Below are 70,460 nucleotides of genomic sequence, written 5' to 3' on the forward strand. Positions count from 1 at the left end.
CCTAAGCCAGTAGTGGTCAAGTCTTTTATACAGTTTTTAGTCCTTAGGTATGTGTCCAAGCATTGTCCCTCAGGAATTCAGGAGCCAGGAAATCCTCCTGTAAATATCCAGGTATCGTTCCCCAGGAAATCTTTCTGTGTAATCCTGTGTGTTTAGGCAGGGGTCTAGATGGAGGGGGGGAGGGCCTCCACCTTCCCCTTATCCATCTAACCTGCCCACACACCCATTACACCCATTGTCTCGCCGTCCTCCCTTCCTGGAAATGATCTTGTCCTGGAGGTGTGATGGCTGGGTCCTTGGGCCATTATTATAGACCAGCTGCAGTCCAGTGTTATCACAATGCAATCGCAAGGTGATTTGCATCCAGGATTGGTATTGTCTGGGCAAGCAGCAAGTGATTTTATCTTTGTTGACTCACACCAGGAGTTTAGACTCTCACAGGCCCCTTCCATTCTTGTGCTGCTGCTTCCAGCCCAGTTCCTTAGAGGCTTCCTCAGCCACAGCATTTCCCACTCCACCCTTCCAGCTGCAGTGGCAGTGGAGGTGGGGGACCCAGGGTCATGGGACAGCCAAGGCAGCAGGGACATGGATGGGCTGGGAATGAGGGAAGGGCCTGGGAATGGTCAGGCAGGAATTAGGCCTTGTCCCCCCGAGAAGGGGAGAGGATCCAGGGCCCAGGTGGCAAATGTGTGTGCAGGGAATGGCAGAATCTGGCAGCATCTGAGGAGGTGAAAGGAGTGAATTGTGCTCTGCATGTGTCAGCTGGGAGATGAACATCTGCCCCTGGGCACTGTGCCCTCCCATCCAACCTCCTTTTCTCTTGGGGATGTGGAGTGGCAGCTCCAGGAGAGCTGCAAAGAACAAGCTGAGAGAAATGGTCAGGGAGAGAAGGAAGCCAAACCCTTTCCAGTGAGTGTCTTTGGGCTGCAGGTGTGTGAAGGGTGCTGGAGGTGTGAGGTTTGGGCAGGAGCCAGAGACTCCTCCAGCATCCCAGTGAGGGCTGAAGAGGTTGAGCAAGAAGCTGCCCAAGTCCCTTCTCCCTTTGCTGCATCTCCACAGATCATGAAGCTCCCATTGTGTCCTGAGGGCTGCTGTGATCTTCTCTTGGGGAGTGGGCAGCAGAGAGGTGTGTGCAGGGCAGAGCTGAGCACAGAGTGGGTGTGGTGGCAGGGCCAGGGAGAAGATCTGGGTCCAGAGCAAGATCTGCTGTCAAATGCAGCTGCAGGCAGCAGAGCCCTGGGCAGGTAGTGGGAGGAAGCTTTAGGCAAGGGCTGGGAGAAGCTGTGTGGAGGCAGCTGTGTTGTGGTGCTGGCCTGCAGCTGTGTGCTGGGGGCTGTGTGCTGGGCAAGGAGCTGAGTCTGCACTTGTTGAGGCCTCCCATCTTGATCAGCCCTGGCCTTGTGCTGTGGCTGTGCTGCTGGGCTTGGGAGCTGCCCCCAGCAAGGCTGAGCTGTGCTGCGTGGTCCTGGGCAGTGCTGAGCCATCCCTTGCAGGTCAGTGCTCTCCTCTGAGCCCTTTGCTTCTCTCTGTCAGGGGCTGTGTCCTCTCTCCATCATCCCTGTCCCTGTGTGCTGGGGAAGAGCTGAGTTTGCAGATCTGCCCCTTGGAGCAGCCCAGCATGTAAGAAACCCAGAGTGTGGCAACAGCAGGACCCCAGCCCCCAGAATTCCAGAGTCCCAGGGCACCTCCCAGCCTCCTCCACCTCCTCCTGCCCACCACATTTCACCCCTGCAGGGGCTCTGAGGCACATCAGGTGTTGGAGTTTGGGAACTCCTCAGGCTTGTGGGTGTCAGTTGTATGTCAGGAGGTGATGTTTGGGGTTGTGGCAGAAACTGAAGGTTTGAGGTCCCCTCTGCATTCTCTCCTCCAGCTGGGTGTTGGGAGGTGTTTGGAGTCAGGGACTGTCATGACCCAGGCAGGATCTCAGGTTTTGATGTTCTGGGCGCAGGTGCTTCCATCTTCCCTATTGCAGAGCTGTGACTCCTTCCTGCCACAGTATGGCCTCGCAGAAGGACCCAGACAAAAGCTGGGAGGAGAAGCAGCACCCAGAGATCAAGTTGGAGAAGCCAAAGTGCAGTCTGAAGGGAGAGGAGAAAGAGGACAAGAGGGAGGATGGTGATGCTGAGGAGAATGATGACTATGATGATGATGAGTGTGAAGAGGAGGATAACCATGAGGATGAAGGTGATCAGGATGAGGAGGAAAAGGAATTTGCAGAGGAGGATGAAGCCAGAGCAGGTCCCTCTGTGCCACCCAAGCAGCTGGTTCAGTGCCCTGAGTGTGGGCAGAGCTTCCCACCTGGCTCCGAGCAGGTGAAGCACCACTGCCCCTACCCTGCCCCCCGGCTCTTTGTCTGTGGTGACTGTGGCCAGAGCTTCAAACAGAGGTGTAATCTCATCTGGCATTGCCGCACCCACAGCGGTGAAAGGCCATACAGCTGTGCTGAGTGTGGCAAGACCTTCACTCACAAGTCTTCCCTCACCCAGCACCGCAGTGTGCACAGCAGTGAGAAGGCCTTCACCTGCGGGGACTGTGGCAAGAAATTCAAACATAGCTTCACCCTTACCGTCCATCGCCGCATCCACACCAGAGAGCATCTGTTCCCCTGTGCTGAGTGCGGCAAGAGCTTTACCACCAGCACTCTATATATCTGGCACCAACTCATCCACAGTGGGGACAAACCATACAGCTGTGGCGACTGTGGCAAGAGCTTCACCCACACGGGAGCTCTCACAGAACACCGTCGTGTGCACACTGGCGAGAAGTCTTTAAGCTGTGCTGAGTGCGGCAAGGACTTCAGACATGGTGGCACACTCACTCACCACCTCCGCACCCACTCCGGTGAGAAACCTTTCATCTGTTGTGACTGTGGGAAGAGCTTCAGCCATAGAAGCAATCTCATTGTTCACCGCCGCACCCACACAGGTGAGAAACATTTCACCTGCGCTGACTGTGGGAAGCACTTCAGCCAGAGGCCCCATCTCCTTGCTCACCACCGCACCCACACCGGTGAGAAACCTTTCACCTGCTCTGACTGTGGGAAGCACTTCAGCCACAGGCACCATCTCCTTGCTCACCACCGCACCCACAGCGGTGAGAAACCTTTCACATGTGCTGACTGCGGGGAGAGCTTCACCCGGAGTCTAACCCTCAAAAAGCACCGCTGCATCCACACCAGAGAGCAGCCTGCACTGTAGGGGGGGCATAAATCCACCTAGAATCTGTTGGGTAATCATGAACCCTCTGAGAAGGCCTTTCCAGCACCAATATCATCCCTTTTTCCTTTGCAGTTCTCAGGGACTGGGGACACCAGCAGCAACAAACACCTCCTGCCCTTCTGAACACCAATTATTGCTAATGAGAACAATTACAATGCTGAGTCAGCACAGCTGGGACTCCCAGTGGAGCTGGGCAGAGCTTTGCCAGGGTCTGTCTGGTTCTTCCCCAATGCTTTGTGTCTCCCTGGGGTAAGAAATCCTCTGCCCATTGCCCTATTGTGTCAATAAACCCCAAAAGCTACCCAAATCCTCTCTGTTTGCTTTTATTTCGGATATCCCTGCCTCAGTGCCCAAATTCTGGGGGCATTTGCTCCCAAGGGATGGGGTGGAGCTGTGTGCCCAGTTCAGGGAGGGGAAAATGAGGTTCTCAGAGGAGTCTTGAGGGGCATCTCAGAGACATTCTTCAGGGGCTTTCAGGTGATCTTAGGTGTTTGGGATTTGGATGGGTCTAGGACTGACTTTTGGGATCTTTGGAGGGTGTAGGGGGAAGTTGATGGAGATCTTTGGAAGAACTCTGAAAGCTTCTGTTGGCTTTCCACTCTGGGGCTGGAACAGGTTGAAGAGCTGAGAAGAGGTTAAGCTGCCTGTTCCCCCCAAAAACAGAAGGGAGGGAAAAATAACACACACAGGAACCAAAAAACTCTCTGGGTTGAGATAAGGACTTGAGACAGCATCAACAGAGATGAATCCAAAGGAGATCCCATAATGCACACTGACCTGAGGCTGTTTGCAGAAAGCACAGCAGTGAGCAGCAGCAGCCAGGAGTTCAACCCCTGCAGCCCTCCCCCTCAGCAAAGAGCCAGCACCTGAGAGCCAGAACCCAACAGCAGCAACCAGAACAGGAAGCCTCTCATGTTGCAATCTGAACTTCAAGCCCTGTAGTAGCTTGCTCCAGCCAGCACTGTCCCTGTGAAGGTGATATGAGGCTGGGTGGTTTGGAGCAGCAAATTTGGCAGCAAATTTCCAGCTTAACCTTTGATATTCCCAAGCCTCATTCTGTGCCATCTGCACCATGCCCAGCAGCAATCAGCAGCACAACTCAGGCACTCTCCATTCTCACTCCACAGGAGGTCACTTTGCAGGACCCAGAGGGCTGCTCACTGCAGGTGCTCTGCAGCTCCACTCTGTTCCAGCACAGTCTGGATCAGTCCATGCCCAGTCCAAATGCTGCAAATGCTGGGGCTGTGTTTCCAACTCTGGGGCAATCTGAGTCCAGTGACTCCTTCCATGCCTCCAAGTGAAAGCAAGCTGTGGCTTGCATCCCAGTACTCAGCTTCCAACCCATGCAGGTGTGGGGATCCTGCTGTCACACCAGAAACACAGATGGGTTCCACCCCTTGTGGTTTGATGGTGTCAGAGCACACTGAGCACCTGTATCTACTAAATCTTTATCCTCTCATGGATTCAACTTGCCAGGCCATTGGTTCTGTACAGTCCAACAAACCAATTTGTGTCTCCCCTCCATCTGGTTGGAGGCAGAGCCCCTGTAAGTGCCAGGTGCTGCTCTTTGGCCACAACAACCCCATGCAGTGCTACAGGCTGGGGGTCAGAGTGGCTGGAGAGCCACCAGACAGAAAGCGACCTTGGTGGTACTGGTTGATGGTAGGCTGAACATGAGCCAGCAGTGCACCCAGGTGGCCAAGAAAGCCAATGGCATTCTGGCCTGTATCAGGAACAGTGTGGCCAGCAGGAGCAGGGAGGTCATTGTGCCCCTGTACACTGCACTGGTTAGGCCGCACTTTGAGTCCTGTGTCCAGCTCTGGGCCCCTCAGTTTAAGAAAGATGTTGAGATGCTGGAAGGTGTCCAGAGAAGGGCAACAAAGCTGTGGAGGGTTTTGGAGTACAAGTCCTATGAGGAGAGGCTGAGGGAGCTGAAGTTGCTTAGCCTGGAGAAGAAGAGGCTCAGGGGAGACCTTTTTGCTCCCTGCAACTACCTGAAGGGAGGTGGTAGGTAGGTGGGGGCTGGTCTCTTCTCCCAGGCAACCAGTACCAGAATAAGAGGACACAGTCTCAGGCTGCACCAGGGGAGCTTTAGACTGGATGTTAGGAAGAAGTTCTTCATAGAGAGAGTGATTGCCCATTGGAATGTGCTGCCTGGGGAGGTGGTGGAGTTGCCATCCTTGGGAGTGTTTAGGAGGAGACTTGATGGGGTGCTTGGTGCCATGGTTGAGTTGATTAGATGGTGTTGGATGATGGGTTGGACGTGATGATCTTGAAGGTCTCTTCCAACATGGTTTATTCTATTCTATCCTAAGTGAACAGAAAAAAAGGGTTGGTGCCTGAGAAAAAATAAGTGCAGGGAGTAAAAGGGTTGGTACCCGAGCAAAAAGAAGGGCAGAGGAAAAAAGGGTTGGTGCCTGAGAATGAAGAAGAGCAGGAAGCACTAGGAAAAAAGATTTGGTGCCCAAGAAAAAAGAAGCCCAGAGAATAAAAGGGTTGGTGTACCAAAAATTGAAGCTCAGAGAAAAAAAGGGATGGTGCCCAAGAGAGAAGAGGAGCAGAGAAGAAAAGGGTCTGTGGCAGAGAAGAAAGAAGCACACAGAATAAAAGGATTGGTGCCCAAGAAAAAAGAAGTGCAGGGGGAATAAAGGGTTGGTTGTGGGAAGAGAGTTGGTTTTGGATAGCTTGAGGAGACTATAGGGAAGATTTGCCTTTGCTGGAATTAGAGAGAGATATGTTTTGTCTTTGACTCTTGAGAGAAGCTGGGCAGCATTTGGTGGGATGTGTCAAAATATTGTTTTGTTATTTTGACCTATTGTCTGCCTTAATGCCAGGTATGCCAGCAGAGAATGACCAATTGAGGTGTGACACCTGTGCCTGCTGACAGACCACAGAACCTTGCTGTGGAACATAATAAACGTCTTCACCTGCTGTGCCAGTTTTAGGCTGTGCCTTTAAGAAAGGGACAGCTCCTGGAACACTCTGGCTGAATGTTTTGGTGTAAAGTGAAAGCAAAGATGAGTCTAAACGAATTTCATTGCTAGATTGGTAGAATGCAACTCTAAATTTTTAGCTTCAATTCAGTTTGAATCTCAGTCAGTTCAGTTTCAGTCTGTCTCAGTCCCTCTGCACAGCTGCTGCCTCTCCTCTGTGCTGGACAGAGTTGACCTTGAACTAACTGAGCTAACAGATAAGAAACTAATTCTTGCACACGCTTTGAGCTAACAAAATTCCCTCCTTAATAATGACCTTTTCTCTCTCTAACCCTTCCTGGAAAAAAGGGGGGAAAGGGGAGAAGGGGGAATGTGGGGACCCCTCCTTCCTGGAGGAAGGAAAGGTCTTCTGTGTTACCTTTTTTTTGCTGTATATTTCTGTACATATTGTAAATGATGTATATTGTATACAGATTCACTGCATCTCACCCTGCTTGTAAACAGAGTTTGTCTAGTCTCGCTTCGCCAACTGAGTTAGCCGTGGTTTTTTTGTGTGTGGGGGAGAACTGAACTTTCTCTCACCACCACACCTGCTTACATCCTGTCCTGAAAGCTTTGCTCTGGGTGATTAAAACATCTGTACTATTACACATGGTGCCCCCGACTGTGCACCTGGAGCACCTATTCATTACAACTCCCACTTGCACCATCAAGAAGAAATTTCGCTTCTAGGGACTGTGGAGATTCTCTGCTCGTCATTAATGGTAGCTATTAGCTTAGTCTCTGTGAGGGTAATCTATTTGCTTTTATGCCGGTGACAATCCCTGATATGCCAGAGATGATAGGCTTGATATATGCCTAAGATAAGGCAAGATACATCAGACAACAAAGAATATAAGGCATGGTACACCAGATAATGATATATGCCTAAAATAAGGCAAGACACGCCCCTAGGTTGGTGCCCTAGTAAAGAAGCAGCTCTGCAGGACAGAGGTGAGCTACCAGAGAAACTGGGGGTGGGTGCCTCCTTTTGAGGAGAATGTAATGGGTAATCAAATAACAAAAGAAGAGAACTTGATACTGGGAGTCATTACTCATGTCTTGAAAAACAGAGCAACAACATGCGATGAAAAGACAGGGGAGCAGGGAGAGATGGCTTTGTTCAGGGCGGCATCAAAAGCAAACAAAATTGCTACCTCTTCCCTTACAACATGGAGACTAATTAAAAATTCCTTAGATCAATTAGCAGACCATTGTAAAGCTGCCACTACAATAGTAATCAATGCCATTTCCCCAGAACAAAACTCTTCTTTGACATCTACATGCTCCCCCTCCACCACCATGGCCACCAAGCCCACCTGCACCCCTGGAGCTGCAGATGCTAGCACCTAACAGCAACAGCAGCCCACTATCCCCCCTGCTGCTAGAACCCCCCCTGCCACTGAGTCTAAAGTTCTCCAATGTGTTTTGGTTGTGGACAGAAGGGATGTTCTAAGTTAAAAGTTAAAAGGTCAGAATTGAGTTTTGGGCCTATCAGAATGCAGCAGTGAGAAGGCACTGACTTTTCATCTACCTATCCTGAGTCTCAGAAACAGCCACAGAAAGAGAATAAAAGGTGCCTCAGCAGGGGACAAAACAACAATTAAGCTCAAATCGCTGCTATCAGCATCCACTGAAATCTCCCTGCCTTCCAGGAAAGCTTCACTTTGACTGGAAGCTATAAAAAACAGGCAGCTTCTGTGAATTTGGTGGTGACTCCCCCTTCCCCCCCATCTTCCCCTCCATCTTCCCCCCCCCCCCCTTCTGTGGCTGCAATGGCTTTGTTGAGCCATACAGCTGCCCCCCTTCCCCCCCCTGCCCATGTACCTATAGTGGCTTTGCTAGCCAGTCACCTTCAACCTCCCCCTCCCCCTCTCTGGTTTTCCCCCCTCCTTCTCTTTCTCACAACCTCTCTAGTCTACCAAAGCTGTGTTGTGATTTAAAGCAACAGTGCTGATTTCATTATTTCTGATTGTAATATGTTTTAGACATCTGTTATTTTGATGTTTTTAGTAGTTAAGCTTTACAGTAAAGTCACAGTATCCTCTGTAAAGTCACAGTATAACTAAAGTTGGAAGAGACCCCAAGGATCATCGAGTCCAACCTGTCTCCACAGACCTTATGACTAGACCATGGCACCAAGTGCCACATCCAATCTCCTCTTGAACACCTCAAGGGATGGTTGACTCCACCACCTCCCTGGGCAGCACATTCCAATGACCAACGACTCGCTCAGTGAAGAACTTTCTCCTCACTTCGAGTCTTACCAGTAAGCATAATGAATAGTAAGTATTCAGTATTTATAAGTATTTAGTAATTAAAGTAAGGGATAAGTATTTGGTAATGGTAAGTTTTTGGCAATTATAATAAGGTATATCAATGTATATATTATAACAAGGTATATCTAATAAACATGGTATATCAAACAATAAGTAATAACAAATATGATAAGTATTTAGTAATTATTACATACTATTATAATTAGTAATTATACTAGACATGGTTATAATAAGAAGATATAATTAATATTAATAATCATATATAAGTTTAAGTAGAATAAGTTATCCTATGACTGTGTGCCATGGCATATCAAGAGAGCTCTGTGTAATATAGGGAAAGGTTGTGGTAAACAGGTTTTCATTTTCAAAAGTATTCTTTGGTTAATGTAACATCTTTTTTATTTCCTTTTTAGACATTGATTTGATAACTTAATTTTAACAGAGTTCTTAGGTTCTTTAGGGATTTTTGGTATTAGCAGAAGTTGAGGGCTTGATAGAGGGATATTATAGAATGGGGTTTTTGGTCTTATTTTGTATTCATAATAGCTTTAAGATAAGGATTATATATATTAAAAAAGAAAAGGAAAAAAGAAAAAGAAACCAAGAGGGATGCAAGGAAAAAAGAGGGATACATATTTTGCATATTTTATAACTAAGGCTTTAGTGATACCAGCAAGAAATAGCTAACCCTAAGCAACACCTGGAAACATCCATTTTGCGACTCAGTACTGCAATCATCTCAACAAACAACAGCACAAGGATCAAGAGGACAGGACAAAGAGCACTTCCCATGGAGCTGAAGATCAGCAGAGCTACCTAACACCAATCACAATGACTGTTATGATAACCTGAGATCAAAAGCATCAATCAGAAGAATGTACCAAAAAACATCTGAATTAGGACTGAATGTCATGATTGCTTCATTGTGGTGTGATTAGAGAAAATGTTCACAGGGGTTTATATGGTAACTCACCAGTTTGGCATCACTTTAAATAGTTAAAGGGAAGGTAAAAATTAATTATAGCACAAAAGACATTTTCATTTTATCTTATAAAAACAAAAAAAGGGGAATTCTGGTGTTATGTCACAAAAGAGAATGGTTAAAGCATGTGATGTTCTCAGATTTTCATTTCATATGTGGTTTCAAATGTGATTTAACAAAATTTATGGAGGATATAAGAGTTCTGGAAGTTTTAGCTAGGAGAAACTTGAAAGAAAACAAACAGCATTAGGCCAAAGTTAGGATTAATAGGACTCAGTGCCTTTCCTTAGCAAAAACAAAGCGTCAAGAGATCAGTATTACCAGGATGAGTAAAAATGCCTTATCATGTAATGTTCAATTTTACATTGGGCAGAACCATGACTATTCAGGATGCCATCCCTGACCCAGTCAAGGAGCCTTTTCACTCTTGCTGTTTACCTGCAAGTATTTTCCTTATCTGTGGAGATGGAGCCTGGCCAGCTCTACCCTTATGGATCAAGGAGAATCTTGCTGACATTAAACACCAGCACCACAAAGTACAGAAGCCAGGCTGGGCCTGCACTGAGTGACATCAGAACTGCTCTGCAGAAGAGTTTATTGCTTCTGAAAGCCTCCAGGGATCAGTTGGCTCAGGGCAGCCTTGAGCTCCTGGTTCCTCAGGCTGTAGAAGAGAGGGTTCACTGCTGGAGGCACCACTGAGTACACAACTGACACCAACAGGTTCCAGGTTGGGGAGGAAGTGGAGGGAGGCTTCAATCACTTCTATGATTTTTGACCATCTTAGAAGAAAAAAAACCCAAACATGTAGCATACCCTTGAAGCAGATTGTAAAAGGCAATGCTGAAGATTGGGGTTGCTGCGTTTGTAGCTCTTTGTATCTTGATTCCTGTGTACAATGTATTCAGGCTTGGTCAAGTCTTCTTTGTTATTAAGAAAAGGGAAATGTGAGAATTGAAACTGGTAAGATCTGAGTTCTCCTTTGAGAGATCAGGCAGGCAACAAAGAAATAAGTTCAAAACTGTGGGATGAAACTTTCTGTCTGAAAGGAGTAACTGTTCTGTTTGTGTTCTGACCTTGTAAGATAAGTGGAAAGGAATGTGAGCTTGTTACTGAAATGCAGCTGGAAGTTTTGCTCTCTTTAACCATATATTATGCCAGTTCTGTTAGATTGAGCTAATTCATACAGCCTGAGCATTGTGTCTTGTATGGCTTACATCAGTCTGTTAGACACTCTGCACTACACAACTTCTGCTTTTGCTATAGAGTTAGTTTTAGCTTGCTTGCTTCTGTGTATGCAAAGAATGTTAGAAAGGTCAATCAAAAGTGTTGTTCTATTAGAAAACATGAAGGGGGAGATGGGGGAAGAGGTTGCTTTGGATAGCTTTGGAAGGCTATAGGGAAGATTTGCCTTTGCTGGAGTTAGAGAAAGCTATGTTCTGTCTTTGACACTGGGAGTAATGTAAACACCTTGTAACCGAAGGAAGCTGGGCAGAATTTGGTTGGATGTGTTAAAATATTGTTTTGTTATTTTGATCTATTGTATGCCTTAATGACAGGCATGCCAGTAGAGAATGACCAGTTGAGATGTGATATGTGCCTGATGATAGATTAGAGAACTTTGCTGTGTAACATAAGTGTCTTTGCCTGCTTACATCCTGTCCTGGAAGCTTTGCTCAGAAGGCTAAAACAACTATATTGCAACATATGGATGTTGCATTCTCCAGTCTAGAAGAGTAGGGAGGAACTGCAGAGACTAGAGAGGAGATCTGTCAGCATGGGGGTTGACATCTCTGTGGAGATGCTGAGGGACTTGGGCTGACTCAGCCTGGTCAGCAGAGGCTCAGGGCATTGCCACAGCAGTGTGCATATGGCTGAAGGGTGGTTTCAGAGAGGATGGAGCTCTTCTGGGGAGTGGGAAGAGACTAAAATCTACACACAGTGCAGCATGAAAGGTTCAGACTGGAGGTGAGGCCAAAGAAATGTCCCTCAAAGGGCAGAGCTGCTATGCATGAGGCCATCCAGAGGTGTCAGAAACTGTCAGGGAGAGCTGAGACAGCTCAGGGAAGGGATGGAAATGGCAGGGGGAGAGCTGAGTGGGGAAGCAAGATTGGTGTCAGCAGCCTGAAGGGAAAGAGCTGCAGTCATGGGACAGTGAAGGAGAGGCTGCAGTAGGGATGGCCAAGGGCTCTGTCAACACTGAGAGGCCAAACAGGACCAAGGTCTTTGTCCCCTTGGCTCTGGCGGTTGCCTCTGCCACCAAGGCCTGTGAGGAGAAACTTTGATTTGAGGCTTTGAGGTTCTTCTAGTCCAAGGGCAGTGGTCAGGGCTTGGCCTTTCTGCTTCCTAGAACAAAGGCAAGTTTTTCTCCCCTGCACTTTGCCTTTGTCTCCCTGCAATCCTGGCCTCTAACAAGCTGCTCTAATGAGTCCCTGGGGAGCCTTTGTCAGTAACAAGCCTCAGTGAGGCCAATCAGTGCTTTAAGGTACTTTGGAGTTTGCTTCTGCCTTGGACTTCTTGAGAGGCTTCTTGGCAGTACCTTGGCAGAGTCTCCTGGCAGTACCTGAGGATGATGTAATCAGTCCCAAATACTCCATGGGGTTCATTAAATACTGCTGAACCTCTAATTATTGCCAAGGTTTCTATAGCTAATTGGAGAGGTTTTTGTTACACAAAGTATCTGATAGAAATTACTTTTAAAGGTACATTTCATTCCTTTTCAGCACCAAACCACAGCAAAACCTGTCAAGATCCTACCCTGGTCACTGCTCATCCTCACTCCCCACTGCCACCAGCAGAGCCCTGAGCCACAGGTGAGGGACAGGGGCTGGGGCTCAGGGCTTGGCCCTTTGGATCAATGAAACCCCTCCAGGTTTGCTCAGCAGCAGAGCCACCTTGAGCTGCTTGTCCTGACCTGTCAGCACTGCCTCAGTTCTCTGCTCTTCCCACAGCCTGGAGATGCTTCAGTGCCTCCAGTGATGCTTCCCTTGCATCCACTGTCTCCTTCTGCTCTAACCAGACTCTGGGGACCCTTTCCCAGTATGCTTCACTGGGACCCATTAAGAGTAGAAGAAACTTCAGAGTTTGAATCTGACTTTGACTTCTGGAGAGGTTTCATCAGCTTCCTCTCAGTCCCTGAGATTCATGGACTTGGCACCAAAGCCACCAGAGGGCTCCTTTAAATGCCTTGGGCTGGTTCTGTTGTGCTGAGCTGGGCCAGGCTCCCGGGCAAGAGATTGCTGCTGGCAAGCAGGCAGCGCTGCAGGAGACAGCTCTGGCCAGGAGCAGCTACTCTGCACAGCACAGCAGGGCTGAGGACACTGCCAGAGGATCTCAGGGAGATGAGGAAAGCAGAGAGAGCTTCAAGGTGTCCAGGACTGGGAGGATGCTGAGAGCTCACTGGAGGAGAAGTCACTGCAGTCACTGACACAGTGAGGCTGTGGGTGCAGGACACTGCAGCTGTAGCTCCTGGAGGCATCTCCATCTCGGCAACTGATGCTCAGCTGAAGGCTCCTGCAGTGTGCACACAGAAGGAGGACCAAAGCCCTTCACTTCCATCCTGTGAGCAGCAGTGAGCAGAGCTGGGGAAGGAGAAGGCTTCACGCCCAGCCCCTCTGCCTTTCTCTCTTCCCTTCACTGTCTCTGCAGCACTGCAGGCCTGCTCCCTGTTTCTCCACCTCTCCATGGCTGTGGTGCGTTTAGGCAATGCCTTGAAAATTTAGTTACAGATTTTGATCAGAAAAGTAGAAACAAAATAAATAGATGACTCTTGGGTGTGAAAAGGAAAAGAAAAGATTCTTCTAAACTAATTCATTGGATAAATATCTGGAATCAGAGGAGCTGTACCATAACAATTCTCTCCCTCCTCTCCTGATCTCATCTGTTTTGCTTCGCTCTGGAGAGATCACCTGCTTTGGCTGGCCCTGGCTAAGTCTAACCCACTGCTTTTTTTCTCTCTCCACTCCTCCTTTCTCTCTTGGAAGAGGTGGATAGGGGTTAGGGGCAGTGGAACAGCTTCCCTGGTCTCTGACCAGGGGGGTTTCATGTTGTTTGCTAATTGTAAACACCTGTCCAATATTGTCACTCCTGGATGTTCCGTACCAGTTCATTGCCTTCCATTATAGAGTGTAGCTCTTGCTTGTCAATACAGCTTCATTTGCTTCTAACTGATCTGCTCTGGCAAAGCTAATGCTGGGGGGAGATTTCAACCCACCACAATGGGACTCTTGTTCCCTGGGGTTGGGCTGTTGGTCACTTTCTGTTCTGACACCAGAGGAATCTTCATGGCAATTCTGGGTCCCTGCTGCATTTGAAGCTGTGATGAGCTCTGCCATGGGTTGGTAGCGATGGGACTGAGCTGATCCATTCCTCCTGCAGCTCAGGGACAGGAGTTACAATGAGGCTGAGAGAAGTGTGCCCTAACTTGTCACTGCCTTTCCCTCCTTGGACAGGTCTCCATGGCCAGAGGCAGCAGATGGCTAACAGCAGCTCCATCACCCACTTCCGCCTCCTGCCATTCCCAGGCACAAGGCAGCTGCAGCTCCTGCACTTCTGCCTCTTCCTGGCCATCTACCTGGCTGCCCTGCTGGGCAATGGCCTCATCATCACCACCATAGCCTGGGACCACCACCTCCACACCCCCATGTACTTCTTCCTCCTCAACCTCACCCTTCTTGACCTGGGCTCCATCTCCACTGTGCCAAAATCCATGGACAATTCTCTGAGGAACTCCAGGGACATCTCCTATGCAGGATGTGCTGCACAGGTATTTCTGCTTTTCTTTTTGCTTTCAGCAGAGGTTTCTCTCCTCACCACCATGTCCTACGATCTCTACGTTGCCATCTGCAGACCCCTGCAGTATGAGACCCTCCTGGGCAGCAGAGTTTGTCTCCACCTGGCAGCAGCTGCCTGGGCCTGTGGCTTTCTCTATTCTCTGCTCCAAACATCCAATACATTTTCCCTGCCCCTCTGCCAGGGCAATGCTCTGGATCAGTACTTTTGTGACGTGCCCCAGATCCTCAAGCTCTCCTGCTCCACATCCTACCTCAGGCAACTTTGGCTTCTTGTGGTTGGTGTCTCCTTAGCATTGGGTTGTTTTGTGTTCATTGTGGTGTCCTATGTGCTGATCTTCAGGGCAGTGCTGAGGATCCCTTCTCAGCAGGGACGCCACAAAGTCTTTGCCACCTGCCTCCCTCACCTGGCTGTGGTCTCCCTGTTTCTCACCACTGGCTCCATTGCCTACCTGAAACCCTCCTCCATCTCCTCTCCATCCCTGGATCTGGTGGTGTCAGTTCTGTACTCAGTGATGCCTCCAGCAGTGAACACTCTCATCTACAGCCTGAGGAACCAGGAGCTCAAGGCTGCCCTGAGCCAACTGATCCCTGGATGCTTTCAGAAGCAATAAACTCTTTGTCTTCTCCTGCAGAGCAGTTTTGATGTCACTCAGTGCAGGCCCAGCCTGGCTGCTCCAGTTCTGGCTGCTGCTGGTGCTGTCCCCCTGTAATGGGTTGGGGCAGATCCCCTCCCCACCACAGGCAGAAATAACGACTCAGGCAAACGGATTGCAAAAGTGATGGAAAGTTTAAATAGGAAAACAACAATAAACAACAATGAAAGTTTTACAGAGACCCACAAGCACCATGACAGAGAGAGAGATCCCAGAACATACCCAAGAACATCCCATCCCCACCTGGGGGTACACTCAAACCCCCCCAGGGCTCTTTCTTCCCCCCCCAACCCAGCCTTGGGCCTGAGCAGGCCCAAGGGAGGCAACTCACGCCATGTTACCTAGGCAGCAGCAGGGGACGAAAGAGGAAGTGAAGACCCCGCATGGACTCTTTATAGGGGAGCAGGGCATTATGGGAATGGAATACCTGGTTCCCGTGACCACCCCCTGGGCTGGGCCCACCCCTTGGGACCTCCCAGGTGTGGCCTGCGCAGTGGCATCTGGGCCAGCACCCAGCCTAAACCACCACACCCCCTTATGAGAATGTTGTTCCCACACAAATGTCTTTCTTCAGAGCATTTCTGGTTCGGTGTTGTCCTGTCTGCTGTGACCCAGAGGCTGCAGACATGAGGAGCTGTGCTCCCTGTGTGTTCAACACAATAAAGGACCCTGCAGGGAGTTGTTTCTCTGAGCTCCTTCCTCCAAGGCTCCTTCCTCTAAGGCTCCTTCCTCTAAGGCCTCTCCTGCTGAGCCTCTGTGCTGGGGCAAGGCCTGAGTGCTCTGGCAGCTTGGGCACTGTGCTGCTGTGTGGCAGTGCTGGGACTGGAGGCAGGGACAGGCTAGGGCTGCTTCTGTGAGAGAGCTGTGCTCCAGAGCAGCACTGCCATCAGAACAGGAGGTCTCCTCATGCCTTCATCCCCCAACCCCCTCCCATTACAGACTGCACCTACTCAGAGTCCATACTGGATACCCTGAGCCCCTTCCAGTACAGACTCAGTCCAAACATGGTTCCTTTGTTGCCTCCCAGTACAGATGTGGCCTCATCCCTGTAATAACTGGATCCTACTGTCCTCTAGCTCTGCAGCCTGGGTTCCATCCCAGCACAGAATGTACTCCCTGGCTCCCTTCCCAGTACCATCTGCATCCATCCCAGTACAAACTGCACACCCCCATGCTCTCCCAGTACAGTCTGTGCCCTGTCCCAGTCCAAACAGGATTCCTTTCATCCCTCCAGATACACATTAGTCATTGTCCCAATAAAAAGTGGAACCCCTTATGCCCTCCCATTACAGCCTGGACCCTGTTCCAGTACAAGCTGCATTCCCTGACTCTATCCCAGTATAGACTGGGCCCTGTCCAAGTACAAACTGGTGTCCTGATCCCATCCCAGTGTAGTCCAAGACCTGTCCCAGAAACTAGATCCAATGTCATCACCCAGTACAGACTGGGGACCATCCCAGTGTATACTGAATCTCCTGATCTCCTCCCACTACAGACATGGGCAAAGTTGAAGCTCTGGCCCCATTCCAGTATCCACTCCCAGGCAGACTGGGCCTCATACCAGTACAATCTGAGCCCACCAGCCATATCCCAGTACAGTCTGGGACTCATACCAGTACATACTGGATTCCTTTAAACTCTCTGAGATGGGTTAAACCATCCTGGGGTTGGGTTGCAAGATCGCTGCCTCACCCAGGGGACAAAAGAAACCTGATCCTAGTGGATCTGCTTTCTCCATCCTGGGAGGAGGGGACCCCAGGACTAAATTGGTCTGTGTCGCTCCTCCTTCCTGTCCAGCAAGACTAACTCTAACCCTAACCGAACTCTAACCCAAACCCTAAACCCAACCCCATCCATACCCCTAACACTAAACCTAACCCTAATGGACCCCAACCCTAACCCTAACCCTAACCTAACCCAAACCCCCAACCCTAACCCTAATCCTAAGCCCTAACCCTAAACCTAACCCTGACCCTAACCCTAACCCAACCTTAACCCTAACCCTAACCCTAACCCTAACCCCTATCCCCTAACCCTAACCCCTATCCCCTAACCCTAACCCAATCCAGCAAGACTATAATGGGGAGACCATGGCAGCCATGAGCTCTTTTTGCTCCTGCCTTGCCTGGTTGAAAGGACCCACAGCTGCTGCTGGCTTCCTGGTTCTGCCGCATGCTCAGGCCTTATCCTCTCCCTGCCGCATCCACACTTCTCTACAGGACTGAACTCCACATGCACTGAGGGAGATACAAGGCCATCCACATTTGGGGTTGCTTATTCTTCTATTCACCCTTATTCCTTACCCTTGTATGTCCCCCCTGGCATTGCTATAGATATATTTTGTTTAAAAATTTACTTCTACTTCCAAACTGACTCCAGGTTATTAAGGTTTTTTGGTAGATTAAACTCCAGGTAAGGCTTAAACCACCACAATACTTTGGCACTCCAACACCAGCACTTTGGAAAGAAAGGATTGGAAGCAGTGATTTTGATCTTGAAGACTCTTGAAGATCTTGAGGAGGAAGTTCTTCCCCATAAAAACAGTCACAGTATCACAAAGGTTGGAAGAGACCTCAAAGATCATCGAGTCCAACCTGTCACCACAGACCTCATGACTAGAGTAGGGAGGACACTACTGCCCACTGCAGGCTTGAACTCACAACCTTTCCATTAAGGGTCTTATTACGTGCTACCAATTGAGCCACACTACTGCTCAAACCATAAAAAGAGTGGTGAAGCCCTGGAATGGGTTGTCCAGGGAGGTAGTTGAGGCCTCATCCCTGGAGGTGTTTAAGACCAGGCTGGATGAGGCTCTGGCCAGCCTGATCTAGTGTGGGGTGTCCCTGCCCATGGCAGGGGGGTTGGAACTGGATGATCCTTGAGGTCCCTTCCAACCCTGACTGATTCTATGAGTCTATGACTCTAATGTTCCAAGCCTTTGGACAGGTTTTTGGCTGGATTTTTTGGACTCATGTCACGTGGTTTGGTTGATGACAGAGATGTTGCTTAACTGGATAAAAACTTTACCAAGGCAGTTGGATTTAGCCAGATATGGCGATGACGGAGGTTCTTGGAATCAATACGGCTGACCAATACGATCGGTACTGATCCTTTATTGTTCCAGTATTGCAGGCCTATGGCTCAGGCCTATGGTGAAAGCATGGCACAGTAAAGCATGGAAGGAGAGGAGAGAGGACAGGCAGGAAAAGAAGTGCGTAGCAAGGAAACTGCTACAATTTATATAACCTTGGTGTGCCTTGTTGGCATGGACTCATTGGCTCCCTATGAGTGACCACACATCACACTATTGTAGATTATTGGTCCAGCTATGGATGACACATGAGGTTTGTTGATGCAGGGGCATGTCCTGTTGTCCCGAGATAACTCACTATGTTTGTAGCTACCAGCGTCTTGTTTTAGTTACAGTGCTGCAGGCACAGCACTTGTTACCTTTTTTGTTTGCCATTTTTTTAGTATTTTTTGTATTTTTTGTAGTCTATGTCTAAGAAGAAAATCTAAAGACATTACATTAGCTAAAGAATACCTTTGAAAATGAATACCTATTCACTACAAACCTTAACATTATTACAATATTACATGGAGCTCCTTTGGAATGCCTAGGCACACAACTAAGAAGGTTCGAACCAAAAGAAAATCTTACAAGGTGAACTCATTACTAAGTCCTTGCACCTTAGTACAATTACTATGTATTAACTACCAATAAGTACCAAATGCGTACCATTCATTATGCTTACCAGGAAAACTTAGCAAAACTCTAAATAACAAATCTCTTGAGGACATTGCAATCAGAAATGAAGAAATGAAGAAATTAGTACTGGAACTTTAAATCAGAGCAGAGCTGTTATCAGCAAGAGTCTACCAGAAAATTGTCCTTTGTCTGGGAGTGGGGGTAAGGGTGGGGGTGGCTAGCAAGGTGTACCCTAGTTGCTATTGTTTTTCTGTATTAGGGTCTTAACGACTTGGAGCCTATTTTGTCTGAGCAACCATTGTCCCACCCATACTGAATGATCTGTGTTCCATTTTTAATTTGGTGACCAGTAGCTGCTACAGAAATGGACACCATGGTCATTACTCGGACCAAGGGTAGAAAAGCAGCATCTACCCAGACAGAGTTGTTTCTCCAGCATGCTGGAGTCCAGGCTGCCAGCTGCAGAGAGTGCTTCAGCCTGGCAGTTGGAATAGAGAGAGAGGGAGAGGGAGAGGACATCTGTGTCAGGTGTGAACAGGTGAACTTTCTCCTCAGCCTGGTGGCTGAGCTGAAGGATGAAGTGGCCGAGCTGAAGGAGGAGGTGTCTAGGCTGAGGTCAATAAGGGAAAGCGAAAGGGAGTTAGACTTGTGGGAGAAGGCTCTGCAGATCTCCCCTGCTGAGGGACGGGCCCCTGAAAACGGAGAGGGATGGATACAGGTCCCTGCCAAGGGTGGCAAGAGAAATCCACCCCGGCCATCTCCTCCTCCTCCTCCACTGCCCTTGCATAATAAGTATGAGGCCCTGCAGGCTGAGGGCAGTGGGGATGAGAGGGCTGAGGAGCAGCCATCCAGAGGGGAGATCAAGGCCAAGCAGTCCCCGCCAGCTGTAACGACCAGCTCCAGGGAGCAGCCTAAGGCCAAGCCTAAGGCCAAGCGGCCACTACCAGCTATAACGACCAGCTCCACAAAGAAAAGGAGAAGGGTTATAGTTGTTGGGGACTCTCTCCTGGGGGGTACTGAGGGACCCATATGTCATCCCGACCCATCCCACAGGGTGGTCTGCTCTCTACCTGGGGCGCAGGTAAGGGGAATCCCCAAGCTCATCAGTCCCTCTGACTATTACCCTCTGCTGGTAATACAGGCTGGGAGTGATGAGATCGACAGGAAGGGCACCAGGGCAATTAAGAAGGAGTTCAGGGCCCTTGGACAATTGATTGATGGGGCAGGCGCACAAGTGGTGTTCTGCTCAGTTCCCTCAGTGGCAGGGGAGTACACTGAGAGGAACAGGAGAACCCACACCATCAACAAGTGGCTCAGGGAATGGTGCCAGCAGTGGAACTTTGGTTTCTTTGATCATGGGGCTACTTTTACGGCACCCGACCTGCTGGGTCCTGATGGGGTGCATTTATCTAGAAGGGGCAAGAGAGTCCTAGCACTAGAGTTGACAGGGCTCATTAGGAGGGCTTTAAACTAGGTCTGAAGGGGGTGGGTGAGCAAATCGGTCCCTCTGCAGAGGTAAGAGTAGGGCACAAGGTAGGGTCAATTGAGAGGTCGGGAGCCCAGCTGCAGTGCATGTACACCAATGCACGCAGCCTGGGCAATAAGCAAGAGGAGCTGGAGGTCCTAATCCACCAGGGCAACTATGATATAGTTGCCATCTCAGAAACATGGTGGGACAACAGGCACGATTGGAGTGCTACACTGGGGGGCTACAGGCTCTTTAGGAGGGATAGGCGAGGGAGGAGAGGAGGAGGGGTGGCTTTGTATATTAGGGAGACACTTTCTGCCTCAGAACTTGAGGTGGAAGATGAGGGAATTGAGAGCCTGTGGGTTAAAATCAGAGGGCAGCCCAACAAATCTGACATCCTGGTTGGAGTCTGTTATAGACCACCCAACCAGGATGAGGAGGCTGATGAATTATTCTATAAACAACTGGAGGCTGTTTCAAGATCATCAGATCTTGTCCTTGTGGGCGACTTCAACCTGCCAGATATATGCTGGGAACTTAATTCAGCAGAGAGAAGGCAGTCCAGAAGATTCCTGGAGCGGATAGAGGATTGCTTCCTGATGCAGCTGTTAAGTGAGCCTACCAGGGGACAGGCTCTGCTTGACTTGCTGCTCTCCAATAGGGAAGGGCTAGTGGGAGATGTGACCGTGGGAGGCTGCCTAGGGTGCAGTGACCACGAGATAGTGAAGTTTTCAATCTGCAGGGAGATAGGGAGGAGTACCAACAGAACCTTCACCTTGGACTGCAGGAGGGCAAACTTCAGCCTCTTTAAGAAACTCATTTGTAAAGTTCCCTGGGTACCAACCCTCATGAACCGAGGGGTCCAGGAGGGTTGGACCTACTTCAAACAGGAGCTCTTGAAGGCACAGGAACTGGCGGTCCCCATGTGCCGAAAGATGAGCCGGCGGGGAAGGCGACCGGCCTGGATGAGCAAGCAGCTCCTGGAGGAATTAAGGGAAAAAAAGAGGCTGTATCACCTTTGGAAGGAGGGGAAGGCTTCTCAAGGTATGTTTAAGGAAGTGGTTAGATTATGTAGGAATAAAATTAGAGAAGCAAAGGCCCAGTTGGAACTGAAGCTGGCCACCTCTGTGAAAGATAATAAAAAGCAATTTTACAAATATATCAACGCTAAAAAGAAGGGCAAGAAGAACCTCCACTCCTTACTGGACGTGGAGGGGAACACGGTGACCGAAGATGAGGAAAAGGCTGAGGTCCTGAACACCTTCTTTGCCTCGATGTTTAACAGCAAGGTAGGAGTCCAGGATGAGTGGCCTCCTGAGCTGGGTAATAGGGTCGGGGAACAGTGTAATGCCCCAGAAATCCATGAGGAATTAGTCCGGGACCTGCTGAGCCACTTGGACACCCACAAGTCCATGGGACCAGATGGGATCCATCCTAGGGTGCTAAGAGAGCTGGCAGATGAGCTGGCCGAGCCGCTCTCCATCATTTTCCTCCAGTCCTGGCTCACTGGAGAGGTCCCAGATGACTGGAAACTGGCCAATGTGGTCCCCATCCACAAGAAGGGACAGATGGAGGAACCTGGAAACTACAGACCAGTCAGCCTGACCTCAGTGCCAGGGAAAGTGATGGAACAGATTATCCTGGCGGCAATAACTGCGCACCTGAAGGATGGCCAAGGGCTCAGGTCCAGCCAACATGGATTTAGGAAGGGCAGGTCCTGCCTCTCCAACCTGATCTCCTTCTATGATCAGGTGACCCGTCTGGTGGATGTGGGGAGGCCTGTGGATGTAGTCTATCTGGACTTCAGCAAGGCCTTTGACACCGTCCCCCACAGTAAACTGCTGGCTAAGCTGTCAGCTCGTGGTTTGGACCACAACACTCTGTGCTGGGTTAGGAACTGGCTGGAGGGCCGAGCCCAGAGAGTGGTGGTGAATGGTGCCACATCCGGCTGGCGGCCAGTCACCAGTGGCGTCCCCCAGGGATCAGTGCTGGGCCCCATCCTCTTTAACATCTTCATTGATGATCTGGATGAGGGGGTTGAGTCAGTCATCAGCAAGTTTGCAGATGACACCAAGATGGGAACAGATGTTAGTCAGTTAGAGGGTTGAAAGGCTCTGCAGAGGGACCTCGACCGACTGGACAGATGGGCAGAGTCCAATGGGATGGCATTTAAGAAGTCCAAGTGCTGGGTGCTGCACTTTGGCCACGGCAACCCCATGCAGAGCTACAGGCTGGGGTCAGAGTGGCTGGAGAGCTGCCAAACAGAGAGGGACTTGGGGTTGCTGATTGACACCTGCCTAAACATGAGCCAGCAGTGTGCCCAGGTGGCCAAGAGGGCCAATGGCATCCTGGCCTGTATTAGGAATAGTGTGGCCAGCAGGAGCAGGGAGGTCATTGTGCCCCTGGACTCTGCATTGGTTAGGCCACACCTTGAGTCCTGTGTCCAGTTCTGGGCCCCTCAGTTTAAGAAGGACATTGAAACACTTGAATGTGTCTAGAGAAGGGCAACAAGGCTGGGGAGAGGCCTTGAGCACAAGCCCTATGAGGAGAGGCTGAGGGAGCTGGGATTGTTTAGCCTGGAGAAGAGAAGGATCAGAGGTGACCTCATTGCCCTCTACAACTACCTGAAAGGTGGTTGTAGACAGGAGGGGGTTGGTCTCTTCTCCCAGGCAACCAGCACCAGAACAAGGGGACACAGTCTCAAGCTGTGCCAGGGGAGGTTTAGACTCGAGGTGAGGAAAAAGTTCTTCACTGAGCGAGTCATTCGTCATTGGAATGGGCTGCCCAGGGAGGTGGTGGAGTCACCGTCCCTGGAGGTGTTCAAGGGGAGATTGGACGTGGCACTTGGTGCCATGGTCTAGTTGTGAGGTCTGTTGGAACAGGTTGGACTTGATGATCCTTGGGGTCTCTTCCAACCTTAGTTACTGTGATACTGTGATACTGTGAAAAATAAATTTTTTACTCCTAGCTGACTTAAGGCATGTCAGCCCATTAGAGCAACTGGAAGGGTTAACACATACGGTCTTACAGTGACTGATTTGCAGTTGTTAAAGCTAATTGCTCTAGCTCTTTGCTAACCCAGGTCATTTGGACACCTTTTAATCCCATAACTTCAGCATTTGCCATGAGCAATGGCTAGTGAACATTCCATTTATGACGAGCCATGATGATAACATGGTCTCCAGTATCCACAATCATTGAAATTTCTATAATTTGTCCACAAGGGTGTCTGACAGATACAATCTGTTCCAGTTTTCCCTTCTGGATTTTTAGGGCTAATGAGATATCAGGCATATGGGTGAACCCGAGCCTTCTTTGCTCTCGGAATCCTGTTAGAAGTTTAGGCACTCGGGACTCAAATGATATTAGCTGAACAATTTCTGTCCCAACAAGAGTGCTAACAGGAGAGGTAATGGTATAGAGCATAATTTTCATAGCCCAGTCATAATTAGAATGTATTGAACCAGGAATTGTAAGGATGCCCTGCCTAGAGGTAGACAATCTGCCAATTAACAGAGCACAGGGTCTGTGACCCAAAGGACCGTATCAATTGAACTCGACAACGCTTTGTGGATTCAAAGGGGGTATGCAGCTGTTGGTAGTTCTGCTAGATGCTGTCAGAGGATGGCTGCGAGGGGGAGGCGCGGTCCAAGCATCCTGGTTTGGGGTCGTCGCAGGGTATCTTCGCGCTGCGGGAGCAATCTCCCTGCCTATGAAAATCTAGAGTAAAATGATTAGATCTGTGACAGTGGACACTTTCGAGACTGTCCAGCAGTCAGGCAATTTGGATTTAAAGTACCTAGGTTTCCCAGAAACACGATGATTTCCACCCAGGTTGTTTCCCTTGTGCAGTGGTCGTGCTGGTGGTTTCAGGGCTGCTTCTATGGCCGTGGTGAGATACATTGCTGTTTGTCGGTGCTTCCTTTGTTGCTACGTCCTTCATTGTTATCCAGCAATCATGAAACAGTGGCACCTGTTGATACAATGCTGAAAACCTGTTCAGTTTTTTCTTTGGCATTGTCAAATGCCAAAATATCCAGCATTTTTGCCTTCATATCATGAGTCAGATCTGAGTGACTTATGTAAGGTATCAACAAAGGAACCAAATGGCCCTGTTAGACCCTGCTGAGCAGTGAAAAGCACAAGGGTCAGAGTTATTGTCCTGCATTCCTGACCACTCTTTTTTTGCTAAGTCCTGACTTAATTACAAAGCCTTATCAGGAAGCTGCAGTTGCTGATATGGTTCACCCCATCCAGGTGGGTAGCAGTGACACCTTGCAAAAGGATCTGCTAGCTGCCGGGGCCTGGCTTCTGAGGCATTTGCAAGTGAAGTGCCACTTAATTGAGAAGTTGCAAGGCATAGTGGTGTTTGTGACCCTCTGCTTGCTGACATGGGTTGAAAGTCAGAGGGCACTGTCTTAGGATGTAGCTTTTTTGCAATCAGGATATCATCCATAGACTCACAGGTGTGAAAGTCACAATGAGACTATCTAAATGAGAACAAAAGCCAAGCCAGAAAGTTCTCGCATGCCTGGGGCTATGCATTGATACCGGTGGGTGGAGTCTGCTTTAATCGATGACTCAGTAAGCATAGGCTTTGTTGAGACCTCCGGATGTAAGTGAATTGTAAGGAAACAATCCTTCAGATGAATAATAATCAGGTCCCAATTTGAGGGAACTGGGAGTTGGGAAGCCAGGTTGTAATGCACCCATCTCCTCTGGGATCGAGTTGATTGGTCTCAGACCATGTAATAAACACCATTTGCTAACAGAAGTGACAGAAGGGATTAACAAATGCGTTGAAAACAACTGATTGATTACAGCAGTTGTGTATCCTGACTGTAACCCATAGGGAGCTATGGCTTGTCTAGCTTCCATTAGCATTTGTCAGTCCAGACATTGCTATATTCATTGTTGACCTGTACCACAGGAAATGCAGGTACAGGCTGTGACTACATTTCCCACAATACCTTTCCACCAACGCAACAGGACAGTTCCCTGCCCCTCCCGATCGACTTATTGGAACGCGATTGAAGCCACCGTCATTGAAGTGCCATACTCTGTTGATAACTCCTGGAGTGTAGGAAGCGGGGGGGCGGGTATCGTAGCTGGAGCCGCGGGGGCAGGAACCTGCACCGGAGCTGCCGGGGCCACCGGCATGGGGCAGAACGACAGAAGAGTTGACGAGGCGGCCGTGGCCACCGGGGCCACTGCCAAGGGGACGGCCGCTGGGATGGGGATTATCACCAGAACCGCCAGGACAGGAACCCACATCGGAGCCGCCGGGGCCACCAGCATGGGGGGGGAACACCAGAAGAGTTGATGAGGTGGGGGGCGCTGCTGGTATGGGCGCTGCCGGGATGAGGGCTGCCACTGTGGTGGGAACCACTGCCGGGGTGGCCGGGGCTCGTGGGCGGTGCGCGGCCACAAAAATGCCATAATCACAAGCCTGCAAACGCTCCATTTTTTCTATGAGGAGTTGTAGAGCAGAGTCGGCACTGTCCGGTCCCCCAGTATCAGTCCTCTCATCTTCCAAATCCAAGCTGTCGCTGGCGGTATCAGAGGAAGATGTTGACAAAGGGGGTCGAAAACACCAAGCCACAGGCTTCACTGCCTTTTTATGGCTTTGTCTCTGCTTGGGGCAGACGGCAGTGGTGGTGTCTAATAAACACGGTGTGCTCGCCAAGATGGCAGACGTGGCGTCTTCTTTGTCTAATTCTGCATGCATAGTGACCTCCATTTTGATTTTGCACCTTATCAGTCTGATCAGGATTCGCTTCTGCTGCTACTGACGTGGCAGGAGCAGATTTTTCTGCACAAAAGGATGGTAGTAAGAGAGCTACAGTTTGTGTAGAGGGAGGAGTAGCAGGCGATTGAAATTGTGAGGAGGATGCTGACGGAGGATATGCAGGGAGGGGGGGGGCAGAGGGCGGGGGGTGCCTTCCAAATCTCCCTTATTTGTCTCGGTCAGAAACAAACGCCGCCGCAGCTGAATCGGGAGTAGACTGCTCTGCTTTGATCGATTACAATGTACGTGACAGTCCGTCACATGGGGCTGTGGCGAAAAGCTTATTTTTAAGTATTTAGCACCTCATCCCACAGCTGGGCTGCAATCTCGTCCTGCGCTTCAGAAGTAAAAAGCTTAGTTACCGTGGGGATGATTCCGGGCCCAGGCTAATAGCCCTTTTAAGATCCCAGAATCGCCAGTAATGCCTCTCACAAAGAGGATAGTTTGGAGGGCGTTAAGCACAGCCTCTTCTGTTTTGCTGAGTGCTCCCCCTTGCCTCTCCCCAGTCGCTCACTGGGCCCAGGTGAGATTCACTTCCTTTTCTGAGCGCATGGTGGTTATTTGTCAGCACCGGGGCAGTGCTTTCGACCAGCTTTCCGTATTGTGCGGACGTACCTCTTTATGCTGAGTCGAGCAGCATCGTAGGACGAGGATCCCAAATCACGAGTTCAGGTGCCACTTAATGGGACAGAGATTGGAGTCAATACAGCTGACCAATATGATCGAGTATTGTTCCTTTATTGTGCCAGTATTGCAGGCCTACGGTGCAGGCCTATGGTGCGAGTATAGCACAGTAAAGTAAAGCATAGAAGGAAAAGGAAAGGCAGAAGTGTGTAGCAAGGGAACTTCTACAACTCATATAAACTCGGAGTGCCTTGTTGGCATGACCTCATTGGCTCCCTATGAGTGACCACATATCACACTATTATAGATTATTGGGAGATTAAGGGAGGAGGTAGGGGGGACAGAGGGGGTACAGGGAGGGAACCCTCCTCTGGTTGGAGGAGGGAGTTTTGCTCTGTATTACTTTCTTTGCTGTATATTTCTGTATATGTTGTAAATACTGCATATTGTTTATATCCATTTGCATTTCATCCTGCTTGTAAATATAGCTCCTATCCTTTGCTCCTCCAACTGAGTTAGCTGTGGTTTCTTTGTTGGGGAGGGAGAAACTTTCTCTCACCACCACAGCTGCCCAGAGAGGCCCTGCAGTGCCCCTTGCTGGAGAGCTTCCAAAGCTGTCCAGATGCATTCCTGTGGGACCTGCCCTAGGGGATCTTGCTCTGGCAGGGGGATTGAACCTCTTCTCCAGAGGTCCTTTCCAGCCCCTACCATCCCAGCATTCTATGATGCAATGACCACAGCCTTGGGCTGGACCTAGTCAGTGCTGAGGAGCAGGTATTTGTCTCCCTCACCTCCCTCCCAAGGCAAAGCACAGAGCTACCAGAAACCCTGTGGCAAACCAGCAGCACTCAGGGGCTGGGAACACAACTCCCATTGAGATACATCCCCAGGGCTCAAGTCTCCTCCTAAGGCAACTCTGAACCCTCAGCTGCAGTTCAAAGGGCCTGCTGCAAGCAGGGCAATGTTCCTCCTGCCAACAGCTGCCATCTGAATTTGGGTTTTCCCCAACCCAAACTCTTCTAGGATTGGATCACCTCTACCAGGAGCAGCAGGTTCCACAGTCCTGATGCTTCACATCTCAAACCCCCAAATTCTATAGCTGCAGCTCAAGGGAGCTGACAGCTTTGTGCCTCTGGATTCCTGTTTCAGCAGCTTGAGAAGACTTTAACATTTCCCAAACTATTGGAACCTTCTAAACCTCCCTAAAGATGCTTTGAAATCTCTGTTTGAAGACTTGAAGGTTTTAAGGAGTTATTTTGGCACTCAAAATGCTTTGTAAAAAATGGCTTCAAAAGGGTGCAAATCTCCCTGAAAATCATTCAAAGGGCCTGAAAAGGATCAAAATCTTGTAGAAAAACATCAAATATGCACAAAACCAATCAAAATGTCTTCAAAAAACTCAATAAAAGGGCCTGGAATGAGTAAAGATACTTCAAAAATAATTGAAAGGGTCTGGGAATGATAAAAATACCTCAAAAATCATTAGAAAAACCCTAAAAATGGTCAAAATATCTCCAGAAAAATCATTAAAAGGCCTGAAAATGATCAAAATGTTTTCAGTAATCATGAAAAAAGGATTAAAATACTCAAACTATCCTCAAAAGTCATTCAAATGCTGAGGCTAAGCAAAATCTCCCCCAAAACCCATTAAAACCATGCCAAAATAAGGAAAATAGCTTCAAAAGGAATGAAAAGGGGCTGGAAATAATCCACAGAGCTTTGGGAAATGATGAAAAGTACCAAAACAACTCAAAACCAATTCCAGAACCTCATCCCCATCGCTGCCAAGCTCCTGCAAACTGATTCTGCAGAGGTCTCAGCCAGGCTCTGGCTTCTTGCAGTCTTCAACATCCTTCAGAAATGCTTCAAAAGGCTGAAAACTGCCGGGAAAGTCCTCAGCACCTGCTTGAAACTCTGGAAGGTGACAGAAAAACTCTTCCTGAGCCGTTCAAATCCCCTGGAGCTGCCCCAAGCCCCCTCGGGAGGCATTAAAATCTCTTTGCAAGAGTTGGGGAGAGGCTGGGAGGAGGTTTTGGGTTCCCAACCCTGCAGAGAATCCTCAGCAAAAAAATCATAGCATCATAGTATCAGTCAGGGTTGGAAGGGACCACAAGGATCATCCAGTTCCAACCCCCCTGCCATGGGCAGGGACACCCCACACTAGCTCAGCCTGGCCAGAGCCTCAGCCAGCCTGGGCTTAAACACCTTCAGGGGCAGTGCCCCAACCACCTCCCTGGACAACCCATTCCAGGGCTTCACCACTCTCATGGGGAAGAATTTCCTCCTCACCTCCAGCCTGAATTTCCCCACCTCCAGCTTCATTCCATTCCCCCTAGTCCTATCACTCCCTGAGATCGTGAGCAGTCCCTCCCCAGCCTTCTTGTAGCCCCCTTCAGATACCTGAAGGCCACAAGTAGGTCACCTTGGAGCCTTCTCTTCTCCAGACTGAACAGCCCCAACTCCTTCAGTCCTCACAGGAGAGGTGCTCCAGCCCTCTGATCATCCTCGTGGCCCTTCTCTGGACACCTTCCAGCACCTCCAGATACCTCTTGTAATAGGGGCTCCAGAACTGGAGGAAGTACTCCAGGTGGGGTCTCACCAGAGCTGAGCAGAGGGGGAGAATCCCCTCCCTTGCCCTGCTGGCCACACTTCTCTTGCTGCAGCCCAGGCTCTGATTGGCTTTCCAGGCTGCAAGAGCACACTGAGAGCTCCTGTTGAGCTTCTCCTCCCCCAGCACCCCTAAGTCTCTCTCCTCAGGGCTGCTTCCAAGCCAGGAGGCTGAAAAGCTCTCCAGAGTTCCTGGAAACCTCTGCGCAGCCTTCCTGAGCTCCCCCAACCCTCCTGGGAGCTCTGTGCAGCTGCTGGCTCGGAGCTGCTCCGGAGCTGCTGTGCCCCAGCCCTGCCCCCGCAGTGCAGCTCAGCCCAGACGGCGCTCCCTGGCCCCCTCGGCCCCTCCCGCCCCACCACACCTCACCACCCCGCAGCTCTGTCACGACAGCGCTGTCCGCGCGCACAGCCCAGGCACTGCTCCAGCGCTCCGCAGCCCCTGGCCGGGAGCCAGCCCCAATGGTGCCTGCGGCCGGCAGGGGCGGTTCCCTGCTGAGACTTGGGGGCGTGGCTGGGCTGTTTCAGCGGCTCTGATTGGCTGCGGCTGCCTGGCCATGGGTGCAGCAATGGCGGCCGCGGCCGGCAGCGGCAGCTCCTCGCTGTGCCTCGGCAGCGCCCAGGGGGAGGAGCTGCTGCGCTCTGGGCATTTCTGCTTGGCTGGAGCCCCCCGCTCGTGGGCGGGACTTCCGTTGCAGGCTGTGAGCTGCTTCCGCTCCCCGGCACACGTGGCCGCAGCAGCCGGAGGGGCCGGGCCGGGGTCTCCCTCCCAGCGCTCTCTGCTCGGCAGCAGCCTGCCGGGGCCAGCGGCTCCCTGTGCGCTGAGCTCTTCCTCCTCCTCCTCCTCCTCCTCCTCCTCCTCCTCCTCCTCCTCCTCCTCCCACCTCCTCCTCCTCCTCCTCCTCCTCCTCCTCCTCCTCCTCCTCCTGCTCTGCTTCGCTCTTGTCCCGGGGTCCAGGTGGGGTGAGGGAGTCTGTGGGGCTGAGTTGGGGGTGGTGGGGTGGGGATGAGGGAATGCTCTGTGGGGGGCTGTGAGGGGTCGGGAGGGTCGGTTGGGTTGGGGAAGGGTTTGTGGGGCAGGGGTTGGTGGGGCTGGGGCGGGGAGAGCCTCTGCGGGGATCTAGGGGGAATCGGTGGGGTTTGGCTGGGGGCTTCTGTGGATATATGGTGGGGGGTCCGTGGGATATGGGGGAGATCCGTGGGGTACGGGGTGGGGGTGGGTCTGTGAGGTCCGGAGGAGCTCTGCATGCTTGGTGCTTGGGGCCTGCGCGGTTTGAGGGTGGGGTCGCTGTGATTGTGGGGACCTCTGTGCGGCTGTGGGGGCCTGCGGTGTTGGGGGTGGTCGGGGGGGGCTCTGGGGTAGGGCAGAGGTGTGCAGGGTCGGTGAGTGTCATCTGTGCTGTTCTGGGAGGGGTCTGTGCGGTTGGGGGGCCGTGGGTGGGGTTGGGGTGGGGTGTCGGTGGGGTTCCTTGTGCTGCTGACTTCCCCTGCTAGGGGCAGCTGCAGACCCCCTTTGGCTGCTGCTGTGTTGCAGCAGGAGCCATTGGTGCCCTGTAGAGGCTGGCCCTGGCCCTGTGTTCCTGGGCTTGGGAAGTGTTTCTTGAGCTAAGGAAATTGGTTCTGGGCTTGGGGTCTGGCTCTGAGCTTGGGGACTGGTTCTGACCTTAGTTGCTGGTTCCTGGGCTTGGGGGTCAGGTTCTGGGCTTGAGGACTGCCTCTGAGCTCCGGAAGTAGTTCTGGGCTCAGGGTTTGGGTCTGAGCTCAGGAGCTTGTTCCCTGAGGTCAGGGCTGCTCCTTGGGCTTGGGGGCTGGCTCTGGGCTCAGGGGCTGATTCTTAATCTCTGGGGCTGCCACTGAGCTCAGATTCTGGTTCTTGAGCTTGGGAAGTGGTTGTGACCTTAGCTGGTGGCACTGAGCTCGGGAGCTGGCTCTGAACTTGGGAAGGGTTTCTGAGCTTAGTTGCTGGTTCTCAAGCTCAGGGGCTGGTGCTGAGCTTGGGGGCTGGTTGTGGAGCTTGAGAAGTGGTTCTGAGCTTAGTTGCTGGCTCTGATCAGGCCCAGGAGCTGCATCTGCATGTTAGGTTTGAGTGTGAGCTTGGGGGCTGGTGCTGAGCTTTGGGCTTGGTACTTGAGCTTGGGAAGTGGTTCTGATGTTCACTGCTGGTTCTTGAGCTCAGGGGCTGGTGCTGGGCTCAGGGTCTGGTTCTGGGCTCAGGGGCTGCTCCTTCAGCTCAGGGGTCAGGCTCTGGCCTTGGGAACTGGTTCTAGAGCTTGGGGGTTGGCTCTGAGCTGCATGCTCTCATCCAGGGCCTTCTGTTGGGCCCTACTGGCTGTGTAGATCAGCCCTGGGGACTTGGTGGGGCCCTGGGGACTCTCATAGAGCAGCAAGTGAGTGGAGATGGAACAATGGTTGGAGCGATGGAGGGTGAAGGCTGCAGGGGGTGGGAGGGCTTAGTTCAGCAGCTGTGAGGCTCTGCCTGGCTCCTACCTCCAATGGTGCTGGCAGCAGCTGACCCCAGAAGCTGACAGCCCCAAACCCTGCCTGGCTCAGGACAGTCCCCTGACCCCTCCGACCTCCAGCACAGCCCAAGCAGACACTCAGGGCTCCTAGCCACGCAGCCCAGCCATCCCTCATGGCAGGCAGGAGTCACCTGAGGTCTCACTCCCTCTCTGTCCCCCTTGCTTTCCTCAGTTGCTGCCTGAGGTGTCTGCAGGGTCCCTCCCCAGCCCTCATCTGTAACCCCCCCTTGGCCTGGTGCTTTTCTTTCAGCCCTCCAGCTGATCCCAGCCTTTAGTCTCAGGCCCCTTCCATCCTTGTGGTGCTGCTTCCAGCCCAGTTCCTTAGAGGCTTCTTCAGCCACAGCATTTCCCACTCCACCCTTCCAGCTGCAGTGGCAGTGGAGGTGGGGGACACAGGGCCATGGGACAGCCAAGGCAGCAGGGCCATGGATGTGCTGGGACTGAGGGAAGGGCCTGGGAGTGGTCAGGCAAGAATTAGGCCTTCTCTCCCCATGAAGGAGAGGGGATCCAGGGTCCAGGTGGCAAATGTGTGTGCAGGGAATGGCAGAATCTGGCAGCATCAGGAGGTGAAAGGAGTAAATTGTGCTGCAGCTCTGCATGTGTCAGCTGGGAGATGAACAGCAGCCCCTGGGCACTGTGCCCTCCCATCCAACCTCCTTTTCTCTTGGGGCTGTGGAGTGGCAGCTCCAGGAGAGCTGCAATGAGAGAGCTGAGAGAAATGGCCAGGGAGAGAAGGAAGCCAAACCCTTTCCAGTGAGTCTCATTGGGCTGCAGGTGTGTGAAGGGTGCTGGAGGTGTGAGGTTTGGGCAGGAGGCAGAGACTCCTCCAGCATCCCAGTGAGGGCTGAAGAGGTTTAGCAAGAAGCTGCCCAAGTCTCTTTTCCTCTTTGCTGCATCTCCACAGATCATGAAGCTCCCTTTGTCTGTGTCCTGAAGGCTGCTGTGATCTTCTCTTGGGGAGTGGGCAGCAGAGAGGTGTGTGCAGGGCAGATCTGAGCACAGTGGGTGTGGTGGGGGCAGGGCCAGGAAGGAGATCTGGGTCCAGAGCAAGATCTGCTGGCAAATGCAGCTGCAGGCAGCAGAGCCCTGGGCAGGCAGTGGGAGGAAGCTGCAGGGAAGGCCTGGGAGAGGCTGTGTGGAGGCAGCTGTGTTGTGGTGCTGGCCTGCAGCTGTGTGCTGTGTGCTGTGGCTGTGCTGCTGGGCTTGGGAGCTGCCCCCAGCAAGGCTGAGCTGTGCTGCGTGGTCCTGGGCAGTGCTGAGCCATCCCTTGCAGGTCAGTGCTCTCCTCTGAGCCCTTTGCTTCTCTCTGTCAGGGGCTGTGTCCTCTCTCCATCATCCCTGCCCCTGTGTGCTGGGGAACAGCAGAGTTTGCAGACCTGCCCCTTGGAGCAGCCCAACAGGTAAGAAACCCAGAGTGGGTTAACAGCAGGATCCTAGGCCCCCAGGGCAGCTCCCAACCTCCTCCACCTCCTCCTGTCCACCATATTTCACTTCTCCAGGAGCTCTGAGGCACTTCAGGTGTTGTGGGAGTTGAGGAATGCTCCAGGCTGCTGGGGGTCAGTTGTGAGCAGGATGTTATGTTTAGGGGTGGGATGTGGAGGGTGGTGGGAGAAGGTTGGAGGTGGTTTGGTGTTCCTTGGTCAGTGCTGCTGCCTCCATTGTCTGAGCCAGGAGAGATCAAAAGACAGGGCCTGGGCCAGGAACCACCCTGCCAATGTCACCATGCTTGAGGAGAGTAGGACAAGACCACTTGTAAGTCCCAGAGTACCTCAGGGCACTGATCACAGGAACCTGGGGTCTCAGCACAGGTATTAGAAGTCTGAGCCCACACTGTGGCAGAAACTGAAGGGTTGAGGTCCCCTCTGAGGTCCACTCCAGCTGGGTGTTGGGAAGTGTTGGGAGTCAGGGACTGTCATGACCCAGGCAGGATCTGAGTGTTTGATGTCCTGGGCTCAGGTGCTTCCATCTTCCCTATTGCAGAGCTGTGACCCCTTCCTGCCACAGTATGGCCTCACAGAAGGACCCAGGAAAGAGCTGGGAGGAGAAGCAGCACCCAGAGATCAAGTTGGAGAAGCCAATGTGTAGTCCCAAGGGAGAGGAGGATGAGGAGGAAAAAGAGGACAAGATGGAGGATGATGCTGAGAATGACAACTATGAAGAGGAGGATAATAATGATGATGAAGGTGACTAGGATGAGGGGGAGGAATGTATGGAGGAGGATGAAGCCAGAGCAAGTCTCTCAGTGTCACCCAAATAGCTGAATCAGTGCCCTGAGTGTGGGCAGAGCTTCCCAGCTGGCTCACAGCCAGTGAAGCACCACTGCCCCGAACCTGGCTCCCAGCCCTTCGTCTGTGGTGACTCTGGCAAGAGGTTCAGTTGATACTCTCAGCTTGTCTGGCACCACCCACCCACACTGGAGAGAAGCCCTTCTCTTGTGACAGCTGTGGCAAGCGGTTCAGGCGGATCTCTCATCTTAGGCGGCACCACCTCAGCCACAGCAGTGAGAAGTCCTTCAGCTGCAGGGACTGCGGCAAGAGCTTCAAACACAGCTCCAATCTTACTACCCACCACCACATCCACACCGGAGAGCATCTGTTCCCCTGTGCTGAGTGCGGCACGAGCTTCACCAGGAGTAATGCATTCATCCAGCACCAAGTCATCCACAGCGGTGAGAAGTCCTACAGCTGTTCCGACTGTGGCAAGAACTTCACCAAGAAGGGAAACCTCACAGAGCATCGTCGTGTGCACACTACGGAGAAGTCGTTCAGCTGTGCTGAGTGCGGCCAGGCCTTCAGACATAGGAGCAAGCTCATTTGCCACCACCTCACACACACCGGTGAGAAGCCGTTCACCTGTCCTGCCTGTGGTAAGAGCTTCACCCAGAAGGGACACCTCAACAAGCACCGCTGCACCCACACCAAAGAGCAGTCTGCACTGGAGGGGTGGCAAAAAGCCACCTAGATTCTGTTGGGTAATCGTGATCCCCCTGAGAGGGCCTTTCCAGCACCAAAATCATCCCTTTTTCCTTTGCAGTTCTCAGGGACCGGGGACACCAGCAGCAACAAACACCTCCTGCCCTTCTGAACACCAATTATTGCTAATGAGAACAATTACAGTGCTGAGTCAGCACAGCTGGCACTCCCAATGGAGCTGGGCAGGGCTTTGCTAGGGTCTGTCCGGTTCTTCCCCAATACTTTGTGTCTCCCTGGGGTAAGAAATCCTCTGCCCATTGCCCTATTGTGTCAATAAACCCCAAAAGCTACCCAAATCCTCTCTGTTTGCTTTTATTTCGGATATCCCTGCCACAATGCCCAAATTTTGGGGGCATTTGCTCCCAAGGGATGGGGTGGAGCTGTGTGCCCAGTTCAGGGAGGGGAAAATTAGGTTCTCAGAGGAGTCTTGAGGGGAATCTCAGAGGCATTCTTCAGGGGCTTTCAGGTGATCTTAGGTGTTTGGGATTTGGATGGTCCTAGGACTGACTTTTGGGATCTTTGGAGGGTGGAGGGGGAAGTTCATGGAGATCTTTGGAAGAACTCAGAAAGCTTCTGTTGGCTTTCCACTCTGGGGCTGGAACAGGTTGAAGAGCTGAGAAGAGGTTAAGCTGCCTGTTCCCCCCCAAAACAGAAGGGAGGGAAACAACACACACATGAATCAAAAAACACTCTGGGCTGAGATAAGGACTTGAGACAACATCAAAAGTGCTGAATCCAAATGAGATCGCATAATGCACACTGACCTGAGGCTGTTTGCAGAAAGCACAGCAGTGAGCAGCAGCAGCCAGGAGTTCAACCCCTACAGCCCTCCCCCTCAGCAAAGAGCCAGCACCTGAGAGCCAGAACCCAACAGCAGTAACCAGAACAGGAAGCCTGTCATGTTGCAATCTGAACTTCAGGCCCTGTAGTACTTTGCTCCAGCCAGCACTGTCCCTGTGAAGGTGGCATGAAGCAGGATGGTATGGAGTAATGGCAGCAAATTTCCAGCTTAACCTTTGATATTCCCAAGCCCTCATTCTGTGCCATCTGCCATGCCCAGCAGCGATCAGCAGCACACCTCAGGCACTGTCCATTCTCACTCCACAGGAGGTTGCTTTGCAGGACCCAGAGGGCTGCTCACTGCAGGTGCTCTGCAGCTCCACTCTGTTACAGCCAGGACTGGATTGGGTTTTCCCTTCACTTCCTCACATCCTCCCCATGGTCACACAAGTAAAGCAGAGGGTGTGCTGTGGTGTGTGCCTCCCAGATTCTCTCCCTTGGACAGGGGAGCAGCTGCTCCTCATGGCTGAAACAGGACTGTACACATGGGGAATAAAAGCTTCTTCTGGAGCCGATGGAACTCCTGGGACAGTTCCTTCACAGCTGAAACACAGGCCTGGACAGAGGAGCAGAGATTTCCTTTGCCTTGCTGGGGCCTGCTGCTTGTTTCAACCACTGTTTGTCCTTGGTCATCTTCCAAAGCCAGAGATAAGAACCAAGCCAGCAGCCCAGGCTCTTTGTCTTGTTCCCATGGGGACCCTGATCCCTCCTGGTCCTTTGCAGGATCAGCTGCTTTCCTTGTAGGCTTCTTTGTCTCTACAGGAGTGTTGTAGATGTGCCCTCAGGAATGAGCAGCAAGGAGATCAATGAATGGATATATTGGCAGTCTATTGATATCCAAACTCTGCAGCAGGGGATTCAGTTTCCATTCACAGGCAGCAGGATTGGGTTGGTGGAACCACCTCTACAGAACGTTTGTGCCTGGGCACTTCAGACGACCCAAATGAGTTCTAGGATTTAGAATGGAAACTGATTGGAACAGCAGTGGGGGAGGGGTTGGTCGGTGCCCGGCAAACCCTCAACCCAGGACAGTTTCAGCACTCCCTGAATCAAAATTCTCTAAAGCAAAGGTTTGGCTTCCTCACGAGCTGGGAACATCATGAAATCTTTCCCTGGTGCTGTGTTTAGAGCCCTGACAGCGCGGCACGGCTGTGCCCTGATCAGGAAATAGAGACCGGCACCGACCGCCTGGCTGTGCCGCGGGGTTGCTGCTTCTCCCAGAGCACAAAGGTCCTGGAGCCTCCCAGGGGAAGCTTCAGAGGCTTTTGCCGCTCGCTCCACGCAGCGCAGGCCCCGGCAAAGGTTCCCCGCTCCGGGGGCTGCGGCGCTTCAGGACCAGCGGTGCGCAGGGGCCGCCATGGTTCCCTCCCGCGGTGATGGCTCACGCGGCAGTTGCCCCCACGCTCCGTGGCACCGCCCCCAGCCGGGCAGCAGTGGCAGTGTGCGGTGAGGCCTTCTGCAGCGCTGCTTCAAGGCCCGGGCGAGGCGGAGCGGAGCGGCACAGAGACGCACACAGGCATAGGCACCGACACCGGCGTGGGGGGCACTTGTGTACCAAACAGCTCCAGTTTCCCATCTGCCCCAAAGAATGCTGCTCCAGTGAGCATCCCCTGCTGACACAATAATTAACCAAGGAGCTGATACTTTACCAAATAAGCACTAGCACACGCCCTAAACAGGGCAAACAAACATGCAGCCTGGGCCTTGTTTGCCACAGGGGTGCAAACATGCCCAGGCAGGTTGTTTACCTGGACTCAGTGCTGCCAAGGTCCCCCCCACTGACTCCAGAAGGGAAGGGGGACACAGGGGGTTTGAGTCACACACACAGTAGCATGTTTTGGTAATATCTGGGGCATGATCCTGGTCATAAGCACCATTCACTATGAGGGGCAGCTGATCCTGGCACAGGCTGCTTCTCTGACTCAGCTGCCATGCCTGTGGCACTGTCTGTAGGTGCAGAGACCTTCTCTTGCCCCTGAGCCCTCTGCACAGAGATGAGAAGGGCTCAAGAGGCATGGGCCAGGCCCAAGCACATTGCAGTGATTTCTGTCTCTCAGGAACTCCCAGGCTGACAACAGACTTTGCCCAAACCTTTCCCCTGCTGGGGAGGATTTTGCACTTGCTCAGGGTTGAAATTCCAAAGCACCAGAGGTGACCACCAGTCTAAGAATTTGCCCCTTCCCTCCCCCCACCCCCTGCCACTCCTCAGTATCCAGCATCTGGGCAGATCTCACAGTGGTTTCCTTGGGAGTGTCCTGTAGTGCTCTGGATGATATCAGAGCAAGCTGCCCAGCAGTGAGCCATTGCCCTAAGCTAACACTCAGCACCATCAGCAACACAAGCAGGACTACAGCTCATCAGTCCCCTGAAAGCAAATCCATCAACATAGTGAACACACCACAGGAAAGAAAACTTATGTCAAACTCTGTTGACTCTTAATTCAATCCTCTTCTTATCTCTTTTTATTACCTTTTATTTCCTTTTGTCTCCTGCCAAAATCTGTCCTCATTAAGGCAGCTGCTTTCCTGCCCCACGCTGGGCTCCAGAAGAGGAATGTACTGGGTTCAGCTGGACCAGCAGCTTAAGCTCCCTGCCTCCCCCAACACAGAACTGAGAGGAGAGGAAAAGAACACACAAAACCTCTTTGTGTTGATACAGAAACAAATGAGAGAAGAGTTTCCTGAGCAAATCAGATCATCAGAATACAAAAGTACAGTGACCTCAGCTTCTGTGTGCAGAAAAGGCACAGTGGAAAGCTGCAGCAAGCAAGGCAAAAGCCCAAAGCAGGGAGCTGCTCCCCTACCCATCCCGGTCCAACTGCCATCCCCCAGCACCCAAAACATCCCAGAACCCAGAAGCAGCAACCAGAACAAGGAGCCTCCCATGTTGCAATCTGAACTTCAAGCCCCATCATCCTTTGCTCCAGCCAGCACTTCCATTTATGAGGCTGGCATGGCTGCAGCAAGGTCTGGATAACAGCAGCAGAATCAACTCCACCCATGACAATCAGGAGCCCCTCTAAGCAAAATGGAAAGAGCCTCTCAGCTTCTGTGAACAACTTACACTGCTTTGAAGGCAGCTGGGCTTGCCACATGGATGCGTTAGCTGAGAGCCCAGAAGAGCCCAAGGGGGCAGTGGAAGGTGACTTCAGAAGGATCCTTGAAGATGAAGCTCAGACAGACTTCATGATTTGTAGCTGGAGCCTTGGTATTTCCTACTGGGATCTCCTTTGGATTCAGAGCCCTGTGACAGTTTGCAGGGTCACAGGTGACAGGATGTTAGGGGTTGGGAGTGACCTCTGGAGATCTCTGAGTCCCCCTGCCAGAACAGGACCATAGAATCCAGTGCAGGTCCTCATCAGTCCCTTCAGCATCCTCACAGCCTCTGCAGCAGATCCCTGTCACTCTTGAACTGGGAGCCCAGAGCTGGATGCAATATTCCAGGTGGGGCCTCACCAGGGCAGAGTAGAGGGGGAGGAGAACCTCCCTAGATCTGCTGGCCACACTCTTCCAAATGCACCCCAGCATCCCATTGGCCTTCTTGGCCACCAGGGCACATTGCTGTCCCATGCAGAACTTGCTGCCCACCAGAACTCCCAGGTCCTCCATGGGGCTGCTCTCTAGTTATTTGTACCCTTGTGTGCTGTAGGGTTCACATTGCTCTGGACATTGCATGGTGCAGATCACCTCCAGTGAATCTGAGGCTCCCCAGGAATTGCCAGTGGGTTCCTCTTAATCCCATGGGTCCTGTCCCAGCAGGCACTAGTGCAGGAGAAGGAACAGGATACTGAAGGGAAGGAGAAAGGGAACTGAATATCTCATCACCTGCATCTAGAAAGAAAGCCCTTGGTAGCAAATGTCCATTCTGGATTGACACAGAACACAACACAGAGAGCTGATGAGAGCAACTGCTGGGGGTGCACCAACTGCCCTGAGAAGCCTAAGGAAGGGCTGGAGGGGGGGAGGGCATTCACTGGAATTCCAGTAGCTGATAATACCTCTTGGACATGCTGAGAATCACAGAATTGTCAGGGTTGAAAGGGACCTCAAGGATCATCCAGTTCCAACCCCCCTGCCATGGGCAGGGACACCTCACACCAGAGCAGGTTGCTCAGAGTCACATCCAGCCTGGCCTTAATATCCTCCAGGGATGAGACTTCCACCACCTCCCTGGGCAACCTGTGCCAGTGTCTCTCCATCCTCATGGGGAAGAATTTTTTCCTAACATCCAATCTGAATCTCCCCACTTCTAGTTTTGCTCCATCCCCCCCAGTCTTATCCCTACCCAACACCCTAAAAAGTCCCTCCCCAGCTTTCTTGTAGCCTCCTTCAGATACTGGAAGGCCACAAGGACTCCTTGGAGCCTTCTCTTCTCCAGACTGAACAGCCCCAACTCCCTCAGTCTGTCCTCATAGCAGAGCAGCTCCAGCCCTCGTGGCCCTTCTCTGGACACCTTCCAGCACCTCCAGATCCTTCTTGCAACAGATGCTCCAGAACTGGACACAGAGCTCCAGGTGTGGTCTCACCAGGGTGGAGCAGAGTGGGAGAATCACCTCCCTGGCCCTGCTGGCCACATTTCTCTTGCTGCAGCCCAGGATACATTTGGCTCTCTGGGCTGCAAGTGCACACTGATGGCTCCTGTTGAGCTTGTAGATGAACACTTCCCTTAAGGATAATCCAGAACTAGAGGCACAGGATGGGGATGGAAGAAGCTCCTGATCCAAGGAAGAGATATTCCAAAAGTGTCCAGTGATGCAACCTAACTGATTAGCAAACATTGAGTGCCTGAAGTCAAGGCACCTCTGTGGGAAAAACACTCAGGCTGTGCATCCATCCAGGCTCTCACCATCCCATAATAAGGAACAAACACACAGGGTGGGCAGCACCAGGAGGAAAGGGAAAGTCTTGGAGATGTGGCAGTAAAGGCAGGGAAAGATTACCCCTCAGCTGGTCAGGAACCTGTGCCCCTGGGGCAGTGCTCCCAAATACAACTGTGGCTGATCAGTGAGAGACTCAATGTTGGGTCCAAGGAGATGTGAAATGGCACAAATGAAACAATGCTGCAAAGGAAAGGGCCTCTGCTTGGCACAGCTTTGCCTGAGGGTTTCTGCCTTGCCCAGGAGAAAGTGAAGCAGAAAAGGCCGTGGTGAAGATCTCTGCTCTCCCAGTCCTCTGCAATAGGACTGCAGGTGCAGGATCAGCTTCCCAGGGAGCAGTCAAACAGGTTGCAGAAATAGCTGCTGAGGAGGGAATGGCTCCAGGCATGGTCTTTGCCTCAGAAGGAGGAGGGGGCACAGCACTGAACACAAGCTGCTGTGTTTCCATGGATCAGAGAGGAAGGACATCCATAGACATGGGTGAGAGATGGGAACAAAGCAGGATTGTGCAGGAAGTAGGAGCCAGCACAAGTTCTGCACCATGAGGGTAGTGGAACACTGGAACAGGTTGCCCAGGGAGGTGGTTGGGGTCCCATACGTGGAGATAGTAAAGGTGATGCTTGACAGGGCTCTGGGCAACCTGATATAGTTGAGGATGTCCCTGGGAAGGTTGGACAAGATAACCTTTGGAGGTGCCTTCCAGCCCAGCCCATTCTATGATCAGTGAGCTATGGGAACCAAGCAGATTCTGCATGAAGTGCAAAAGGAAGACACCACCTGGGGCTTCTCAGAGCTCTGGGCCTGGCTATGGTTGTGGATTCCTGCCTTGGGCTTCAGTCTCAAGAAGTTGGTTGGAGCAATAACCCTGAGCTTGTTCCCCTTTGTTTGCATGGCTGTGATAGTGCAGGGCATGTGTGAGTGCTGGTCTGCTTCAGGGAGCAGAACAGGGGACAGCAAGGACATCTCTGGGAAGAGCTGGGGCAAATGTCACCTTCAAGAGCAGGCCCTAAGCCTCTGTATTCTCCTAAGCTCCCATTTCAAAGGCCAGGCCTAAGGCCTGTCTGCATTTCATAGAGGAATACTGAGCAAGGCTTTACTGAGATTCTTTTCCCTTCTTTCTGTTGCTTTTGGGAGACTCTTGAGTTGCTCATTCCATCACTGGCACAGGAGATGTTCTCCTCACCTTTCACTACATGTTTTGGAATCTCTTGGGTTCATCACCAGACATTGGTTTGGTCACCAGCTGTGTTCAAACTTTTCCCTTCACCTTCTAATCACAGAAACACAGAATCAACCAGGTTGGAAAAGACCTCAGAGATCATCAAGTCCAACCTACCACCCAACACCCCCTGACACCTAAACCATGGCTCCAAGTGCCACATCCAATCCTTTTTTGAACACCTCCAGGGATGGTGACTCCACCGTCTACCTGAGCAGCACATTCCAGTGGCCAATTCCTCTTTCTGTGAAGAATTTTTCCTCACCTTGAGCCTAAATTTCCCCTGGTGCGGCAAATTATTAATAACAACCATAACAGGACTCCTTCCCAGTGCAGATTGTGCCCACAACCAGGAAAGGCAACACCACCTGAAGCCAGAACCCAAGAGCAGAAGGGAATCAGACCAACTGCAGCTGGGCTCTGGCAGCAGGAGTGTGGCCACTCAGACACAGAAGTTGTCCTTCCCCAGACTCAACATTTTTGTGGCCACATCTGGATGCTTGGTGTCTAGGTGTAGGGTTCTGCAGTCTGATGGAGAAGGGAGGAACTGGGGAGGCTGCAGAGATCTGCCAGGATGGGGGTTGACGTCTCTGGAGAGGCTGAGGGCCCTATGCTGCTTCAGCCTGCTGAATGGAGGCTCAGGGCACTGCCACAGCAGTGTGCACATGGCTGAAGGGTGGTTTCAGAGAGGATGGAGCTCTTCTGGGGAGTGGGGAGAGACCAAAATCTCCACAAAGTGCAGCTTGGAAGGTTCAGAGTGGAGATGAGGCCAAAGAAATGTCCCTGAAAGGGCTCTGACAAGCCTAAGAGGCCCAACAGGACCTTGGGTCTGGCAGTTGCCTCTGCCACCAAGGCCTGTGAGGAGAAACTTTGATTTGAGGCTTTGAGATTCTTCTATTCCAAGGGCAGTGGTCAGGCCTTCACCTTTCTGCTTCCTAGAACAAAGGCAAGTTTTGTGCCCTGTACTTTGCCTTTGTCTCCCTGCAATCCTGGCCTCTAACAAGCTGCTCTAATGAGTCCCTGGGGAGCCTTTGTCAGTAACAAGCCTCAGTGAGGCCAATCAGTGCTTCAAGGTACTTTGGAGTTTGCTTCTGCCTTGGACTTCTTGAGAGGCTTCTTGGCAGTACCTTGGCAGAGTCTCCTGGCAGTCCCTAAGGATGATGTAATCAGCCCCAAATACTCCATGGGGTTCATTAAATACTGCTGAACCTCTAATTATTGCCAAGGTTTCTACATCTAATTGGAGAGGTTTTTGTTACACAAAGCATTTGATAGAAATTACTTTTAAAGGTACATTTCATTACTTTTCAGCAGCAAACCACAGCAAAACCTGTCAAGATCCTACCCAGGTCACTGCTCATCCTCACTCCCCACTGCCCCCAACAGAGCCCTGAGCCACAGGTGAGGGACAGGATCTGCCTTGCCAGGGGCTGGGGCTCAGGGCTTGGCCCTTTGGATCAATGAAACCCCTCCAGGTTTCCTCAGCAGCAGAGCCACCTTTAGCTGCTTGTCCTGACCTGTCAGCACTGCCTCAGTTCTGTGCTCTCACCACAGCCTGGAGATGCTTCAGTGCCTCCAGTGATGCTTCCCTTGCATCCACTGTCTCCTTCTGCTCTAACCAGACCCTGGGGACCCTTTCCCAGTATGCTTCACTGGGACCCATTAAGAGTAGAAGAAACTTCAGAGTTTGACTCTAACTGTCTTCTGGAGAGGTTTCATCAGCTTCCTCTCAGTCCCTGAGGTTCACAGGACACCTAAAGGTACCAGAGGAGCTGTTAAAAGACCTTGGGCTGATCTTCTGCTGCCCTATTGGGCCAGACTCAAGGGTTGGAAGGAGCTGCTGGCAACCAGGCAGCACTGCAGGAGACAGCTCTGGCCAGGAGCAGCTCCTCTGCACAGCACAGCAGGGCTGAGGATACTGCCAGAGGATCTCAGGGAGATGAGGAAGGCAGAGAGAGCTTCAAGGTGGCCAGGACTGGGAGGATGCTGAGAGCTCACTGGAGGAGAAGTCACTGCAGTCACTGACACAGTGAGGCTGTGGGTGCAGGACACTGCAGCTGTAGCTCCTGGAGGCATCTCCATCTCGGCAGCTGATGCTCAGCTGAAGGCTCCTGCAGTGTGCACACAGAAGGAGGACCAAAGCCCTTCACTTCCATCCTGTGAGCAGCAGTGAGCAGAGCTGGGGAAGGAGAAGGCTTCACGCCCAGCCCCTCTGCCTTTCTCTCTTCCCTTCACTGTCTCTGCAGCACTGCAGGCCTGCTCCCTGTTTCTCCACCTCTCCATGGCTGTGGTGGGTTTAGGCAATGCCTTGAAAATTTAGTTGCAGATCTTGATCAGAAAAGTAGAAACAAAATAAATAGATGACTCTTGGGTGTGAAAAGGAAAAGAAAAGATTCTTCTAAACAAATTAATTGGATAAATATCTGGAATCAGAGGAGCTGTACCATAACAATTCTCTCTCTCCTCTCCTGATCTCAGCTGTTTTGCTTCACTAGTGGGAGATCACCTGCTTTGGCTGCCCTTGGCCAAGTCTAACCCACTGCTATTTTCTCTCTCCACTCCTCCTTTCTCTCTTGGAACAGGGGGCAGGGGTTAGGGGCAGTGGAACAGATTCCCTGGTCTCTGACCAGGGGGGTTTCATGTAATTTGGTAATTTTAAACACCTGTCTCATACTGTCACTCCTGTATGTTCTGTACCTGTTCATTGCATTCCATTGCAGTGTGTAGCTCTTGCTTGTCAATACAGCTTCATTTGCTTCTCACTGAGCTGCTCTGGCAAAGCTAATGATGGGGGGAAATTTCAACCCAACATAATGGGACTGTTGTTCTCTGGGATTGGGCTGTTGGTCACTTTCTGTTCTGACACAAGAGGAATCTTCATGGCAATTCTGGGTCCCTGCTGCATTTGAAGCTGTGATGAACTCTGCCATGGGTTGGTAGCGATGGGACTGAGCTGATCCATTCCTCCTGCAGCTCAGGGACAGGAGTTACAATGAGGCTGAGAGAAGTGTGCCCTAACTTGTCACTGCCTTTCCCTCCTTGGACAGGTCTCCATGGCTAGAGGCAGCAGATGGCCAACAGCAGTTCTATCACCCACTTCCTCCTCCTGCCATTCTCAAACACAAGGCAGCTGCAGCTCCTGCACTTCTGCCTCTTCCTGGCCATCTACCTGGCTGCCCTACTGGGCAATGGCCTCATCATCACCACCATAGCCTGGGACCACCACCTCCACAGCCCCATGTACTTCCTCCTCAACCTTGCCCTCCTTGACCTGGGTGCCATCTCCACCACTGTGCCAAAATCCATGGACAATTCCCTGAGGAACTCCAGGAACATATCCTATACAGGATGTGTTCTCCAGCTCTTCTTTTTCATCTTCCTAATTTCAGCAGAATATTTTCTCCTCACCACCATGTCCTATGATCACTACGTTGCCATCTGCAGACCCCTGCACTATGAGACCGTCCTGGGCAGCAGAGTTTGTCTCCACCTGGCAGCAGCTGTCTGGGCCTGTGTCTTTCTTAATGCTGTGCTGCACACAGGCAATACATTTTCCCTGCCCCTCTGCCAGGGCAATGCTGTGGATCAGTTCTTCTGTGAAGTGCCCCAGATCCTCAAGCTCTCCTGCTCCACATCCTACCTCAGGGAAATTTGGCATCTTGTGGCCAGTGCCTGTTTAGCATTTGTCTGTTTTGTGTTCATGGTGGTGTCCTATGTGCAGATCTTCAGGGCAGTGCTGAGGATCCCTTCTCAGCAGGGACACCACAAAGCCTTTGCCACCTGCCTCCCTCACCTGGCTGTGGTCTCACTTTTTCTTGGCCCTAGCATCTTTGCCTACCTGAAACCCTCCTCCATGTCCTCCCCATCCCTGAATCTGGTGGTGTCAGTTCTGTACTCAGTGATGCCTCCAGCAGTGAACCCTCGCATCTACAGCCTGAGGAACCAGTAGCTCAAGGCTGCCCTGAAGCAATGGATCACTGGATGCTTTCAGAAGCAATAAACTCTTTGTCTTCTCCTGCAGAGCAGTTCTGATGCTACTCAGTGCAGGCTCAGCCTGGCTGCTTGAGTTCTGGCTGCTGCTGGTGCTGTTCCCCTTGTGAGAATGTGGTTCCCTCATGTCATGGTTTGGAGCTGGCACTTTAGCCTACTTTCTAATTGCAAAACAAGAGCAGAAACTTTCTGGAGCTCTTTGAGTGACAGGTAAATGTAGTTGGGGATTTGCCACAGCAGAATACTCACAGCTATGTCTCTATCATTCCATTGCTGCTGCACAGACTCTTCACTCTCATGTTCACTTCTTTGCTCTGTGACTGCTGTGCACTGCTGCCTTGTCTCTTTCCTGACCTTCTGCTGGCTCATTTTGTCTGCAAAGGTACAGGGAAGGATGTGAAGGAGTTTGTGAGCAGCCCCTCTGGGCCACACAGGGGGTTGTGGAACAATTCAAGGGGGTCCTTGTATTGCTTTGAGTTGTAAACCTCTTTCAACAGATTTTGTACATCTTCATGAGAGTTTTGCTCGCCCTTTGCAAATAGAACTTTCAATTTGCTTTCCACTTCTGAGGTTGCTGGGTTTGGGTTGGTGGGTTTTTTCAGTAATTTACCCCAATTAGCTGAGAGTAATCTCTGGCAAACAACACCACAGAAATATCATCATTCAAGACCATGTCTGATTCAGTCTTGGCCTGTCTGCTGTGATGGAGAGACTGCAGACACAAGGAGCTGTGCTCCCTGTGTGTGCAACACAAGACAGGACCCTGCAGGGAGTTGTTTCTCTGAGTTCCTTTCTCCAAGCCTTCTGTGGAGCTGCAGGGCAGTGCAGAGGTGGAGGGACAGAGTCCCAGAACAGCAGCAGTGCCAGGGAGCCCCAGAGCTTGGGCTGTCCTCAGCTGCTCTTTCTGCCCTTCCACCCTCTCCTGCTGATCCTCTGTGCTGGGGCAAGGCCTGAGTGCTCTTGCAACTTGGGCACCTTGGGCTCCTGATCCCCTTCCTGCAGAGAGGCAGCCCTTTAACCCCTCCCAGCACACATGTGGCCTCATCCCAGTTAAAGTTGGACCACATTGACCTCTTCCTCTGCAGTCTGGGTCCCATCCCAGTACAGAATGTGTGCCCTGGCTCCCTTCTGTAAGGAAAAATTCTCTTGATTTAGGTGTTCCTGTTCACAACAGAGACAGAGGAGTTTAGTAAAGCTTCATTTGAGTAAAGGGAGAGTCCAGAGGACAATCCCTGGTGGGGTCTCTCAAGTTGCTGGGAGTCACAGCTCCCCTTTTATCCTGAATTCCTGGATGCAGATTTCCCTCTGCCTTTCCCCACTGGCTCAGGTGCTCAGGCTTTACAGTCTTTCCTGAACTGCCTACTGCATGGCCCCCTCACATGCAACCCCCCCACTACATACTTCCTATGTTCATTTAAATTAGGTTCTTCATGACTCTGGGTGAAGAAGTTAATAGTTAGTAGTCTGTTAAGCCTGTGCTCTGGTCTGAAAGTTGAAGAGTTTAGGCTGTGTTCTGTGTTCTGTCAGCCTCTGACAGCCTCCCACTGCTTTACCATGATGAGTAAGACAAGGGTGTCTTGCAGATGCTCCTTTGCTGTTTATGCACATAGATCAGGGGAACTATCTGGTTCCCCTCTTCCCCTTCCTACCTTCTTCAGACAACTATTCCTCTGTAAAGACACTGATTACTTCTAATCCCATCATTTCCCTGTCCCAGCTACATCTGTTCCAGTACAAACTGCACACCTTCATGTCCTCTCAGTACAGTCTGGGCCCTGTCCCAGTCCAAACAGGGTCACTTCAGTCCCTCCAAGTACACATTAGGCCTTGTCCCAATACAAACTGGAAGCCCTTATCCCCTCCCAGTGCAGACTGGACTCCATTCCCTCGCATCCTTTGGGCCCCTTCCCCCTCCCAGCTGCACCCATCCCAGCACAAACTGGATATGCTGATCCCAGTGCAGGTGTGGCCTGCTCCTAGTACAATTGGGATCCCATTGCTGTCTCCCAGTACAGTCTGAGTCCCATCCCAGTACAAAGTCCATCCCCTGGAAGCCCCGATTCCATCCCAGTACAGAACAGGAAACATCTCTGTGCATACTGATACCCTGATGCCATCCCAGTTCAGACTGGGGCCCCCTCCAGGTACAACCTGAATCTCTTTGATGTCTCCCAGTACAGATTGGGCCTCATTCCAGTACAAGCTGAACCCCCTGGTCCCCTCCCAGGACAGACATGGCCTCCTTCCAGCACCAACTGGATCATCTGGCTCTATCCCAGTACACACTGAGTCCCATTCCAGTACAAAGTGGATTCCCTGATCCCCTCCCAGTACCTACTGCATCCCTCCCTGTGTTAACTGTATCCTGACTCCAACCCAGTAGAGACTGCTCCATTATAAACTGCATCCCTGATCCCATCCCATTATAACTGAAGACCTGTCCCAGGAACACAGAGTTGCCACTGGTGTCTCCCCAACTGATCCATGCGTTGAGGACAGAGTCTGCTCACAGCACTGGCTCAATCACAAATCCAAACCACAGTACCAGAGGAGCTGCTGTGAAGAAAATTAACTCCATCAAGGCCAAAACCAGGATGATCTCCCCCTTATTCTATACACTTATGTGGTGAAGGCACATTATGCACAGAATTATGCCCAGATATTGAAACTTGTCCCAGCATGTGGACAAGTTCCCCCTCCTTTCATGAGGGGAACAAAGGCCCAGGTGGCACAGACCCCTGCACACCCCCATGGCATGGGATGCTGGTGCTAATGCCAAGCATGGCATAATTCCAGCTTCACGCCTCCCATAGGCTGCAGCCGGTTGTTTACGAGAGTGCCCTTTGGCCACATCCAGCCTCCAGAAACCTATCAGTGTTACCCCAGCTTGTAAATACATTGCCCTCTTTCACTGTGTTCTCTCTCCTTGCTCAAACCTAAGCTCATGCCATAGCCTCTGCCATTGAGCTCATTGCTATTAAGTCTCTCTCATATATGCAAGCAAACTAGTGGCCTCTGCATGACGAGGAGAAGCCAGCAGCCAGGCAGGCCTGTTGAGCCTCAGCCCTGAGAGTATCTCCTGAGGAGGGACCTTCACTGAGCCTGAGAAGCTGCAGCATTGCATTGTCAGCCTCACCGGTCGGAAGAGCCCAATGTGCCTTCAAGAGGGCTGGACCCCTGAGGGTAAGATCTGCCCAGTTGCCAGGGAAGGGACTTAGCTGAGTCCAGCAGTGCAAACATCTGCCTCAGCCTGAAGCAGCAGACTGACAAGAGGCATAACCCTGTGTGTGTCAGCTCAGAGAGCAGGAGCAGTGTCAGCCTCATGCCTGTGTAACCCTGCCATCACAGGAGAGGAGTCACTGCTTCTGCTGCTCTGTGCCCTGTGAACCCCAGGGGAATCCAGAACACAGTTCATGCCCTGTGCCCCAAAGCCAGGGCCCCTCCGATAAGGGTCCTGCCGCTCCTTCAAGCCAAGCAAAGGGGAAGCTGCTGCTTCATGCACCTGTGCCTCTTCCCCAGGGTCATCCATGCCAGCCCTGAAGCCCATTGCAACTGGGCTGACCCCTGCTGGCTCCAACCTTGCCTGCCACTGTGCCAGATCAGGAAACTCTGAGCCCATCTATTGGGAACTGTGGCTCTGCCCTGCCATGCAGACCGACTCTGTGAGGGCCAACCCCATCCCTGGACCAGCCCTACCGGCCCTGCTGGGCCAACCCTGCAAGACTGCTTCCTGCCATCTGGAGGGAGCTGCCAAAGTCCTGCAAAGGGAACCTGCTTAACAGCTAGCCTAAGGTCCATTCCCTCTCTGCTGCCACAGAAGAGAGAAGGTTGCCACCTCCTGTCACTGTATGGACCAGCCAGGAGTCGGCAGTCTGCCAGAACCTAACCTTGCTACAAACAAAGGACACAGAGTATCTTCCACCTGCTTTCCACTCACTAACAGTCAGTTCAGAGCACCTGAGTCTACCAGGATAATCTTTCCAGTCCAATCCTCTGATACACAGTGTAATATCTCTGTATATAGTTAGCAGTCGCCAGAGTCCTGTTAAGTCGCCACCAGGTGGACAAGCAGTGGAATTGCAGCCTGTGTTATAGTAATAGAAATTAACTCTGTAAATATCCTGATTGAGTCCAAATTATAAATACTAAACCACTTATGGGATGTATTTCACTATCATGCACTAGAATATGGATATAAAATAGTGATCCATTGGGTATTAATAATTTTAATAATTAATAATTTTTTATATTCATATTTAATATTGATAAATTAATAACCTCTTCATCACAGACAGAACAAACCTCACAGTCCCTTCCCAGCTGTGTTCCTGCTCTTGCCCAATCTCCTCCCCAGGCAGAAGTGACCTCACAGCCCCTTCACATTCATTGGCTTCCTACTCAAGTGACGGTTCCTAAGACACAACTGACCACCTGATCCCACACCCAACCATCAGCCTCCTTGTGGCCAGAGCCTGAGCAGATCAAAGTTTCATCCAATCCATCTGGCAGATTTCCTACCAAGGCTCTGAGTGGAGAAACCTTCCTCAGAGGAGCTGCTGGCTCTGTCCTGCTGATCTGTAGAAGAGGTCCCTGCACATCATTGTCCAATGACCCTGCTCAGGGCAGGGTTATGCAGATGCGGTCCTTCAAGGCCTTTGCCCAGTTTGGCCTCATCCCCAAAGGAGCTGCAGAGGCCCTGGGTCAGAAGGTGCAGGGAGTTGATGAAGAGATTGCACAGTGCTGTCCCAAAGGCTTGCCCTGAGGGATGCCACAGGGAAGTGGATGCCAGAAGGAATCTACCGTGGTGACTTTTGGGCTTGATCCACCACTCACCTTCCCACCCAACACCTCATCCATTCCTTCAGTCCTGCTGTCCCCAGTCTGGCTCTACAGAGACCATGGGAGATCATGGCAAAGGCCTGGCTAAGGTCCAGGCACACAACATCCCCTTCTTGCTCCTGCCCAGACAGGTTTGATGATCTCTCTCTTGTCCTGCAAGGGCCTGCAGATGGCTGCAGGAGTGTCTGACCTATCACTTTTGACCCAGCACCACGACTGTGCTGAGGGTGACCAGCCTGGAGTTTGCCCCAGCCTCTTTCTTGGCCTTCCTGAAGATGCCTTTTCCAAGGAGCCAGAACCCCTCTGATGGCTCTGTGCACATTTCAGGGCACAGCCCAGGAAGGGTGATGTGAGCAGACAGCAACATTTGCAATGTGCCTGTGCAGGACACCTGAGAGGAATCTCCCTGGGGTGGGCAGGTTTGTGCTGCAGTCACACACACAAATGTCAGAGTTCTATCAGGTGTCCACACCTGAGCTGGCCTCATGAACTGCTTCTGCACCTCAGTATGTTCAGAGACAGAGTCTTTCTCCATCACTCACACAGACTCTGCACTACAGCAGGCAGAGTGTCCCTGGCCTCCTGCTGCCCCTGCCAGAGGCTGGGAGGCTCCTCACACCTCCAGTGCCAGCAACAGCTGATGGTGTTTGTGCTCACTCAGGTTCCTCTCACCCCACACACCATGGCCATGCTTGCATCTCATCTGTGCAATGCCAGCAGCCACTGCTGACCTCCTGAGCCTGTGACCTGCTACTGGGGGACAAAGAATCTTTGCAAGTTGTGGTGAGAGACCAGTGGTGAAAATGGTGGTGGTGAGTGGCTAGAGCAGGATGACTACCCTGGGACAGCTTCCCCAGGCTGTGCAGTGAACAGAGACACAGATCAGAGCCTGCTCTGCTGCTCCTTCAGGCCTCTTCATGAGGCCTGTCAGTGTCAGGACACTGCTGTGAGCCCCAGCCCTGCGCACTCACACTTTAGCTCTTCCCTGATGTTTGCATCGCTAGGACACTTTCTTGGGTCTGCTCTGGAGAGAAACTTTGAACAAAGACCTAAGCCTTCAGACTGCCCTGAGCAGCTCATCTGTCTTTGTGGAACTGCTCTTGGGGGCCAGCTCAGTCAGAATAGTTCCCATGGGCTGTCCCTGCCTGTGCTCACAGGACTGGCATGCAGCAGAGCCCTGACCAAGCTGCCACAGCACTCAGGCCTTGCACTGACCCAGGGGAGGCTGGAAGTGGAAAGGAAACAGCCCTGGACAAACAAGTGCTGGTGCTCCCTGGCAGTGAGGCTGTGCTGGGACTCTTTGTCCCTCTGCCTCTGGACACAGGACCTGTCCTGAAGCTCCAGAGGAGGCTTGGAGGAAGGTTCTCAGGAAACAAAACTGTTACTGAATTAGCACAGGGATGTCAACATTATAAACAGTAAAATCCACCACCACAAAGTACAAAAGCCAGGCTGGGCCTTCACTGAGTGGCATCAGAACTGCTCTGCAGGAGAAGACAAAGAGTTTATTGCTTTTGAAACCATCCAATGATCAGTTTACTCAGGGCAGCCTTCAGCTCGTGGTTCCTGATGCTGTAGATGAGAGGGTTCACTTCTGCATCACAGAATACAGAACTGCCAGTAACAGATCCAGGGATGGGGAGGAGATGGAGGAGGGTTTCATGTAGGCAAAGAAGGCAGTGGTGATAAACAGGGAGACCACAGCCAGGTGAGGGAGGCAGGTGGCAAAGTCTTTGTAGCATCCCTGCTGAGAGGGGATCCTCAGCACTGCCTTGAAGATCTGCACATAGGACACCACAATCAACACAAAACAGACAAATGCTAAACAGACACTGGCCACAAGAAGCCAAAGTTCCCTGAGGTAGGATGTGGAGCAGGAGAGCTTGAGGATCTGGGGGACTTCACAGAAGAACTGCTCCGCAGCATTACCCTGGCAGAGGGGCAGGGAAAATGTATTGGCTGTGTGCAGCAGAGCATTGAGAGCCCCACAGGCCCAGGAGGCTGCAGCCAGGTGGACACAAACTCTGCTGCCCAGGAGGGTCTCATAGTGCAGGGTCTGCAGACGGCAACATAGCGATCGTAGGACATGGTGGTGAGGAGAAAAAACTCTGCTGAAATGAAACAGAGAAAGAGAAAGACCTGAGCAACACATCCTGCATAGGAGATGTCCCTGGTGTCCCTCAGGGAATTGTCCATGGATTTGGGCATAGTGGTGGAGATGGCACCCAGGTCAAGGAGGGCAAGGTTGAGGAGGAAGAAGTACATGGGGGTGTGGAGGTGGTGGTCCCAGGCTATGGTGGTGATGATGAGGCCATTGTCCAGCAGGGCAGCCAGGTAGATGGCCAGGAAGAGGCAGAAGTGCAGGAGCTGCAGCTGCCTTGTGCCTGGGAATGGCAGGAGGAGGAAGTGGGTGATGGAGCTGCTGTTAGACATTTGTGCCCTTTGTGCACAGTGCAGTAGCCAAAAGGCAAAGGCAGTCACAAGTCAGTGGAGCACAACCAAAGCCATTTCTCAGCCCCTGATACAGCGACTTAAGTTCTCTTTTTGAGGACACCTCCCTCCAGCTCTGTTGCTGGACTCTCTGTGCTGGCTGAGCATGCAGGGCAGAGCAGAGACTCTTCCTGCTTCCTGCTGCTGAGTCACTCCAGCTCTGCAGCAGGGGAATGGTGGAGGCAGCAGCAAGCTCTGGTGTCCACTTTCAGATGAAAGAGTCCCAAAGCAGAAAGGCTTCTCAGCATCTCCCAGTGCTAAGGAGAGAGGGTAGAAAAAGGCAGTTCCTGAATGTTTTAGGCTTTTGTACTCCAGCTGCCCACATCTCACCCCCAGAGTGTTCATGGCTCTCACAAGTTCTTACAGCTTTTCTGCTGCCCTCAGGGGAAACAGAGAGAGCAGAAGCCTGCAAGGCAAGAGGCTGCCTGTGGCTCAGAGCAGAGTGAGGGGAGCTGCTTGGCCCTGCTGCTACTTCCCCACTTCTCTGAGCTTGTGTCTTGCTGCGCTGGAGGTGATCACACTCCCATGTGCCCCTGAAAAGCCACCAGACCCTGCTGAGAGCAGAGGGATCCCCCACAGACCACTCAGTGTCTCAGCACCACACTTCCAGCCCAGCACACTCAGGACTCATTGCAACACCCAATGGAATACATAGAATACATACATAGAATAAACCAGGTTGGAAGAGACCTTCAAGATCACCGCGTCCAACCCATCAACCAATCCAACACCACCCAAACATCTAACCCATGGCACCAAGCACCCTATCAAGTCTTCTCCTGAAAACCTCCAGTGATGGCGACTCCACCACCTCCCCAGGCAGCTCATTCCAATGTGCAATCACTCTTTCTGTATAGAACTTTTTCCTAACATCTAGCCTGAACCTCCCCTGGTGCAGCCTGAGACTGTGTCCTCTTGTTCTGGTGCTGGTTGCCTGGGAGAAGAGACCAACCTCTGCCTGACTACAACCTCCCTTCAGGTAGTTGTACAGAGTAATAAGGTCACCCCTGAGTCTCCTCTTCTCCAGGCTAAGCAACCCCAGCTCCCTCAGTCTCTCCTCATAGGGCTTGTGTTCCAAGCCCCTCACCAACTTTGTTGCTCTTCTCTGGACTCGTCCCAGCAAGTCAACCTCCTTCCTAAACTGAGGGGCCCAGAACTGGACACAGGACTCGAGGTGCGGCCTAACCAGTGCAGTGTACAGGGGCACAATGACCTCCCTGCTCCTGCTGGCCACATTGTTCTTGATGCAGGCCAGGAAGCCATTGGCCCTCTTGGCTGCCTGGGCACACTGCAGGCTCATGTTCAGCCTACTGTTGACCAGCACCCCCCAGGTCCCTCTCCACCTGGCTGCTCTCCAGCCACTCTGACCCCAGCCTGTAGCTCTGCATGGGGTTGTTGTGGCCAATGTGCAGAACCCGGCACTTGGATGTGTTAAATCTCATGCCGTTGGACTCTGCCCATCTGCCCAGCCTGTCGAGATCCCTCTGCAGAGCCTCCCTACACTCCAGCAGATCAACTCCTGCCCCCAGCTTGGTGTCGTCAGCAAATTTACTGATGATGGACTCAATGTCCTCGTCCAGATCATCAATAAAGATGTTAAAGAGCATGGGGCCCAGCACTGATCCCTGGGGCACACCACGAGTGACTGGCTGCCAGCTGGATGTGGCACCATTCACCACCACTCTCTGGGCTCGGCCCTCCAGCCAGTTCCCAACCCATCACAGTGTGCTCCCATCCAAGCCATGGGCTGACAGCTTGGCCAGGAGTTTGCTGTGGGGGACGGTGTCAAAGGCCTTGCTGAGGTCCAGGTAGACTACATCCACAGGCCTCCCCACATCCACCAGGCGGGTCACCTGATCATAGAAGGAGATCAGGTTGGTCAGGCAGGACCTGCCCTTCCTAAACCCATGCTGGCTGGCCCTGATCCCTTGGCCATCCTCTAAGTGTTGTGTGATTGCACTCAGGATGACCTGTTCCATAATCATGCCTGGCACTGAGGTCAGGCTGACAGGTCTGTAATTCCCTGGCTCATCCAACCGGCCCTTCTTGTGGATGGGTACCACGTTGGCCAGCTTCCAGTCAGCTGGGATCTCTCCAGTGAGCCAGGACTGATGAAAAATCATGGAGAGTGGCTTGGCCAGCACAGCTGCCAGCTCTCTCAGCACCCTAGGATGGATCCCATCTGGTCCCATGGACTTGTGGGGGTCTAAGCTGCTGAGGAGAGCTCCTATCACTTGCTCATGGAACACAGGGAGACTATGCTGCTCCCTGGCTCCTTCTGCCAGCTGTGCAGGCCAGCTGTCTGGTAGACGTTCTTTCCCACTAGTAAAAATTGAGGCAAAGAAGGTGTTAAGTACCTCTGCCTTTTCCTCATCCTGTGATACAACATTTCCCTCCATGTCAACCAAGGAGTGGAGGTTGTCCCTGCCCTTCCTCTTGCTATTAATATATTTATAGAAGGACTTTTTGTTGTCTTTCACATCAGAGGCCAGTTTAAGTTCCAAATGTGCTTTTACCTCCCTAATTTTCTTCCTACATGCCCTAGAAACATCTTTAAACATCCCATGGGTTGCCTCACCTTTCTTCCAAAGGTGATACACCCTCTTTTTTTCCCTTAGTTCTATTAAAATTTCATTACACAACCAGGCTGGCCGTCTGCCCCGGCGGCTCCTCTTCCGGCACACTGGCACAGCCTGCTCCTGAGCCTTCATCAGTTCTTTCTTGAAGCAGGTCCAGCCCTCCTGGACCCCTTTATTTTTAAGGGCTTTCTCCCAAGGAACCCTCTGAATTATTTCCTTGAGCAACCTGAAGTCCGCCCTCCGGAAGTCCAGAGTGGAGGTCTTCTTGCTGCCCCTCTTAGCTTGACCAAATACCGAAAATTCAATTATCTCGTGGTCGCTGGCCCCTAAACAGCCTCCGACCACCACATCACCCACCAGCCCTTCCCTGTTGGTGAAGAGGAGGTCAAGCATAGCCTTGCCCCTGGTAGGCTCACGCAGCACCTGGGATAAGAAGCTGTCCTCCATGCAGTCTAAGAACCTCCTAGACTGTCTCCTCTCTGCTGTGTTGAGATCCCAGCAGATGTCAGGCAGGTTGAAGTCACCCATAAGGACAAGGTCAGGAGATCTTGAGACAGCCTTAAGCTGTCTATAGAATGCTTCGTCAACATCATCCTCCTGGTTGGGTGGTCTATAACAAACTCCAACCAGGATGTCTGCCCTGCTGGTCTTCCCTCTAATTCTTGCCCACAAGCATTCAACCTGATTGTCCCTAATCTCTAGCTCAATGGCATCTAGTGCCTCCCTGATGTACAGGGCCACCCCTCCACCCCTTCTTCCTTGCCTGTCTCTCCTGAAAAGCCTGTAGCCATCAATTGCAGCACTCCAGTCATGTGAGCTATCCCACCACGTCTCTGTGATGGCAACTACGTCATAACTTTCCTGCTGCAACAAGGCTTCCAGCTCCTCTTGTTTGTTTCCCATGCTTCATGCATTAGTGTACATGCACCTCAGCTGGGCTGCTGGTTTGGCCTCTGACCCTAGCTTACTGCCCCCAGACTCTTGCCTGAGGGGACTAGTTTCAGCCCCTTCCCCCTTCAAAACTAGTTTAAAGCCCTGTCAATGAGAGCTGCCAGTTCCCTCCCCAGAATCTTTTTACCTTTGGGGGACAGGCCATTTTCATATACTGTGACCTTTCCCCTTCTTTGGGACAGATGTACTCCATCTGTTGCCAGGTGGCCTGGTGCAGTAGAAAGTTTACCAAGATCAAAAAACCCAAAATTCTTTTGGCTGCACCAGCCTCTAAGCCACTTGTTGATTATGGCTGCTGTCCTGTTCCTTGTGGTATTCCCTCCTGCAACTAAGGGTATTGAGGAAAAAGTTATTTGAGCACCTGACCCCTCAAACAGATCTCCCAGGGCCCTGAAATCATTTTTGATAGCCCTGCGAGTTCTGATTACAACATCATCATTCCCTATCTGCGTAAGTAGCAAAGGATAATAGTCAGAAGGCTGTACCAGCCTGGGTAGCCTTCTGGTAACATCATTAATTTGGGCTCCAGGGAGACAACAGAGTTCCCTAGGAGATGGGTCTGGCCGACAAATGGGGCCCTCCATTCCCCTCAGAAGTGAATCGCCAATAACAATTACCCTCCTCTTTTTTTTGAGGGAGCAGGTCCTGATGCCAGGGGAGGGCTGTTTAACCTTAGGCTGCTTTGCCTTAGGCCGTTTAACCTTAGGTTGTTTACCCTTAGGCTCTTTAGCCTCAGGGAGAACCCCAGATGGTGTGTCCTTTGGCAACAGGACCACCTCACCCTCGATCTCCAGTGTCCCATACCTGTTTTTCAAGAGCAGCGGGGAAGGTGTGGGAAGGCAAGGAGGTTTAACCTTGTGTCTTTTGAGAGGAACCTGTGTCCATTCCCCTCTGCTTTTTGGGTAACCAGCCTCTGCTGTGGGAGCCTGCAGAGCCTGCTTACTCTTGTTCATATCTTTCCCCCTCTGGTTTATCTCTTTCCTCTTCTGGTTCATCTCTTCCCTACATTCCCTTACACTTTTAAGACTAGCAACCTCATCCTTCAGTCTGGCCACCAGATTAAGTAGGTAGTCAACCTGCTCACACCTTATGCAAGAATTAGCCCTACTACCCTGTGTGGTCGTTTGAGGCTGTGCCTTTAAGAACAAACACTGCTGGAACACACTGGCTAATGTTTTCGGTACTAGAACCAAAACATTCTGATATTCTAAACGAATTTCATTGGTTGATAAACAAAAATTCAGCTTTAGATTGTAAAGCAGTTGGAAATTTTTTTTTTCCTCAGTTCAGTTTGGTTTGGGAGTTGGGGGAGTTGGAGTTTCAGCCTGTTCTCCCTGCCTGCTTCTTCTGCGAACTGCTGGAGTTGGCCTTCAGATAAGCAAACACTAATCCTGCATGGGCTTTTGAAGCTTACTAACAACTCTTTTCCTTAGTAACTTGCCTTTCTCTCTCTCTAACCCCTTTTTGGGGAAAAAGGGAGGTAGGGGGGGAGAGAGGGGGTTCCAAGGAGGGGATCCCTCCCTCGGGTAGGGATTTTTGTTGTGTTATTTCTCTTTGCTGTGTATTTCTGTGTATATACTGTAAATACCTGTATATATTGTGTCAAATATAACCTGCTTTCCATATATGCTTGTAAATATATAGCTTGCTCTTTGATTGGGCTAGTTGTGGTTTCTTACTCTGTGGAGGAGAGAGAGCTAAGCCCTCTCTCAACCTACCTCACCCTGCATCTCAAGAGCCAGGCTCCAGCACTCTCTACAGCCAGATACCTGGACAGCTACCTGCTTGTGTTCTTCCTCAGTCTGGGTCGACACTGACTTTTTTAGGGAGTTTTTGCTACGAGTTACAACCATGATTGCCCTGACCACAGCACCCACTAGAAAGAAAAAAAAAAGAAAAACAAACAAAAGTAGCGAAACCGTGATAATACGGCGACCCCCGCAGCCCCAACAGGAGTGAATCGGACGGTCCCCGGTGGCTGCAGGTCCCGGTGTGGTCCCGGCACGGCTTCCCGACGAATGGACCCCTCGCGTGCGGCAGCAAACTGCGTTTAAATCAGCCGGGGGTGACGTAGTGATCACAAGCCCCAGCGGCGCGAAGAGACAATTCCTGCCAACCTCGCGGCGTGTTCAAGGAACGTTCTCAGCTCCGGCGACCCCTGCAGCCCCAACAGGAGAGAGTTGGACGGTCCCTGGTGGCTGCAGGTCCCGGTGCGGTCCCGGCACGGCTTCCCAACGAATGGCATTTCCTCTCCCGTGGCAGCTCTGCCTCTGCTGGAGCTCTGCCTGCAGAGGAGGTGCTTCATACCTTGGAGGCCACGACCCTGAGGCCAGAGGCTTTTCTGGGGAGGAAGAGGAGGCCAAGGGCCTTGTTCAGAGGAAGAGTCTGGTCTGGAGGGGATCAGATGGAGATGTCTGAATGCTCCCTCCCAAAACATTGTTGGGTTCAGTATCCTCTCCCTCAATGATCAGATCCCTGCTGCCTGGAGGTTCTCACCCTGGCAGGAGTGTGCTGGGTGATGGATTTGCCCTGCTCACAGAGCCCAGCCCAGCCCCTCTGCACTCACCTACAGAAACCTGCCTGTTTGCAGGGCACTGGCTGGAGGCATCCTGATGAGTCCATCCGGGGTGCTGATGGTGCTATCCACAGGCAGAGGCTGGAGGCTCTTTAGGAGGCTTCCAGCAGACCTCCTGACCACTCTAAGATACACCTCCCCAGTTTCAAGGACTTGTTCCAACTTGAATGGTCCTTTGCTTCCTCTCTTTCACTCCCCACTTTCCCTTGTCCTCAGAATAGGAAACTGCAAACACAGACTCAGGAACTCTTCTCTCTTTAGAGCAGACCCTGCTTGGACCTTGTCCTTGAAGCATCCCTTTGGAAGTTCCCTGGAGCTGAGCTGCAGCTGTGAGCAGCCCTGGTCCACACAGCAGCCTCTCCAGAGCAGAAGGACCCTGCCCTATGCTGCCCTGCTCTGCACTGCCAGGGGCGGCTCCTGACACCCACAGCTTCTCTCCACAGCCAGCATCAGCTGTGGCTGTGCCAGCTTCAGGAGATGCCTCCCAGAACTGCACCTGCACCACCCTGTACCCACAGCCTCACTGTGTCTGTGACTGCAGTGACTTCTCCTCCAGTGAGCTCTCAGCATCCTCCCAGTCCTGGCCACCTCGAAGCTCTCTCTGCCTTCCTCATCTCCCCAAGATCTGCTGGCAGAGCCCCCCAGCCCTGATGTGCTGTGCAGAGGAGCTGCTCCTGACCAGAGCTGTCTCCTGCAGCGCTGCCTGCTTGCCAGCAGCAACCTCCAGCCCAGGAGCCTGGCCCAGCTCAGCAGCACAGGACCAGCCCAAGGCATTTAAAGGAGCCCTCTGGTGGCTTTGGTGCCGAGCCCATGAACCTCAGAGACGGAGAAGCTGATGAAACCTCTCCAGAAGTCAAATTCAAACTCTTAAGTTTCTTCTACTGTTAATGGGTCCCAGTGAAGCAAACTGGGAAAGGGTCCCCAGGGTCTGCTTAGAGCAGAAGGAGACAGTGGATGCAAGGGAAGCATCACTGGAGGCACTGAAGCATCTCCAGGCTGTGGTGAGAGCAGAGAACTGAGGCAGTGCTGACAGGTCAGGACAAGCAGCTCAAGGTGGCTCTGCTGCTGAGCAAACCTGGAGGGGTTTCATTGATCCAAAGGGCCAAGCCCTGAGCCCCAGCCCCTGGCAAGGCAGATCCTGTCCCTCACCTGTGGCTCAAGGATCTTCTGGGGACAGTGGGGAGTGAGGATGAGCAGTGATCAGGGTAGGACCTTGTCAGGTTTTGCTGTGGTTTGCTTGCAAAGAGATAACTCCTGCTGAAAAGGAATGAACTGTACCTTTAAAAATCATTTTTATCAAATGCTTTGTGCAATAAAAACCTCTCCAATTAGCTGCAGAAACCTTGGCAATAATTAGAGGTTCAGCAGTATTTAATGAGCCCCATGGAGTATTTGGGGCTGATTACATCATCCTGAGGTACTGCCAGGAGACTCTGCCAAGGTACTGCCAAGAAACCTCTCAAGAAGTCCAAGGCAGAAGCAAACTCCAAAGTACCTTGAAGCACTGATTGGCCTCACTGAGGCTTGTTACTGACAAAGGCTCCCCAGGGACTCATTAGAGCAGCTTGTTAGAGGCCAGGATTGCAGGGAGACAAAGGCAAAGTACAGGGCAGAAAAACTTGCCTTTGGTCTAGGAAGCAGAAAGGCCAAGCCCTGACCACTGCCCTTGGAATAGAAGAACCTCAAAGCCCCAAAGCAAAGTTTCTCCTCACAGGCCTTGGTAGCAGAGGCAAGTGCCAGAGCCAAAGGCACAAAGATCTTGGTCCTGTTTGGCCTCTCAGCCTTGCCAGAGCCCTTGGCCATCCCTACACTGTCCCATGCCTGCAGCTCTTTCCCTTCAGGCTGCTGACACCAATCTTGCTTCCCCAGCCAGCTCTCCCCCTGCCATTTCCATCCCTTCCCTGAGCTGTCTCAGCTCTCCCTGCCATTTCCTGACACCTCTGGATGGCCTCATGCATAGCAGCTCTGCCCTTTCAGGGACATTTCTTTGGCCTCATCTCCACTCTGAACCTTGTACTTTGTGAACATTTGGGATAAATCTGAACACATGTGGTGACTAAACCAGTGTCTTGTGACAAAACCAAGAGATTCCAAAACAGGCAGTGAAAGGTGAGGAGAACTTCTCCTGGCTAGCTGATGGAAGGGAAAACTCAAGGTTCTCCAAACAAACAACAGGAAGAAGTGACTCAGAGACCTGGAAAAACTCAACAGCTAAGGCTGTGCAGTGTTGGCAGCCAGGAAAAAGGATGACACCAAGATGTGCTCAAGCACCAGCCAGCAGCAGAGGGCACTTGATTCATGCACATCATGGCTTATATATTTTTCTTTCTGTGTCCATGTGCCCTTTGTACTTAAGTGATTGGTTTAGGCTTGGTGTCCCGGCACCTCTCTCCCACTTTGGGTAGCCTAGGGAGTTCTCTCTGTTTCTTCCTTTGTTGTTGTGGTGAAAGCACATTATGCCCAGATACTGAATCTTGTCCCAGCATGTGGGCAAGTTCCCCCTCCTTCAGGAGGGAGACAAAAGCCAAGGCATTAGCCAGGCCAGCATGCACCTAGCAAATGCTGTGCTCGTGCTAACACCAAATATGGGAGAATTCTATCTTCCTACTTTCCCATAGGCTGAAGCTAGTTGTTTATGAGAGTGCCCATTGGTCAAACCCAGCCTCGAGGGATTCTATAAGTATTACCCCAGTTGGTAAACAAGTTGCCTCCTCTTCCATTCTGTCTCTGCTTGCTCAAGAGTGTAACTCCGAGCCGCAGCCTCTGCATGTGAGAAGCGATTGGGGGAATATTCCCACAGAGGGAGGACACCGCGCTGAGCCACGGAGTCCAGCATCGCCATAGCCAGTCATATCAACCAGGAGAGACCCCCGTCGCCACCGTATGGACTGGACCAACCCCCGAGGGTAAGATCTGCCCAGTTGCCGGGGAGAAAGGACTTGACCAAGTCTGGTAGTCTGCGCAGTTGCTTAACCCCACTGTAGTGGGAGAGAAGAGCACCACGTGTGCCGCTCTGAGCCCTGTTAAACTCCAGGGACTACTTAACCAGCGTTCGTGCTTATACTACACTGAACCCCAGGACCACCCGAGTGCCCTGCTGTTTCTTTAAGCCCAGTGAACAAGGAGCCACTGCTTGTCGCAGCTGCATTCCTGTCTCCGAGGCTGTATTCCTCAGTCCCGGAAGCCTGCCGAGCCAGGCCGATCCCTGCTGGGCCCGCCCCACCTGCAGCCCTTGCTCAACCGGGAACTGTCGTCCCGCCCTGTCATGTGAGTTGACTCTGGGGATCGATCCTGTCCCGGGACCAGCCCTACCAGCCCCACGAGCTGGCTCCGCGAGGGCCGAGCCCCGGCCCGGCCCTGAACAGGATCGACCTCTGCATTCAACTCGATCAGGAGCCGATTGCGTTCTGCCGAGTCGCCATCTAGTGGTCAAGCAGCGGAACTGAACCCTTTTTGTATATAAATACAGAAATAAGCTGTAATTAGTTCAATTAAGTTCTAATCATAATACTGAGCCATTTATGGAATATATTTCATGAACGTGCACTAGAACATGTATATAAGTTGGTGATTCATCGGTTATTAATAATTTTATAAAATTGATTAAAATATTATTTTAATAATTCATATTTCATAATTCATAAATTAATAACCTCTTCACCACACCATTGAGGGACATTTCTTCAGCCTCATCTCCACTCTGAACCTTCCAAGCTGTTGGCAACGGAGAATGGAGTCAATATGGATGACCAATATGATCCAGTATTGTTCATTTTTTGAGGGAACCTCTACAGCTTATATAGACTGGGAGAGTGTTGTAGGCATAGCTTCATTGGTTCCCCACAAGTGACCACACATTGTACTGTTATAGATTATTGGTCACACTACTAATGCCACGCGAGGTTGTTGATGCAGGTGTGCGTCCTGTTATTCCCAGATAACTCTCTGTGTTTATAGCTACCAGTGCCCTGCTTTAGTTACATGCTGCAGGCACAGCACTGCCTTGCTCAGCTGCTAGTTACTTCTGCACTTATGCTGAGTATGGTTTACCACCATGTCAGGCTCTAGGCCTATACTGCCAGATTGCTCACACTGCTTTTTGCTGCCATTGACATAAATCCCCCTTTTTGTTTTTTGAGCAATCTGGTCATGGGAGTTGTTCCCATCCCATACAAGATACTCTTTGCATACACGGAAGCAAGCAAGGTAAAGCTAAGCTGTATAGCAAGAGTTCTGTAGTGCAGCATGTCTAACAGACTGATGTAACCCATACGAGGCACGGCGCTGAAATTGAGCTAGTTAGAATGTTCTAACAGAGCTGGCATAATACATGGTCAAAGATAACAAACATTGTAAAGAAGAACTTAGATCTTTACATTTCACTCCTCTTATTGACAGAGAAGACTTGATTATGCCCGAACACATTGCACACAGAGATGAAGGCACAAATGCAATCTTTAGCACTGTCTTCTACAATCTGCTTTATGGGTATGTTGCATCTTTATTTTCTCTAGGATGGTCAAAAATCATGAATTGTTTAATGGTAGCAAGATTTCTTTAATCTGTAAAGGTAGATCTGGCCAGGCTCTAGCTTCACAGACAGAAAACTGGGGGAAGGGGGGCCCTGGGGGTTTTGCATGCACCCTCAGGTGGGGATGGGATCTTTCTTTGTCACTGCGCTTTGGGTTTTTCTGTAACATTCACTGCTTTCCATTTAAACTTTCATCACTTTTGCAATCCGTTTGTCTGAGTCGTTATTTCTGCCTGTGGTGGGGAGGGGATCTGCCCCAACCCATTACATTTTGGCGCCCAACGTGGGGCCAACTGCAGCTCGGATTGCAAAAGATGGGGAGTTTAAATTTAGTTCTGGGCGTCGGTTTGGGTTTGGAAAGTTGGGGCTCAGGGTTTGTGTTACCGGGGCGACTGTGTGAACTCCTGTGGACTGCAGAAGGATAGCTGGTGCGTGGCTGATGGCATGGAAGTCCCTACTGTTGTTTGGGAACAGCGAGGGGTGGTTCTTCCTGTGACTTTCTGCCCAGGGTAGCTTAAGAATGCTCGAGTAGCCTAAGAAGGCGAGACCTGCCTTCTCCTCGTTCTCTGCAGAGCAGCAGGGAGCGGAGGAGGGGCAGCGGCAAGCAGAGCGTGGTCGGCCCGCGGCCGCTGCGGGGAGCGGACACCCGCGGCGAGCGGGCAAGCGACTGCTGGAGGTGACTCGGACTCTGCATCGCGGCGACAGAGACGGTGGGGGCCGGGCCGGGCCGCGTTCAAGCGGCGGCGGCGGCACCGCCCGAGCCGGGCTGCGTTCAGGTGGCGGCGGCAGCTGTAAATCTTTCCCTGGTGTTTTCGGACGTGTTCCGAAAATGGCGCCGAGCACCTGGCTCCGCCTCCCTGCTTCTTCAGCGGGCTGTGGCGCAGCTCCTCCCTCTTCTGGGGGTGGAGGTTGTGCAGCCAGATGCTGTCCTGCCTCGGTACGCGAGCGCCCAGCCGGGGGGTGCGGAGTGCCTCTGACATGCATCCGTGTAGCTTTGGTCCGCGTGAAAGCGGTTGGCTGTGGCACCCTGGATGGATTGAAAAAGGCAGTCGTGGAGCCGGATTGTTCCGACTGGCCTGCCCCAGGGGTGGAGAATTTGCCGCTGAATAGGAGAGTAAAGGCTTAGCTGAGAAGTTGTGAGGTATTTCCAGGTGACCAGGATGTCCCAAGGAGTCCACAAGGAATTCACACTGCAGGAGAAGGATTGCGTCGCTGGGAGGTTCCATCACATGAGGAAGAACAACTGGAATGGACTGATGCTTGAGCCTGAATAAGAGACTGTTTGAGTGGACACCCAGATGAAGATATGGACTCTGCCGGACATGTCATCAGAAGTTTTCTGATCTGATGATGTGTTTGGGTGCAAAGATTATGGTATGAAATACAGGGGTGGCATGTTGTAGTTTGAGCTGGGTGCCCCCCTGGTGCATTCACTTCCTGTGTCCAGAAGTCCAGCCCAGAGGGATGGACACAGGAAATTGTGTATTTCCTACCATAATTCTTTGCACCACTATAAGATCCAGTGCGGAGTCTGGCACTTCCTCTTTCCTTCCCTCTCCGAGACTTGGTAACTGGGGGAGAGATCTCCCGGCCATGGGCCTGATTAGGCCCAAGGCCACAGGGGGATGGGCAGTCTCAGGCCTGGCCAGCTGAGACTAGCCCAGCAGAGGGAGGGGGAAGAAGGAGCCCTGGGGGTTTTGCATGCACCCTCAGGTGGGGATGGGATCTTTCTTTGTCACTGCGCTTTGGGTTTTCTGTAACATTCACTGCTTTCCATTTAAACTTTCATCACTTTTGCAATCCGTTTGTCTGAGTCGTTATTTCTGCCTGTGGTGGGGAGGGGATCTGCCCCAACCCATTACAGTATGTTGCATCTTTATTTTCTCTAGGATGGTCAAAAATCATGAATTGTTTAATGGTAGCAAGATTTCTTTAATCTGTAAAGGTAGATCTGGCCAGGCTCTAGCTTCACAGACAGAAAACTTGCATGCAAACAGCAAGAGCAAAGAAGCTTTATTGCTTTACCAAATATAAAATTACCCATAATAATGTGGTTTTGCTTATCCTAATGATACTGATCTCTTGATGTTCACACAACAGTTAAGCAGTCACGACACTCAGTTATAAGTTAGATGCTTTCTGCTGACATCTTGGATCATCGTGACAGTCGTTGAGGTCAGTGCTAGGCAGGTTTGCTGATTGTCATCTTCATGACAGTTGTGCTGTGTTCGTGCTGTCTTGTGGTGAGAGGGTTGCAGCACTTTGCAAAGTTGATGTTTCTAGGTGTTGACATGAGCTAACTAGCTCTTGTTGGTACCATTAAAAGACTTTTTTTGCTATGGGGTATCCTCTCTTCCCCCCCCCCTCTTTTTTTTTAGGTATTTATTTGTTTGTTTTTGTTTTCAGCCTACAATGCAAATGAATGTTGTGTTATAATGGATTTTGATTTTCCCTCTAGGTGTGTAAAATTATAGCAAACTGGTGAGATAACATAGAAGTCCATAGGAACATTGTCTCTAATCACACAACAATCAAACAACCGTAACATTCAGTCCTAATCCAGATGGTGCTGTGGTACATTCTTCTGAGTGATGCTTTTGATCCCAGAGTATCATAACAGTTACTGTGATGGATGTTCGACTGCATGGGCAATGCTGTTTCCTCATGGTCTTGAATCTTCTGCCATTGTTTACTGCGATGATTGCAGTTGACAGAAAAGAAGGCTCCAAGGTGACCTTATTGTGGCCATCCAGTATCTGAATAGAGCCTACAAGAATGCTGGGGAGGGACTTCCTAGCATGTCAGGAAGTGACAGGACTAGGGGGAATGGAATGAAGCTGGGGTTGGGGAGATTCAGGCTGAACGTGAGGAAGAAGTTATTCACCGTGAGAGTGGTGAAGCCCTGGAATGGGTTGTCCAGGGAGGTGGCTGAGGCCCCATGCCTGGAGGTGCTTAAGCCCAGGCTGGATGAGGCTCTAGCCTGCCTGATCTAGTGTGAGGTGTCCCTGCCCATGGAAGAAGATCCTTCTGGTCCCTTCCTACTCTGACTGATACTATGAGTTTATGATTCCATATATTTTTTAATTAATATTGACTGGGTTTTGCTTGTTTGTTTTTAATGTAATCTATTTTTTAACTTGTAATTTTTTAATTTCATTTAAAAATATTTTTTAAATATATTTTAAATAAATTTGTTTCATTTTGGTTATATTTTATTATATTATATTATATTATATTATATTATATTATATTATATTATATTATATTATATTATATTATATTATATTATATTATATTATATTATATTATATTATATTATATTATATATTTTTAAAGTTTAATTTTATTTTTTTCTTCTTTTTTTCTATTTTAATTTTTTGTAATTTTTTAAAAAAGTCTTTTTTAAAAATGGTGGGTTTTTATCCTAATTTCTTCATTTTTTCTTTTAATTTTTAATTTGTTTTTATTTTGATTTTTGTAAATTATTTTTCTTTAATTTTTTACATTTTAATTATTTTTATTTTGTTATTGTAATTTTTTAATTTTTTATTCTAATAAATTTTAAAATTTTTTAAATCTAGTTTTTTATTTTATTTTTTTATTTTTTGCATGTTTTATTTAATCTATTTTCTATTTTCATTTTTATTTTTGCTTTTTTATTTTTAACCTTCTTCTATTCTATTAATTCTTTATTATTATTTTTCATTTTCATTTTCTTGATTTTTTAATAGTTTTTTGTTTGTCTTTAGTAGTCTTGATAATCCTTATTTTGAGTTTTTGCTAAAAACCCTTATGTTTTTTGTTAATAGCTATTTTTTGTTAGTAATCCTTATGATTTTTTAGTTTGTTATTATTTTTAATTGTTTTTTGTTATTATCTTGTTAATTTGCTTTTATTTTAATCTTTTGTTGTTTGTTTTAATTAGTTTGGTTTTTTATTGTTGCTCTTCTTTTTATTATTCTGTTATTTAGTACTCTATTTTTTGTATCTAGAGTTTTCGTACTTTTTGTTATCATTTTTTATTGTACATTTTGTATCTAAGTTGTTATATTTTTGTTTTGTTTTGCTATATATATTTGTATTTTTAATTTTTTTTTTGTACTTGTTACCTTTTTTTACTTTTTTTTTTTATTATCTGTAAGGTTTTTTCCTAGTCAATGTCTAAGAAGGAAATATAAAGACGTTACATTAGCTAAGGAATACTTTTAAAAATTAATACCTATTTACTACAAACCTTAACTACATTACATGGAGCTCCTTTGAAATGCCGAGGCACACAACTAAAAAGGTTACAATTTGAACTCATTACTAGGTATGTATACCTTGCTACAATTACTATGTACTAAGTCCGTGGGCGGGACTTCCGTTGCAGCCTGCGAGCTGCTTCCGCTCCCCGTCACACGTGGCCGCAGCAGCCGGAGGGGCCGGGCCGGGGTCTCCCTCCCAGCGCTCTCTGCTCGGCAGCAGCCTGCCGGGGCCGGCGGCTCCCTGTGCGCTGAGCTCTTCCTCCTCTTCCTCTTCCTGCTCTGCTTCGCTCTTGTCCCGGGGTCCAGGTGGGGTGAGGGAGTCTGTGGGGCTGAGTTGGGGGTCATGGGGTGGGGATGAGGGAATGCTCTGTGGGGGGCTGCGAGGGGTCGGGAGGGTCACTTGGGTTGGGGAAGGGTTTGTGGGGCAGAGGTCGGTGGGGCTGGGGCGGGGAGAGCCTCTGCGGGGATCTAGGGGGAATCGGTGGGGTTTGGGGGGGGCGTCTGTGGGGTTCGGGGGAGCTCTGCAAGCTTGGCTCTTGGGGCCTGTGCGGTTGGGGGGTGGGGTCGCTGTGATTGTGGAGGCCTCTGTGCCGGGGCCAGCGGCTCCCTGTGCGCTGAGCTCTTCCTCCTCTTCCTCTTCCTGCTCTGCTTCACTCTTGTCCCGGGGTCCAGGTGGGGTGAGGGAGTCTGTGGGGCTGAGTTGGGGGTCATGGGGTGGGGATGAGGGAATGCTCTGTGGGGGGCTGCGAGGGGTCGGGAGGGTCGCTTGGGTTGGGGAAGGGTTTGTGGGGCAGGGGTCGGTGGGGCTGGGGCGGGGAGAGCCTCTGCAGGGATCTAGGGGGAATCGGTGGGGTTTTGGGGGAGGGTGCAGGGGGGAGTCTGTGGGGCCCAGGGGAGCTCTGCAAGCTTGGCTCTTGGGCCCTGTGCGGTTTGGGGGGGGTCGCTGTGATTGTGGAGACCTCTCTGCAGCTGTAGGGGTCTATGGTGTTTGGGGTGGTTGGGGGGTGCTGTGGGGTAGGGCAGAGGTGTGCAGGGTTGGTAAGCGTCGTCTGTACTGTTCTGGGAGGAGTCTGTGCGGTGGGTGGGGTTGGTGGGGGCGGTGTGGGTGTGTTTGGTTGGGGGTCCCTTGTGCTGCTGGGGGGTCCTGGGGTGGTCCGGGTGGACCTAGAGGGGTTCTGGCGATGATGCTAGTGATCTCAGGTCATCCTAGAGTGGTCCTCGTGGACATAGAGGGGCTCTGAAGGGGGGAATGGTGGCACCTGGGGTGGAGGGGTTGCTCTGTGGGGCGGCTGGGGAGGGTCGGGAGGGTCGATTGGATTGGGGAAGAGTTTGTGGCACAGGGGTCGGTGGGGCTGGTGGGGGGCAAGCCTCTGCGGGGATCTAGGGGGAATCGGTGGGGTTTGATTGGGGGCTTCTGCGGATATGGGGGGGGGGGTCTGTGGGGTACAGGGTGGGGTCCGGGGGAGCTCTGCAAGCTTGGTGTTTGGGGTCCCTGCGGTTTGGGGGTGGGGTCGCTGTGATTGTGGGGACCTCTGTGCGGCTGTGGGGGTCTGCGGTGTTGGGGGTGGTCGCGGGGGGGGCTGTGGGGTAGGGCAGAGGTGTGCAGGGTTGGTGAGCGTCATCTGTGCTGTTCTGGGAGGAGTCTGTGCAGTTGGGGGTCTGCGGGTGGGGTTGGGGTAGGGGGTCAGTGGGGTTCCTTGTGCTGCCAAATCCCCCTGCTCGGGGCAGCTGCAGGCCCCCTTTGGCTGCTGCTGTGCTGCAGGCGGAGCCATGGGTGGGCTGCAGGGGCTGGCCCCGGCCCTGTGTCCCTTTGCTGGGGGCTGGGCTGGCAGCAGAGCTGAGCTGGCAGAGGCACTGTGGGGGCTGCTGTGTGCAGGAGAGGTGGTAGTGAGCGTGGGGGGTGGCTGGCAGCAGAGGCTGCTGTGGGGGTGTGTGGGGGAGCCCTGGGGGGTCGGAGGCTTTGTGCCGGCAGCTGCCGGGCGGCTGCTGTGCTGAAGGGCAGCGGCTGGGCTGAGGGCCAGGCGCGGGGGGGAGCTGTGGGCAGGCTGTGTGCTGGGTGCCGTGGGGGTGTCAGGTGTGGGTGCTGTGCTGAGCCTGAGCTTAGGGGCGCCTGGGGCTGGGCTCAGCTGGGTTTGGCTGTGCTGGGGGTGGTGGCATCCGAGGCCTCTGTGCTCTGCAAGCTCTTGAGGCACAAAGATTCCCTGGGGGGTTGGAGAGTGATTCTCAGTTTCTCTGCAGGCCTCCTGAGCACAGAAAGGCTCAGGGCAGGAGGAGTTTTTGCTGCTGGTTGTTTTGTGCAGCCTTGGGTGTTGGATCAGTCTCTTGGCTCAGTTTGGTCCTTTCTCTTGTGGCCAGGTTCAGCTCCCTTTGGTTTGGCAGCTGAGCACAGCTTGAGGCTTTTGCTGCAATGGTTTTTGTGCTGGCAGCATTCTGTGCTGCCAGCTGGTGTGCTGTGTGCAGCTCTGGTGCCCCCAGGAGGGGCAGGAGGTTGAGCTGTTGGAGGGGGTGCAGAGGAGGCCATGGGGGTGGTGGGAGGGCTGTGGCAGCTCCCCTGTGGGGGTGTGCTGTAAGAGTTGTGTCTGCTGAGGCTGGAGAGGAGAAGGCTGTGGGGAGAGGTTGGAGCAGCCTTGTGGTAGCTGCTGGGGGCTGCAGGAGAGCTGGGGAGGGACTTTTGTGAGGGGCTGGGAGTGATGGGCTGAGGGGGACTGGATTGAAGGTTGAGGAGGGCAGATTTGGAGTGGAGCT

At 51.4% G+C, this 70,460-nt stretch overlaps 1 protein-coding gene across 1 annotated transcript; it reads left to right on the top strand.

Annotated features, from left to right (window-relative positions):
* The first annotated feature begins 1,997 nt into the window (after positions 1-1,997).
* On the top strand, positions 1,998-34,567 carry LOC128898181 (gastrula zinc finger protein XlCGF57.1-like). Its single transcript, XM_054170272.1, has 3 exons — positions 1,998-2,258; positions 2,313-3,169; positions 34,015-34,567. The coding sequence occupies exons 1-3, from the start codon at positions 1,998-2,000 to the stop codon at positions 34,565-34,567; spliced, it is 1,671 nt and encodes a 556-aa protein (XP_054026247.1).
* The last annotated feature ends 35,893 nt before the right edge of the window (positions 34,568-70,460 follow it).

This window comes from Dryobates pubescens, chromosome 19, assembly GCF_014839835.1.
Source record: "Dryobates pubescens isolate bDryPub1 chromosome 19, bDryPub1.pri, whole genome shotgun sequence".
Lineage (NCBI taxonomy): Eukaryota > Metazoa > Chordata > Aves > Piciformes > Picidae > Dryobates > Dryobates pubescens.

Excerpts from the sequence above, each read along its gene's own strand:
- LOC128898181 (XM_054170272.1), top strand. The coding sequence starts at position 1,998 with ATGGCCTCGCAGAAGGACCCAGACAAAAGCTGGGAGGAGAAGCAGCAC. Across the intron at positions 2,259-2,312 it reads GTCCCTCTGTGCCACCCAAG|GTGAAGCACCACTGCCCCTA; the intron begins CAGCTGGTTCAG and ends GGCTCCGAGCAG. Across the intron at positions 3,170-34,014 it reads CTCAAAAAGCACCGCTGCAT|CCACACTGGAGAGAAGCCCT; the intron begins CCACACCAGAGA and ends GGCACCACCCAC.